This window comes from Sitophilus oryzae, unplaced genomic scaffold (assembly GCF_002938485.1).
Source record: "Sitophilus oryzae breed Bouriz unplaced genomic scaffold, Soryzae_2.0 scaffold_979_pilon_pilon, whole genome shotgun sequence".
NCBI classification, from domain to species: Eukaryota; Metazoa; Arthropoda; class Insecta; order Coleoptera; family Curculionidae; genus Sitophilus; species Sitophilus oryzae.
In genome coordinates, this window is record NW_022147615.1 from 590,032 (window position 1) to 662,120 (window position 72,089).

A 72,089-nucleotide genomic window follows, 5' to 3' on the forward strand; every position below is an offset into this window, starting at 1 on the left:
TTTTCGATCATACAGTATATTATATTATAGTCACTTACTAGCGAAAAGTTGTTCCATTATTTCACTCGATTTTTGACCGAGATCTACCGCACGCTACGCAGCCAACTATTTTAGAGTCTTTTTCGATAAATCGCGATAGTGTCACTGTTAATTTAAGTTCTGTCACAATTTCCATCTAGATTTACTACCTTTATACAACTATTAGTAGTAGAATAAATAATAAATTACATAAAATAAGCTCGGTAAAGACTGACAAATGCACAAAATTTCAAATCAAATTCAAATGTGTCAAATGAATCGTCAAACACAACTGTCAATCCCTCCCTAGGGCCCTTTTTCCGCCCACCATGCATAAATACATGGATAGCATTATATTCCTTCTTTAATCTTTTTATTCAAAGAATACAGTAAAAAAATATCGAGGGTGTAATTTAAACATCAAAAGTTGTAGTTATTTCGAGTGAAACAGAAAGTGACCGAAAACAATTGAATACGACAATCAATCCTGATTTACGTCATATACTAACATACCAAATCTCGTTTATTTATCTGAAAAATAATGCCCAAATAAAAAAGTTGTAGGAGTGAGCCACTTCTGAGGAACACTCGGTATATATAATGCTTAAATTAAGAAAATTCTGGCCATTTTAGTTCAATTACCTGTCGAATTATCCCTTCGATAGCCGACCGAAAACATCCATAAACATGTACTAATTTATCTATTCCCTTAGAATCAGACTTATCTAAGGTGATTTTTAATTCTTCACATTTCTTCTTAACATAACTGCGATCTGTTTCGGAAGATATATTATGTATACCATAAAGTACAGCGTTATATACGTCCAAAATTCCTTCATAAGTATTGATATATTTTTCAAATAAATCATCATCTTTGCGGTTTTTTTCCGCATCTTCAATCATAGCGGAAATTTTCTTTTGGCACAAGCTATAGTTTTCCATCGTAACTACTAATTTGTTCCTTTGTCTGGTACTCGTTTCGTGGGCTTCCACTTCTAAAATTCCATCGTCATTGAGAAGGAAATTTACTTCAAATAGTACGTCTCCAGCTTTTGCTTTGGGTAAATTATTTATGGTGAATTCTCCCAAAAGGTTATTAAAAGCACAATTCTTTCTTTCGCCTTCAAAAATTTTAAATTTGCCATTATTTTGGTCATTTCGTGATGTCGCTAATTCTAAATGTCCCTTTGCAGGTAAAGGGGAATTCTTCTTAATTGCGACGTTCATTAAACCAAGTGAAACTGCAATCCCTAGAGATAAAGGCGTTACCTCAGCAACGATATACCTCTCGAGTTCTTTAGATTTATATTTCAAGGCCGAAGCTTGTATCGCAGCACCCAGTGCGACAGCTTCGTCCGGATTCAAGTCAGTTTTGAGCTCTTTCTGGTCAAAGAAAACATAAAGTTCCTCACGTATGATCGGAGTTCTAGACATTCCTCCGACAAGAATAGTCCAGTTTATATCACTCTTTGACAGTCCCACTCCAGTCAGACACTTTTCAACTAATTTTAAAGCTCTACTACTTAATTTGTCTGTTAGCAGATTAAATTCATCTCGCGTTAAGGATACAGTAAAGTCGTCATTCTCATTGTGAATACTCAATAAAGTCACTTCATGTTTTTTTGTTGTAGATAATATCTTTTTGAGAGCAACACATGTTTCTTGTAACCGCTTTATAAGCCTAGGGGTTACATAACTTTCATTAAATTGCTCAGCTATTTTAGTTGTAAAATAATCTATTAATATGTTATCGTAGTCTCTACCGCCTAAAAACGTGTCTCCTTCCACGCTCAGCACTTGAAATATTTCCTTACCGAATATTGTTTTCCTCAGTTTTATAATGGATACGTCCAAAGTTCCGCCTCCCATATCAAACACCAAAAACGTCCCTTTATTAATTCGCTTCTTTTTGGTGTAGTATATGGCTCCTGCCACAGGTTCACTGACCAGCTTCAGCACACTCAGTCCAGCCAATTCCGCTGCTGCTTTGGTCGCTGCCCGTTGAGCGTTACTGAAATAAGCTGGAATGGAGATAACGGCTTCGGTTACTTCAGCTCCAAGGTACTCGTAAGCTGATTTGCGAAGATACTTGAGTATTTCGGAACTGACCTGTTCCGGCGATTTGCGCACCATCAAATCGCCCTGTTTTATCTCGTATTCTGCTTTATCGTCTTTACCTCGGACAATACTGAACTTGTATTCGCTTCGGTTTTTCAATTCTTGGACGTATACGTCGTCAAATTTTCGACCAATAATCCGTTTGGCATCTGAAAATGATAAAGAGCATATTAGCGTTGATTGAAGAAATAAGAAGATGCGCAACCCAGTGGCGTAGCTAGGAAACAAAGGGCCCTGGGGCAAATTAAAAAATGGCTGCTATGTAAACTGATTAGGTTTTATCAAATAAAAATATGAAATATACAAATACTTTAAAAATGCTAAGCTACTTAAGCTCTTTTTTGTGCACTGCAGGGCAGGTAATAAAAATATTAAACAGTAACAACATAAATTTCCATTAATACTTGGTGTAGCTTTGGCTAATAAAACGAAATAGAGAGGATTCAAGGGTTTATTATATAAAGGTCGGGCCTACCAACTGACTAAATAACAATTATATTTACAATTTTTTCCTAGCTTTAGATTTCGCAAAAGTATCCATGACTTCGTTTAAATCCAGGCTTGATGCGGTTTTTGTTTTAATTGCTATTAGCGATAAATGTCGGAGTCGAGTTTGGCCAATAACTCCTAAAAGATAAAGACAAAGTGCTTCGGCGTGACGTCATCACTAGTGGGAATATATATACAAGCGTTCTAATCATTATATAGGCATTAAAAAGGAAATTACTATATTTTAAACATAATTCTAAATAAAAAATCCTTATAGATGTTAGTCTAATTAACGTACAGATTTGAAATATTTATAAAAAAATTGTAATAAAGGATAATTTTACATACATACTTTTACAAAATAGTAGTTGACTATGATTGAACATTATTAAAGTTTTCCGTTTATTTTCTAGATGTATGTAAATAGTTTTTGTTATGCCTACGAACTATTATTAAGCAATACTCGTAGTTGAGAACAATATTTAATAAATTATATAGTTACTATTGTTTGGGATTATTCCAAAAATTGGACTTATAATAAGCTATTTTTAAAGTCAATATAAGCATTGACCTGACAATAAAAATTATTTTTAACCAATTTTAAAAGAATTTATTAAAAATTAAATTACATTTCTATTAACATTTTAATCTTCTAAAGGGTGTAGAAAACATGATTTATCACACTACTCGTATTGACAGTGCAGAGTAAAATTTCACCCATCTGTCGTTAAAGAACAAAAATAAGTAACTAAACCAACTAAACTAACCAAACCAAATACTTTTTTCTATTCATTGTCGCAAATTAGGCGCGGTTTTCCGGTCGTCAAAGGTAGGTAGATTTGTCAAAATAGGTAAGTGTGTCTAATTAGGTATATAGATTCTATTTCACAAGGGTGTTTAATTTTCTTTGCCTCCTCTTTTCTAAAGTATTGTTTTTTTTACCGGAGTAATTCTTTATAAGGGTATTTGATATGCGACTAAGAATAAGTTTTGCAATTACTTCTGGAGAATGTTCACCACATCCATTTAAAGAAATTAATAAGTTGTTGAATTAAATATTGCAAAACTTAATTAGAAAAGAATGTATTTTTATTAAACACTTGGAGAAAACTGTCTTCAAAATCTTGTACGATCTTTTTAAATATTAGGTACTTAAGAATATAAAACAATATTTACTATATCGGGCAATTTGAAAAAATAGTAGGAACGGCATTTTCCTTCAGGTGAGGTCTTTGCAAACTTACTTCAAGAAGCTTACCTGTTTTAGGACCCCGTTGGGAGATTTTTCGAATTATACTACCTTTTGGGAAATGGCGTTCACACACTTTATGATACATATTCGGCACAAAATTTTTCCGCGGTATGTTTGTCAACCATTTGGCTGTTACCGCGACATCCCGAGAAACCCCTCCTTAGCGAAACTCTACACCCCACAGTCAATCCGTTTGCCAAAAATCAGCTTTAAACGTCAAGCAGTTTAAGCAGAATCGTGATTACTCACTCAATGGTCATATTTTATGAAACACCCTGTATAAATTTATAAAAAATCTTAAAATATGTAAAACAACAAACAAGTTTTTCCGAAAAACTCACCGGCTTTTAAATAAAAAATAGGTATTCTAATATTTGAGGGGTGGTTTCACCCCCTTAGAATTCGAATTTCGAAAAATTCCTTCCCATGGAACCTCTACACCCTAAAGTCAATCCGTTTTCCAAAAATCAGTTTTTTACGTCAAGCGCTTTAAGCACGATCGTGATTAATCAATGACCAGATTTTTCGAAACACCCTGTACACCTTTTTAAAAAATCTTAAAATATGTAAAAAAACAAAATAAAATATACGTGTTTCAGCGTTTTTTCGGAAACGACCGTTTTTTAATTAAAAAATATTGTAATATTTGAGGGGTGATTTCACCCCCTTGGAACTGGAATTTCGAAAAATCCCTTCTTATCGAACCTCTACACCCTAGAATCAACCTGTATGCCAAAATTGAGCTTCTTACGTTGAGTGGTTTGAGCAGGATCGTTATTTATCAGTGAGTCAGTCACTTAAGGATTTTATGTATTAGAACAGAAATGGAAAAACATACGCACAGATCTTCATGACGTGGGGTGGCGTGTGGCGTAATGGGGTCCCGACTTAACTCTAACGTAACACACCGTGTAGTGATGTCAGTGAACTAATAAATTATGTAATTTTAATAGATGGTACAAGCACCAGTTATTGGGATTGATTTAGGCACATCGCATTCAGCTGCTGCTATTTACCGAAATAAAAATGTAGAAATAATTCCAAATGAGTATGGAGAGAGATTAACTCCATCCTATATATACTACGATCCAATCACTATGAAGGTGACTGTGGGAACTACCGCTGAAGATCTAGGAGTAAAGTGTATGACCAACTTGATATTTGGTACGTAGATTTGTCAAAATGGCAATTATATTGGAACAAACTTTTTATACTTATATACAGGGTGAGTCTTAAATAAGTGCAAATATTTTTAGGAGTGGTATATTTCGACCCAAAAACTTTTTTAAAATTTCAACTAAAAACATAATATATGGATAATATGACTACATTCGGAGCTGCAAGTGTACAGAAAACTTAAGTCTTTTTTTAATCTAAATCATTTTAATGACTTAAGTCATTTGATTTTAAGTCATTTTCCGGAAGGTGACTTAAGACTGAAAAATTTAAGTAATTTTCTCAAAATGATTTGTGATTTAAATCTTTATTCCTGAATTTTGTTTTGATTTATTGCGTGACGGTAAAATAAAATAACTGCATTGGAAAATATTTTTATTGGATTCTTTGTCTTGTGTGGTCCGAACTGTTATTCCGGAAACTTCGGCAGCATATTCTGCAGATAATAATAAGAATAAGTAAAAATGTTCGTATGTCCTAAAATGCTTAATTTCAGAGATACAGGGTGTATAAGTTTCATTTTTATTTCGATTTTTTCCAAATAATTTCTGAAGTAAGGTCAATATTTGGATGAAAATTGGTGTTTGGAAATTTTTTGACATGAGAAATTTGATTTAATAATCTTATTATTTATTATTAATTATTATTAATATAAATTTCCGTGGCTTTTTACGTATAAAATGTCTCCTGGTAAAAATCGCTACAAGCAACCGTTTGTATTAGAATGAAAATAGTCAATACATGTCATTATTGACAAAAAAACATCTGTGTAGATAGTTATTTGATTGAAATAATAAATTGGGAAATTTTAATTTTTTTAAATTATTAAAATATTAATTTTTTCTGCGAAAAAATCATGATAAAACAGTTTCTGTTCAATTTTTGGCACAAAAACATTCAAGTCAGATTTCAGTCGATTTTTTGAAATTTCAATTTGAATTTCAATTTTTTTGAATTTTTTTTTTGATTTTGAGTTCGATTCGAATTCTCACGATTCTTTTACGGCTCATTGTTCCGATCTTATGGATCCGTGCTGGCAGTGGCGGATACAGGGGAGAGGGCCCGTGCCCCCCCCCCCCTAAAGTCTATGAATTATGTAAAATATTAGGCTTTTGGGTTAAAAATGGCGCCCTAAAAAGCATATTCTACATTGCTTTTCATTTTGGGCCCCCCTAAAATAAATTCCTGTATCCGCCCCTGCGTACTGGCTACGATTCAATTTAACGGACCGTATTCTAAGCAATGAATCGAATCACACGATTCATTTTTAATACTCGTTCAAATGAACGACTCGTTCAATCTTTGCCCATCTCCCCATACAGCACACTTCGTCCCAGGGACGTACATTTTATGTCCATTTTACGTCGGTACGTCCCGGGACCAATTAGGGACGTACTATGTACGTACAAAAGTATACATATACATGGTAAGTGCCCCATGTACGTACTATTTACGTACATTGTAGGACTTCACTACGGACGTACATGCGAGTACGTACTACGGACGTACGTATCTTGAAAATTTTTGAAAACGCATTACAAAAGGTTATTTAATTTTAATATCATGACTGGATTATTTTGGTCAGATATACCCAATAATAATGAATGGACTGGATCAGTGGATCTTTTCTAGGCTAACGTTAATTCAAGTCACCCTAACCTACCTCTAATTCTTTTAGTAATAAATTTAACCCGACCGCTATAAAAAATGATTTCCTAAATTATCCAATGACCATAATGCATGACAGCCTTTGAAGAAATCTGATGGGTTAAAAATGCAATATATTATGCAATCAACCTAACCAACGGAATATGCAGTCCTATATTTCCCGCTAAGTTATTTGTTCGCATTCGAGCCTTGTCGGAATCGGAAGTCGGGCGGTTTCTAATGGCGTTTTCGATTGGCAGAGCTAGAGCGCACGTGCGCACTCAGTGTAGTTCCATCTTTTATTAATCAACGTAAAAAATAAAAACAACAATACACTGAGTGCGCACCTACTCCGATCCAGTTTTCGATTGTGTTGTGTGTCATGGTGGCCGTAGTGCCTAAGGTAGTGCCGTAGGTTGTTTGGCTTCCACCTTGTTTTCTTTTGTCGTTGCCTTCGTTGCTCGTTATTTCCAGGTAAGTTAAAGTGTAATAATATAATGTGACTATTTCACCTAGCACAGTCACAAACTCGAATGATTGAGCATCGGCTCATTCAATTTTTTCAAAACAGAGGCAAGAATTAGATATTTGAATACTTAGTTTTCTTTTTGCATTTTTTAGTTAGAAGCAGTTCGAGAATAAAAAAATAAAATATCTATCAACATCCAATAAAAGTCAGAGTGCGCTAAGGGTGTAGTTGCCGGACCGAAGCCAGACTGTCCTGTACCTGAGTTTTTATGTTAATAAATATTTTAAGCTGACTTCCATTGAATTATTTCTAATTAAATTCCTAGGTCGTATACGTCGTTGAAAAATGTACGTCCATAGTACGTACATTGTAGGTACTTTCGATCATTTTACATCCAGTTTTGGTCCGGAACAAAACATAAAATGTACGTACCTGGAATGTACGTACATGCGACGTACATAGTACGTACTTTACCACATCCCAGGGACGTCCATAGCGTTGGAAAATGTACGTTCATAGTACGTACCTGTACGTACTTGTACGTACCAGGAACCTGACGTTCGTCCCAACATTACGTACCAGGTACGTACTATGGTACGTACATAGTACGTACCGTGGCTGTATGGGTCTACTACACATTGAGGAAAAAAGTATCTAATTAATATCCCTAATCAAAATACGGTTTTCCGTACGACATCTTCACTAATATCGTTGATTGAAAGAATTGGGAAGATACGCAATGGGCGAGTTCGTGACAAGGCTGATTTGATTTCCCCTTACGTCTCAAGTGCTGTACGGTGGAGATGCCAATCGTTCTGCAGGCAATGCATAAAACACTTATTTTCTCTAATTCTGCATGCGAAGGCATATCGAAGACGGTGTGGATCTGAAAGCGACAGTGTTGCCATATTAAAATATGTAATATTTGTAATACGTTTGACGAAAATATCTTTGTATGAAAAATCCGCGTTTATATATTGAAAACTAATTCGTGTTAAACATAGAATAAACAACAAAAAAAAAATATAGGTACTGAATAATCGAAAAAAGTCGTTTAGTTGGCTTGAAAATGACGAATTATTGACATTTAGCATAATATTTATCATATAAAATAACAGCGATCTTCATTTCCAAATCAACTCTGACGCCGTTCTTTGTTTAATCATATAACACTATATTAAATTGTTTAATGATAGAAAATCCGTATTATTAACGTACTGTACCCAAAATCCGTAAATCTACAGATTAATAAGTAATTCTGGCTACACTGTCTCCGGCAACCACTCCCTCTGTCCACGGAAAGCAGAACTACGGTATAGTATTCTTTATCCGCTCGGCTGTAAGCCAGTATCAGCGCGCAGTGGCGCAAAGCTGAACTAAATTTCGAATTTTGGATAGGCTGACGGTATAGCGCCAGCTACATCTCGGCCAGGTTTTGTGCCACGACATCTCCCATAATTTTGCGCCAGTGGCGTAGCTACCTAGGTTTGATTTGGCTCAGGGGGCCTTTTTCAAGCTCAGGGGGCCCTCGAATCCTTACCAGTAATCTCGATCGAACTGAACTTTTGGAAATTTCTCCCATTTTCAAAATAAATATGACAAGTTGCAACCCCACTTTAATCATGACAACTCAGTTGAGAGAAATTCAAAAGTTATGTCTTTAGAAATGCAAAATGATTTCTTATGTATGACAAAGAATATTATAGTTAACACAATGAAAACCCATCCAATGTAAAATTTTTTGGAACCAAAAAGGATCCCGGCTTTTTGAGCCGGGATCCATCGAGGCGTCGCAACGTTAAAAAGCGATTCCTTCCTTGTATATGTTGCCAAATCGTACGCCAAATGCTACCGGTACATGCGGCGGCCCGACGGCGATCATTAAAGCCTTCCGTATTCCCTCGCACCTCGTTGTAAAGGCTTCGTGGTGTGCTCATTTTTATATTTTCAATTGTGGATTTGGCTTTATTATTTTGAATTATTATATTTTGATTTAAGTTTTTGTGTTTTAAAATATGTCGGGCAATGTATGTCAATATTACGATTGCAGATTACAGACTATCAAGGAGGGACATCCTAATTTAAAAATGTTTAGGTTTCCATATAAAAATCCAGGTATATGCGAACGTTGGATTTTAAATTCGGATAATCCTATCAGTTCTTATAATTAATCGATTTCAAGTCAACCCAAACTACATATTTTTTGTACATTAAGTAAGGAAAAATATGGCAAAACATTTAGGTGACACATATTTATAATTTCTATTTATTAAGTTGGAAAATATATATACTTTGTGTTTTAAGAGAAGTTTGCAAACGTGTTCAGTACTAGATTTTTTCTATTTTTTAAAAATTATGAAACTAATAAAGAGGTTTATATAAAATTTAAGGAACTAATTACGGGTTTTAAATATATAAATATGTATATACATAAATTAACTTTTTTTACATAAATAAAAATCTAATTAATTAAAAATAATATCTATACCTTTAGATTTTATATCAAAATATAAATATAAATAATAAATATCAGAAAAAGAATAATAATAATATAAATATAATCTAAACAGGAAAATAATCTATTTTTTTTTAATAACTATTTTATTTTGCAGATTTTCTCACAGTGCCTAGTGGGGAAATACCCAGAAATCTATTAATTAATAATATACGTGTGCTTAAGAAAATCTCAGGCCGATTCTAAAACGTTTCAAAAGCCTTAAATTTTATTTCAATAGTTGTAAATTAATAATGTTATTTTTAATAATATATTTTTGGTATTTTAACATACCGGGTGTTAATAAAAAGTGGCTTACTCTAGATTGAACTTTATAATACGATTTTTTAAATAAAAATGTCAAAAGTTGATATATATGTCATTCTATGTAGAGTGTCATTTTCTATCGAATAAAGCAAAAAAATACCGAGGGTGCCATTTAAGAATCAAAAGTTGTAGTTATTTCCCGTGAAACAGAAAAAAAACCTTTTTACAGAACAAAAATTGGATTTTACAGAACAAATTATGGGGTAGACCGAGGGGTGTCTCACTTGGGTAAAAAATGTACACGTACTGCCAAAATATCCTTCCACTTCTAAGCGACTGCCAGTGACTATGAGAAGACTGCCTATGACTGCCATGTAATTATTATAGGCGACTGCCATAAGACTGCCAGCGACTGCCAAGAAAATGTACATGTAATTCCAATAGTGAGACACCTCTCGGGGTAGACAGACTTTTCCTAATTATGCCATCCAAAGAAATTTCCAACTAAGTCCAAAAGATTGGTTTATTTTGTCGAATATTTTAATGAATATAAAGAACAAAAACATTTGGTTCTTAAAATAAAAAGCAAAATTATAGCGATTGTGATTTGGTTAGGTAGTAAGGAAGAAACATGTAACCAGGGGTTCGGAAGTAGTTAATTAAGACGTAATTTACCTGATTAACTACGTGTAGTTTTTCTTCAAAAACTACGTCTTTTCCCGTTCATTAACTACATGAAAACTACGTTAATAAACTATGTATTTATATTATGAATAATTTTCCTTTGTATGAGGTGTAATAGAGATAATATGATGTAAATATTATATTTGAAGCCATATTTCTCCTGTTTTCTTAAATACATTATGTGTTTTTAAAGCTCCAACTTATTATAACCTCACCTCAAACCTTTGACATTTGAAAATTACATACATAGGTTACATAAACTACAACCTCTACATAAACCACATTAACTACAAGTAATGTAGTTTATGTAGTTTTTAAAAGTAACATGTAGTTTTCCGAACCCTGTATGTAACCCACACAAACTATTTTTAATAAATCATTTAATTTTAATTACCACTAATATCTTCAAATTTTGCAAATGGGAAGAAGTTAAAATTGATTACAAACAAAAACTAAAAAAAAAATAAAAAATAAGTAGAATTTTAGCATATCTACCCTACAGAAATAAGAATTTTACTAGTTCATTTGAGCCCGTAAATGAGATATTTAAGGGTTTTTTTTTGTAACGGTTCTGTTTTAGAATCTAGATACGCCTCATCTGGGGATGCAAAACAATTCATCCCAAGAAAATTGATTTTAGTTACTTGTTGCAAAAAAATCCTTTTTTTACTATTTACACTGTTACCGCCAAATCTTATTTATTATGAAAGATTGTCTTATATAGATTATTTTATCCCATTTTTGACAGACTAAAACTTTTCTATTTTTGGATAGAACATTCACTAAAAAACAAATTTTAGGGTTTTTAGATGGTTTTTAGTCAAGTTTTGTTGTTTATTATAACCAATAATGTAATAAGTTGCCAAATGTCACCGTTATTGGTATAACTTTTTTACTACTCATGCGGGGAAAGTAGTATCTTTTTGCTTTCTTTTGGATTACAGTTAAGGGTTGGAACCTTTGGTGTTACACAGCAAAATAAAAACACTAAATCACCACAATACTCCAAAACAATTTTACTTTTACACTGGACGCGCGTTTCGCTAACCATGTCAGCATCATCAGCAGACTGACAGAGCAACTCAGTTTATAATCATCTGCTGATGATGCTAACATGGTTAGCGAAACGCGCGTCCAGTGTAAAAGTAAACGTGTTTTGGTGTATTGTGGTGATTTAGTGTTTTTATTTTGCTTTTTTTTGGAGTTGAAAAGACGCTAATTGCCCACTTCACAATTACCACACTAGTTTTGAGCAAATTTAATGTCGATTTGAGTGCGAAAAGTAAACTTCTCGCACCCAAATTTTCATTGGCACAGGCAAAGTGACAAGCAGAAAAGACAGTCTCGAACTGTCAATATTAAAGAAGTGAGGTTGACATTTAAATCATTTTGTTTATTTTATTACGTTGCTTTTTAATATGTTATATCATCAAAATGTGTCAAATGAATCGTCAAACAGAACTGTCAAGGATCCCCACCCTAGAGTGCTTTTATGGCGCTTTTTCCGCCCACCATGCATGAATACATGGATAGCATTATGCTCCTTCCTTAGTCTTCTTATTCAAAGATATAAACCCATCCATAGTAAACTTAAAAAATATTAGAAACTTTTTTTAGTAAAATAAATAGATTGGTATGGGACGTCATCTGCTTTTTTCTGTCATCGTCTGTCGAAATCTTACCTGAGAAAAAAAGAGTATATCGACAAAAATATTTTCAATATGGCGGCACTTCCGGAAATACCGGAAGTTGACAGCAACTTTCTTATTTTTCTTTTGGAGGAAAAAAACTGCCTGTCAAAAAAAAATTGTATAACTCAAACGTCAAATTTAGTAATTATACATAGACAAACAAATAAAAAGAGACTGGCAAATTAAATGGCAAAGAGAGGGACAACGTTCCCGTAGCGCAACTCAGAACGCAAAATTGATCTTGATCTGCGCATTGCGTCTATTGGGCCCACTATCTCATTCTAATATAACAAGAGAGAAAGAAGCAACCATATAAAACGTAATTTCTAAATAGAAATTAGAACAATCGCCTTTCGTTTTCGTCATCATGACAACCAAGATAACATCATGACAATTCGTCATGTTTGTTAATTTTTCTTTTGGTGATTTACCTTTTATTCTAAACTCTCCATTTTATTGACTTATGAATATCGATAGGGAACAAATTCCTTTATTCCATATAGGTATTTATATTTTGTTACTTATAATTTTCGGTTGTACTATGTGTTATTTTATTTGCTGCAGGACACAGTATCATCTATTTTTTATATGTATTGGTGCCCCCTTTCTCTGATAGATATGTTAAAGACACCCGGTAAAATAAAAGTAAGTAGTTATATTTATCATCTTATTAAGAAAAAAGTAGAAGTAGTATGGTCAAAAATATTTCGAACCTCTCTTAACATAACAAATTAATACAATTAATTTTTTTCATTTTTTGGGTAGGTAGTTTATAGCTGGTTTATAGTAACCCGAAACGGCTCTGGTGCACAATAGGTCCCCACGCATTTAACACTTTTTTGGGATTTTTTTGCAAGATTATCTTAAACTGAATATTTTTAAGCATAAAAATTGTTGGATGAATGTGTTTTATCTTTAAAAAGCGGCAAAAAAACGTATTTTAGGTACAGGCGACGGACAGTAAATATGTTAAATTTTCTACGCGGATTCAGTAAAAACATCACATATTAGTACTTTATTACCTTATATAGACGTGGAATGATCTAATTTAAGCACAAAATGTAACGAATCTTTAAAAGCATAAAAATTAAGAAAATATATTTATTTACATCAGCTCAAGCTAGCAATTTTATGACTTTTCGATTGACAGTTAATCGATCATCGGTATGTCATCTATGGCCTTCGCATAGAATTTGCGACGTTGTCAATAAAATTACTTTATGTGGAGGGACTTAAAACGGTAAGTTATCACTTTAGTGCAACAAAAATTGAACTGTCTAGTAGCTTATTCGTTAGTGTGGATTATTTTAAAGCAATTTCTGAAATAAAATTTGCGGATTTTTCAGGTTCTACGAAAATATAAGTTTTTTTAATATATACTGTTTTTCGACGCGTAATCAATGAAGTTTTGTCATTAGGCTCAATTAGGTTAGCCTGGTTATTTGGAAGGTGGTAATGCATTGGTTAGCCTGGTTATTTGGAGGGTGTTAATGCAATGGTTAGCCTGGTTATTTGGAGGGTGGTAATGCATTGGTTAGCCTGGTTATTTGGAGGGTGTTAATGCATTGGTTAGCCTGGTTATTTGGGGGTGTTAATGCATTGGTTAGCCTGGTTATTTGGAGGGTGGTAATGCATTGGTTAGCATGGTTATTTGGAGGGTGTTAATGCATTGGTTAGCCTGGTTATTTGGGGGTGTTAATGCATTGGTTAGGTTAGGTTAGATAGGCTGGTTATTTGGAGGGTGGTAATGCATTGGTTAGCCTGATTATTTGGAGGGTGTTAATGCATTGGTTAGCCTGGTGATTTGGAGGGTGTTAATGCATTGGTTAGCCTGGTTATTTGGGGGTGTTAATGCATTGGTTAGGTTAGGTTAGGTTAGATATTCTGGTTATTTGGAGGGTGGTAATGCATTGGTTAGTCTGGTTATTTGGAGGGTGTTAATGCATTGGTTAGCCTGGTTATTTGGGGGTGTTAATGCATTGGTTAGGTTAGGTTGGTGGGGAGTGTTTGGAAGTACGCAGATCACATCCATTTCGGAATCTTACTGAACAAATCCGGGAAAAATATATTTTTAAACAATTGTGCTAAATACTGTGTAATGATTTTATTGTCAATTTATTTTTATAGTGTTTTTGTTTTGCCTCGTTTATTATATTTTTAATTTTTCGTGTTCTTAAAGTGCGTACTAAATGTAAAAAAAATGAATATAAAGTAGAACGTTTTCGTCGATTTTACACAGGGTGAGTATGGCAACACTGTGCATAACCTCGTATTTTACTGTCTTTATGAAGGTTATAATTAGCGATGGGAACTATCGAATGAATTAGACTATCGAATGGTTACCGAATGAATGATTTCAACTATCGAATGGTTTTATTCGAATAAAATCATTCATTCATTTGTATATTAAAAAATATGTGACAACCTCGCCGTGCAACTAAATGGTTATCGTTGAGCCACGACTATCGAATGCTTTTGATAAATGAAATTTAGTATTCGTTTGATTTTTGTGTGCGTCAGTGCATTATAAGTTCTTCAAATTTTATAACTTCACCTTATAAATACTGTGCTATATTTTTGCGTTTATTAAAATATTTAAAATACTAAAATAGTAGTTTTTTTTAATTGACGATTGTGTGCGTGTGCAGGTGTCAACATTATTCCGAAAATTTGTGTGATTTTCCGTAGCCCGATCTTTCAATTATTTTATTTTATATGGTATATATGGTCTATTTTTTTCTAATGTGAAATTTTGAGAAGTAGCAATTTTTAAAGAGAGATGAGATGTACTTAAAAATTAATTTTTAAAATACATATTTGTATTTTAGATGTTTTAATAATATGAATTAGTTGAACTTAATAATCATATTTTAGTAATGTGGTTAAGTAAATGGGGTTATCGAACTCAAACTATGGGGTGAGAAAATTAAATTGAAAGTTTTATGCGTGCCAATTTAAAAAAGTTAACGATGTTTGTATTTTGTTTATATAATTTCTCTTACATGTAGGTTTTTGCGAAGAAATATTTCATTTATTTTTTAAAGTAAATGCCAGTAAAAGTAAATATTATTTTTAAATAGTAATATAAAGTACCTAATATAAATAATTTTGATTTCTAATTTCTAATTTTTTATTTATATTTTCCTTCCATTACACTGCATGCTTAGAAAATTAATAAATGTTTATATTTCATGATTTTAAAGTTTGTTGTTAATATAACAAATTAGTTCTGTAATTATTATTATTTAATAAACCAACGTTGCCAAAAAATTTAAAGACTATATTATTTTTAAATAGGATCTAATATAAATAATTTTGACATCTAATTTGTTGTTCATATTTTGCTACTACGTAAAAAAAATGTTTATATTAAATTATTTTAAATTTTGTTGTTAATAGGTATAACAAATTATTACTGTTATTATTATTTTTATTAAACCAGTCTTTGCTTAAAAACATTAAAAATCATTTTCCTACATCCAAAATAACAAGTATTATTGCAGTGTAACAACAGAATATTAATAAAAAAAATGCAAAATATATAGACATACTATCCCTAACTAACTAAAGACAAACAATAATATCACAGGCCGACAAAAAAAAATTTTTTCGATGTAACACAAAGCTCAATAGGATATTGTGGTAGAATGAACCTATCTAATCACGAAAGTGGCAAAAAAAAAGTCGTAACACGTAAGGTTTTTTTGTTACATTAATAAAACATCATTCAATATTACAATATTCAATATATTAAGATAGCTATTCAAAACATGATTTAAGAACTTCTTAAGCCTATATACCGATTATATTTTTATAGTTTACACTCCTCAAACATTACTTATACCTAAAAAAGTACAAAAACAATCGAAACGAGATCAAAACATAAACAAAAACTTTTACTTTTTCCTTTTATGAGGGACCGCGTCTTCTCTCTTCAAAACCAACAGTAATCACCCATCATGGCTGGATCCCATCGTCCTTGATAACGAATTTCCATTGTTCTTATGTCTTGATGGAATCTCTCACCTTGCTCATCACTGACAGCACCCATATTTTTCAGGGAAAAATGACAAATGAGAATGGAGAAAGTGAATTTTTTAAAGACATTCGGGCACCAAGCGATTTATAAGCATCTAAAAGCTCATTAACCAATTGTTCGTAGCGTCGCATCCTTATTGTTTCCCAAAAATCCCCTCACTACACTAACAAATGAGGTCCATGCTCTGAGTTCCTGCCTGGTAAGCGTGTCTGTGAAATTTGTGTCGTCCAACAATTTCCTGATTTGTGGTCCAATAAAAAATACCCTCTTCAATTTGGCATCACTCAACTGGGGAAAGACTTGCCTTAGGTATTTAAATCCATCACCTTCTTTATTCATAGCTTTCACGAAGTTTTTCATGAGGCCAAGTTTGATATGAAGAGGAGGCAGGAGGACGTCTTTGGGGTCTACAAGAGGATATACTTGACATTTTGGGAACCCGGTTGAAATTCACTTCTTTCTGGCCAAATTTTCTGTACATAATGATGATTTACTGCACGACTGTCCCCACAAACAAAGAAAAACAGCAATATTTTGTAAATCCTCCTGAAGTCCCCACTAAAATTCCTATAACTTTCAAGTCCCCACATATCTGCCATTTATACCTGTTGTAGTTGATTCTATCTAAAAGCATGCGCATATTTTCATAAGTTTCCTTCATTGTCACTGAATGGGCAACTGGTATAGAGGGTTTTAAATTTCCGTTATGCAATAGGGTTTTAAATTTCCGTTAAGCTTTTAGGCTATATTTCGACGAATCTATGAATAAGCGCCACTCACAGGGAGAATGTTCTATAGAAAGTTCCTGCATTAAGCCATCGATATCAGTACATGCACACAACGAATCCTCCATACTGTAGAATGCAGAGAACGGAGCATTTCTTTTTCTAAAAGTGGTGATTTTTGTTTCATTGGCTAACAGATTCCATTCCTTAAGCCGGGATCCAAGAAGTTCTGACTGCTGCTTTGATAACCCCAAGTCACGCACTAAGTCATTCAACTCGCTTTGAACAATCAAATGTGGCTTGTCGGAACCGCCCTCTGGGGTAAAGGTAGATCAGTACACTGGTCTCCAGAGCTGTTTGATTCAATATCTTCCTTCTCTTCCAAAACAATACCTTGCCAGTCTAAGGGCGCGATCGGCACTGGGAGATCTGCACCATGAAGAACAGGTCGTATGGCAGACGGCAAATTGGGATACTCGATCTTGTGCTTTTGTTTTTTGAAAACCTTCAGTTTTCGTCAGGCAAAAATAGCAATCGTCAAAATGGTTAGTTGGTTCTCGCCATACCATTGGAACCGCAAATGGCATTTTTTTCCTCTTCCCTTTCATCCACTGCACAAGCGACACGCTACAAGTAACGCAGCACACATGAGGAGCCCACTGCTTGTCTTGATCTCCAACCAAAACTCCAAAATACTTGAAGTAGGCTTTCTTCACATTTTTCAGAAAATGGTCTGGCTTGTGATTGCACCATAAATTCTCCACAAATGTAACAAAATCGATCAGGAGACACTTTACAACTGCGGCGCGTTTGACTTGACATTTTCGTACTATTTATCTACACGCATAGAACAACTCACGTCGAAAATCAACTGAAAACTGAACTCTCTTATGTTTTTTCACAATATATTATAGTGCACAAATGCGTCCCTTTCAATCATCCCATCATAAAATTTACCTGTATGTAAACGAATCTACCTAGACTTAATACCTGACATCTATAAAATTGACTACCTGCAAAAAAGAGGCGTAATTAGGCAACTGAAAAGTGGTACGTGTAGGAGCTTCAGGAGTATTTTTTCTGTTATTAGAAGCATATTTTTATGAAGAAATTCTGCAACTGACTCGTGTTACAAAAATCATGTCGGCCTGTGTATTCTTTGCTAATATCAACTAATACCAATATATGGCAACAGCGCCCTTCATAATGTATTTTCTGTGTAAATACTAGCACCTCAATAAAAAAAAATTGTCCTTATCTTTATGACTCCGCAAAAAATCAAAGATGCCGGCTTCTTTCATAGCATTGCCACCGACCGCTGTCGGGTATCTCGGAAAGAAACCTACGTCGCCGGGCGACAACTAAAATCCAGTTAATATTTTATTATAATCGATCCTGACGAATAAATGAATTTCATAAATGAATGATTTTTATAAATGAATGGTTTTTGCTGCCGAATTACTAGAATACAATATTTCAAGGCAGATGACGCATCTATTCGATAATTTTTATTCGAATAGTTTTCAACGAATGTTTTTTACTAGCTATCGAATTATTCGAATGAATTGCAACTATCGAATGTTTCGATAGTATTTATTCGATAGTTCCCACTACTAGTTATAATAGGGAGTTTTCGCATTGAAATGTAGTGAAAATTTGGAATTTTCAATTATTTTTTTTCGTAGAAAAAGTGGTTCATCCAACAATTTTTTTCTTTTAAACCATTCCATTAACTATGGGATCCACATTAAAAATTAAAAAAACCACGATTTCGTGGGGACCTGTTTTGCACAAGACCCACCAGAAACTTTATTAATATACCTATTTTACTTTTGTTTTAGGATTAAAACTGGACTTGAAAATGGTTCAGGATCAGGATTCCCGCAAAGTCTTCTTTGCTTGGATAATCACTTTGTTATTGCAATTAGGCAGTTTTTTCGAAAATGAGATTTTTAATGCCCTTTAAAAAAATTGGCCAATCGTTTCCTGCAACAGTCAGTTCTTCTGCATTTAAAATTGGTAGGTGGGTGGAATAAACACTGTTATTTTTTGTTATTATTTTATAAAAAGTTTATTTATTTTTATGTATAAATAAATATGTTTATAAAACAGTACAATTGTTGCTTTTTTTTATAATTTCCCTTATAATAGTAGTATTCTTTCGTTCTGAAAGAAACTGCAAATTTTCACTTAAACTGATTTATTCTCTACACCACGTTCCCTTTACGTGGTATAGGGAATAAATCAGTTTAAGTGAAAATTTTCAGTTTCAGAATGAAAGAATACTACCTACTAATTAAGGCTAATTTAAATTTTCCGCCAGCCAGAATGTGCGATAATGTCTTACGATACGTTTTATACCTATCTCTTTCTTTTTCATATAAAGCACACATAATAAAGAAAGATAGTAATAAAGACGTACGTCCTGCCATGGTCCTGCTAATTGGTTTCAAAATTGTTATTCTGAGTTGCTCTACGGGAACGCGGTTCCACTCTTTACCATGAGATTTGTCAGTCTCTTTTTATTTGTTTGTCTATGTAATTACCACTGCCAATGTGGCATAAAGAGAAGACATGTGGCCTTTGCATGTGGCTATCTATTACAAAGATTAAATTGTTTGAATGTCATATAATATTGGCCGTAGCTGTCATGGAATCGCGAGATAAAGAAAATATCATAAATCATTTTTTTCAAATGGAAACCCACTATTTTTATTTCACTAATGAAAAGGTTTTTTAATTCGTTATTTTTGATTATACATGTTCGTATACTTAAAATAAATCGATTTTAAGTTATTTAAGATTAAGTTTGAAAGCACATATTTTTCTGGTTTTTAACCAAGAACGGTTTATGTTAGCTATAGAGTGATATCAAAATTCATAAAATTTTACAAAGAATTTAAGTATGTAATAAAAAATTGGGGTACCCATTTAAAATTAGAAAGCTGCTCTCAACCGGTATTTCCGGAAGTGCCGCCATATTGAAAATATTTTGAATCGATAGATCGCATTGTGAAACAATTATGTGCAAAAAATCTCCGATCTAGATATTGTAGTTTTCTAGAAACTTCTAATGCAAGCTCAGCCTGGGACACCCTGTATATCTCGGCTGTAATGTGTTTCAAATGGAAACCACATTATACAGGGTGGCGCCTCTCATACGCCGCGGAAGCTCCAAGGAGAACGATAGTTTATATCGAAATGAAATTTTGGCAGCATATGTAGGTTAACTGAAAGTATTTTATAAAAATATATAGAATTATACAGGGTGTCCCAAAAAAAAAGAATCATACACATAAAAGTTGTGTTTTTTCTAACGGAACACCCTATATATGAATTGATTTTCGGATTCTAGGAAAAAAATAAAGGTGAGTTTTATTAAAGAAGCATATACTTAAAATCTAAGGATTTTGACATCTTTTACATTTTGTGAAAATGAAGAGTAAATTTTAAATTTCTATAACAACTACCTAAATTTTAGTTGACCTTGTATAGCCTGATATTTAATTACAGTAACTATTATATGTTAAACCAAATTGAAATTTGACCCGAAAAGTTATACAGGGTGAGACAAAATTAATATGGAACATTAGTCACTTTTAAAAGCAAGTTACTCCTTTATTTTAAATGGAACACCCAGCATATTTTTCCGGTATTCAGTGGGGAATTTATATATCTTCAAAATATTATTAAGGTTGCCTACCCCTCAGACAAAAACTTTCCTAGATATTTTAATTTTTATGATTTTGCGTCAGTAGATCTTTATTATTTGAAAAAATCTAGGGTGGCTGTGTGATATACCTTTTGTTAATTTAACAACAATTAAAGATTGTAGAGTAAAATACTCAACGGTAATAAAAAGACACACGTTTAAAACATATTTTAATTATTACGGAATTAAAACTAGATATAAACATATAATTATATATGCGACAAAAATTAGCTAGATGAAATCAAATGCTCAAAATGCTTCCTTTCCTGTTAACTACATAAAATGATTGTCTTTTCAAAAGAATATTTTCATTTTAAAAGGCATATGTGTTGTTCTACCTCTAAAAGCAGCTATAATAAATTCCTCTCATGTTGTCGACAATAGAGTTTTGTAAACACTGTCTTTAACATATCTCCATAAAAAAAACACAGACTAGATAAAATCAGGAGCATTTAAGTATTCTATTAATTGGTGAATGCATACTGCATTATAACATAGAATCATATCAATTTTTTCTGATGTAAGATAAGTTTGCAAATTTCTGAGATTTTTTTTTGTTTTAACTGACACAAAATGATAACTAGTTGTTAAAGCTGGACTAATTAGACAACTATGTTGAAGTAACGTCAAACATATCACCAGCCACCTAGATTTTATCAAATAATAAAGATCTACTTAGATCAAATCATGTAAATGAAAATATCTAAGAAAATCTTTGTTTGAGGGGTAGGCAACCTTAATAGTATTTTGAAGAGACATGAATTCTCCATTGAATATCGGAATAATATACTGGGTGTTCAATTAAAAATAAAAAAGTAACAGGGTTTTAAAGGCGACCAATGTTCAATATTAATTTTGTCTCACCCTGTATAACATTTTGGATCAAGTTTTAATTTGATCTAAAGTACAATAGTTAATTCAACTACATATTAGGCTACACCGGGTAAATTCCAATTTAGGTAGCTTTTATCGTAATTTAAAAATTGTTCTTTATTTCTAGAAAATGTTAAATATGTCAAAAACCTTACCTTTTAGTCATATACTTCTCCTATAAAACTCACCTTTATTTTTTTCCCTGAATCCAAAAATCAATTAATATATAGGGTGTTACATTAGAAAAAACACAACTTTGAAATGTAACTTTTTTTGGTGACACCCTGTAGAACTCTCTATATTTTTAAAAAGTGCTCTGAATTAACCTACATATGGCCACAAAATTTTATTTCAATACAAACTGTCGTTCTCCTTGGAGCCTCCGCGGCGTATGGGAGGCGCCACCCTGTATTCATTATTATTATTTTGATAAAAATTATAAATACTTTACATACTTAAAATTATTGTGATATTAATTCTAAAACTATTTGGAGATGCATTTTCTAATCTCTATAATACTTTTACAATACTCTGAAATGAATAATTTTAAAATGTAAATAATAAACATAACACCATTTTCTTTATTTACTTTATGGTTGATTCTTAAAATTATTCCATATTTTGTACTATACTATAATATTGTTATAGGTATAATTTAATTTTATAAATAAATTATCTATAGATAAACAGTTGCGTTTCATTCAAAAATTGTAATATAAAATGTACAAAAGCTATTTCCTATTGGCCAGTTTAAACGCTGGTCAAGTATTGTCCACTACTGTATTGTTTTGCTATTAGTTTGGTCCTTATTCTTCTTAGTAATCTATCACAGCAATCTTCAAAATCACTCATTGATAACGGGTGCTTTTTACTATACAAATTGATATAAATGCCAAATACTACAACGCATCCAGACCAGAAATACCTTAAAAATAAGAAAAAAACTATACTATTTATGTATACAGGGTGATTCACGGCCATGGTACGTTAGACGTTTATGGAGAACCAGTAATAGATTTTTTTAAAATTTGGATTTTTGCATAAAAGCAATTAAACGCTCTTATCTTTTTTTTGTAATGAAATTGAAATTCAGTGAAATGAATTTACGGTTATAAAATACAAAAAAAATATTATTTACAAAGCTGTTTTTTTATAAATTACCAATGTTACCGTAATATTACGGGTAAATATTACCGATTTATAAATTACCGGTAATTTTACATCACTATTCATAGTATTCATTGATACTTTCTTACGATACCAAACCAAACCAAACTCTTCTAAATAAATAGTGATGTTATCTCTTATTGTTCTTACTTCTGAACTTCTTTTGAAGTTCCTATAATGTTTTTAACAATTGAAGCATTCCCTCGAATAATGGTTTATGTTGCATTTTTCAGATTCTGGGATTTTTGCACAAAAAGGGTCTCTGTAGACAAGTTCATCCTTTTACAGTAATAAATACCCCATAATATGCCGTCATCTATGCGGCACCATCTTTTCGAGCATCGAATATGGATAAAGTAAAAATTTCAGCTAACGTCTCCTTTTTGCTGCCAGCGCTAATCTGGACTTTTAGTATTGAAAATACTTCTGGCCGCGTTTATATGGGACCCATCTTCGAAAAAACGACATGCTCGAGCCAACATGGGTTCGATAACCTGCCTGTCAACACGTCGATAGTTTAGCCGGCGTTAGGAAAATGTAATAGGGCAAGGACATTCGAAGGCCGAAATGAGGTAGAGGTCGTAAACTTTCCCTTGAACAGCAGCACGATACAGAGTTTCGAACCGGTCACCCGTCCATCCACCAGTATCGCCTTACGTCGCTTAACTTCGGTGTTCTAATGGGAACCGGTGTAGCTAGGCCGTTGCTCGGAATAAAGATATATGTTGTCGCATTTTATTCAATATCGTAAATATGTCGAATGTTCAAGTCACGCCGTCGCTTTGCAAAACATTAAATAAAGGTCGAAAACGAAAAATAAATGTAACTGAATGGAGGTGTATTAAAAACAAACGGTTAAGAAATGTACAACTTGTACACAAAAAAAATGCAATCTAAATTGGTTCCCTGCATAGACTTAAAATAAAATATAGACTGAGCATCTCATTCATAAATAGCTGGAACATGCGGTCAGACAATATCTTGTTATTGTTGTGTTATTGTTTTAGGTTATAACGAGTGCGACACGAGCGATAGATAGGTTGTCTCTGTCGTAACGGTCGTTCCCTGACGACTCTGACGAGAAACACAACACTGTCTTTCGTTTCTCAAGTACACCTGAACTCTCCGTATCATAGCCGGGTAATTTTTTGATTTTAATGAAGATATAATTAAATTAAAAATATATCGTATTTAAACTTTTTTATATTTTATTAAGATTTAGGACAGGTTTTTTTAAATAAAAGTTTAGAAAAAACGTCTTAGAGTCCAAAAAGGATAAAAATAATAAAATACACGTTATAGAAGAAATTTTATAATCGAAATTACGTAATTTTTGAAATTAATAATAAATTATTAATTTTAGTCAAACATTTACAACCCCTAATATTAATCAAAGCAGCATCTATTCCACAGATATAATAGAATCGGCGACAGGGAGAGAAAAAAAATATATGATTGTTGTAATTTTTTTTCTGGTTAAGTGATGTCTTATTATGTAAATTAGAGAAAACATAAATCTGTTGCATTAAAGCAAGGAAGGTGATAGGAAGTGGATAAAATGAAAACTATATTTATTTAACTCGGTACTGTCTTTATTATACCGGGTGCGTCCCAAAAGTGGCTCATCCCCATAATTTTTTTATATTTTTAAATAAAAAAACAAGATTTAGTATGTTAGTATATGACATAAATTAGGATTGATTGACGCATCCAATTGTTTTTGGTCACTTCCTGTTTCACTGGAAATGACTATAACTTTTAATTTTCTACTTTATTCGATAGAAAATGACACTCTGAATAGAATGACATATCATATGTTAACTTTTGACATTTTCGCATATGGTTTAATTGTAATTGTAACACGCGGTTCATAACAATTTGACTCGAAATACCAAGTGTGTGGTATCAATATATTCATAAAAAATGTTTTTTCCAAGTATATTAGTCACCCTTTTTCCATTTGAAAAAATTGACATATGTATGATTAAAAATACGATTTGTACATCTTTTAACCGGCCTAGACAAGGCACGAAACCTATTAGACGATCAAAACTATTTTTCCAAGGCTCCTTGATTAAAACTTAGTGTTTTTAACAACACCATGGCACCCTGGATTGAAATTTAAAATACGATTTGTTTTTAAGCGACAATGTCAAAAGTTGACATGATATGTCATTCTATTCAGAGTGAGAGTGCCTTTAAAAATCAAAAGATGTAATCATTTCGGTGAAACAGGAAGAGACCAAAAACAATTGAATACGTCAATAAATCCTAATTTATGTCATATACCTACTAACATACAAATCTGTTTTTATCTGAAAAAATAAAAGTTATATAGGGGTTAGCCACTTTTGAGACGACCCGGTATATTAAAAAAATTGTTTCATAATGTAATATCATTTTAAAATTCTTGTATGTTATTTTAGATTCTGAAGATAATTTTAGAATAAACCGGAATATATTTTTAATAAAAACATTATTAATTATTAACAGGGTTATAATTATGATTTTGTTAGAATGTAAAAGTAAGTAAATAATGTAATGTAAGAGAAAAATTCAGATTTTACATTTTACTAAAATATTATCTAAATAAGCGCCTTTCTACAACAACGCCACTGACTCCTAATGGGTAAATTGAGAGTTGCCTACCGGTCGAAAGTCGTTTCAAGACTTAAATGGATTATTTAAGTCAAATTTCTTGCAAATTTGGCACTGGCGAACCATATTTTATAGTTCTTGAACAGAAAAAGTCAATAAAATAAACACTTAAGGACTACAAGCTAAGAAAATGCGTTAATACAACCGGGGACAAAGCGGCAACAAAGCTTTACCGCACACGTGCGACGCGTACTACAAGGTAATAAATGAATGAATAGGCTTCCTCGCCTCTAATCGGTGTTGTCATATTGTAAAGAACTTATCCTTTTTAAACAGTATCCGACTTATAATTTAGTAGTATAAGGACTATTTAATACATCTATGGAATATTAAAACCTACTTTATTAAAATGTAGTATTAATATCTCAATATATGTGTATAACAAGAAAAAAAATATTGATAATATTAAAGACGTGACAACATAGGCTGGATGAGGAAGGCTCGGTCGACTGTACCCAGAAGTAAACATGTGTACAAAAAAGATTGTTTGACCGCGTTGAGATGTAAATAGTGTAGTCTATATTTTATTTTAAGTCTATGGTTCCCTGCAATAAGGGTTTATGTTACATTTCACATAAACCCTTATTCCTGGGACTCAAGAGTTTATTACATATATCTCTAATACGGGTTTATTATTATTTTTGTTGTGCAACTTTTTATATCTGGGGATTAATAAAATTGATGTTAGTACCACTTGAATATGATTATCAATACGCAAACCATAGAAAATCGTTTTTCTTCATTTACTTAAAACTTACTTTTGTAACATAGTCCCTTATTCGAGGGAAGCCTTCAATTATTGAAATTTATACAGGGTCCGGCAATAGTGCGTCGGGCATCTGTAGCTCATAGAATAAAATACTTGAGAATTTTGTTTTAGTGCAAACCTAAAGTATGTACCAGGATGTATTTCAGGAAAATATTTTAACTTCTAGTGAGTGGACCTGGATGATTTTTTTTAAACGGAACACCCTGTATATTATTGCATTTTTGGATTCCTTTCCGATCACTTTACATACACCTAAGATATAAATATATATATTTCGATAGTTTCAGAGATATTAAAAAATAAATCAAAAATATATATTTTTCAGCCCTTCTTAAAAAAATTATTAAAAATACAAGAACTGTTCTGAAATCAAAACTTATATTAGGTATTTACTTTAGATGGTCTATTCTTACTTTGCTATAAATATGGTAATCGTAAATCCTACAGGATGTTCAATATTCTACGTCAAACTTTCTAAAATATAAAATATGTTTTCATTGTTTTTTTTTAAATGGAACACCCTGTATATTATTTTTTTATTAGATGGAGAGTGTAAAAATGAACATTTTTTGTATATGAGTATTTCAAAATTCTTAACGGTTTCGCAGATATACGCAATATTATTTCATATGGCGCTTTCAATGGTAAAATACGAGAGAAAAATCATTGGGTGGCTTTGATAAAAATTTACTGTGGAAAATGCCACATGAAATATAAAACCGCAAATATCTGCGAAACCGTTAAAAATTTTAAAATATTGTAAATACAAAAAATGTTCATTTTTTAATTCTCCGTCTATTGAAAAAATAATATTTCCATTTTCCATAACAGTTCCATTTAAAAAAACGAAGAAAAATTATTTTATATTTTAGAAAGTTTGGCGTAGAATTTTGAACATCCTGTATAATTTACGATATTCATATTTATAGCAAAGTAAGTACAGACCATCTAAAGTAAATATCTAATATAGTTTTGATTTCAGAACAGTTCTTGTATTTTTAATAATTTTTTTAAGAAGGGCTGAAAAATATATATTTTTGATTTATTTTTTAATATCTCTGAAACTATCGAAATGTATTTATTCATATCTTAGGGTTATGTAAAGTGATCGGAAAGAAAGCCAAAAATGCAATAATATACAGAGTGTTCCATTTAAAAAAAATCATCCAGGTCTACTCACACTTTTTTGAGCCACCCTATAGAAGTTAAAATATTTTCCTGAAATACATCCTGGTACATACTTTAGGTTTGCACTTAAACAAAATCCTCAAGTTTTTTATTCTATGAGCTACAGATGCCCGACGCACTATTGCCGGATCCTGTATATGTTATTTTTTTATTGATTTTTATTTATATTTGACATGATACTATCATACGGCTCCGGTTTCGGAAACCCTAACTCTAATCAACAAACAAAGGTCTCTTTTATAGAAGTAAATTGTGTCCAATATACTCATTTTGATTCAAAAAATACATAACACAGTTCTATGTCCACTGGAATATTGGGACACCCTCTATTTTAAAAATATGAAATACTTACTGCATTGTGAAAGGCTTACTGAAAAAGATAAAAGATATTATTATGGTCACAGCCTTTCTCATTGTCGTAACAGTAACAGCAGCAAAAGCCCCTGTAGTTCTGACTAGAGTTAGAACCACTTGAATACCCAGGTAACCTGTTACAGAAAAAATAAATGCATAACCATAGGTGATATATGGACTCTAAAAGGTAAAGATTTAATTAAACAAAATTGCAAGCGGTCAAGATAAAACTTACTTCAGCAAAAAAACTTAGTCCACGAAAGAAGTCTCCAGTAGCTAACATAACAACAAAAATATATACAAATCCAAGTCCATAAGAATAGAGCACTACTTCAGCATTTGGGGCTCCATATCCTTTCATATTTTTTTCTTGTACATTTCCAATAACGGCATCACAAAGCAGAGCAAGCGAGATCACAGTTATACCTTTTGTATTAAAATTGGGTTGGACCTGTGAATCAGCTATTAAGACAGAAAAATTAAAATTAATCAAAATACACTCAGATGCAAAAGGAGCAATGGAGAAATTCTTTCTCAAATTTAAAGTGTTATGTTTTTTATTTTTAGCCCTATTTTCATGATTTTTTTACAAAACTGTGTATAAATATATCAACGTTAATTCTTAAACTCAGTTTTTTTATAAACATTAGTATTTGGCCTCGTATTTGGCTTATTATACGGGGTTAATTAAGGGGTTGTTTTTTACCCTAACTTTAAAACACCCTGTGCAATAATGATGTGAGCAAATATTCAGGTTAGAATTGTGACTCCTGAGCATTTTATTTTTTGATTCATGTCAACACACGCTTTGGTTAGTTTGGTTTGGTTTATAATATGACATTATGGCAATAGTCACTTAAGAGAGACCCCTCTCTATATTAAAAAATAACATCAAAAAGTAAGGATAACTGAAAAAATTGCAAATTGTGGAAAATTCATTTCGCTCTTAAAAATTAACCAAATGTGTTGACATGAACAAAAAAAACAAAGAGCTCAGGAGACATGGTTCTGACTGAAAAATAATGTTTTGGGAAATTTTGCTCATGAAATTATTGCACAGGGTGTTTTAAAGTTAAGGTAGAAGGCAACTATTTAATTAACCCTGTATAATAAGCCAAATACTTAAATATATAACAAAATTGAGTTTATAATTTAAAGTAAATATATTTATATAAGGTTTGCTAAAAAAATCATAAAAATAGGTGTAAAAATAAAAAAATTCCATTTTTTTGCATCAGGGTGTATATACTATTCTTATTTTATAAAAATTAGATTATGAAAATTTGTTAGATATCAAATAATACACAAATGACAAAAAAAACTACAATTATTAGTTATAACAAATACACACCCAATGTGAATAATGTTAACCCAACACACATTAGTAGAGCTGAAAGAAAATCCAGTGGTCCATACCGTTTTCCTTGTATAATAATGCCTCCAGCTAGTACAGGTATCAGCTTGCAACTTTTAAATATCACTTGCGTAGGATAATTGAGGTACTCTAGAGATGAATTTGAGAAGCCCATAGTGCCCAAAGTTAATAGTGCTAATACAAAATAAACCTTCATAGGTATACTAAAAAAAAGATATAATTACAATTATTTAAATAATGAATAGTAAATCATTTTCATTACCATCTCTTATGAATGCCCCGAATCTTTGTTTCCACAATTCCAAATATTGTATAATATCCAAATTGCACCAAAGTCAGATACCAACCAAATGGCTTAAAATCCTTAATGGTAAAAATAAGCTCTTGCATGTATCCATAAAGCAAGTAAAACACGAACACCGCTGCACAGCATAACATAAACTGGACCGTTTGACTGAAATTACTTATATCAAGACACAAGATGCTGCTTTTTTGTTTTTCTGGTTGTGGATTTAAAACGGGTTCTTGTTTGACAGCCATATCGTTGGTATGGGATGTAATTATTGTATTAAAGCATTTTAAAATAGGTACTCATCATAGATAACACACACAAGTAATAATTATACTCATTTTTTCCGACACGTAACCATTTTGAATATTGTTATGAACAAAATTGACAATCAGCTGTGTGTTGTCAACACACATGGCAGCCAACATAATTTCCTTTAAGCAATTTCGATTGAAAATCGGTTGTGATATGATTTTCCCAATAAATGTTTATTAAAAAATAACAAAGATTTAGTAAAATGATAGCCAGCATTAATGTAACATTACTCTCACCAAAATAATTATTTGTAAGCCAACCATATTGATTAAAAACGTATTTAAATGAAGAAATAAATTTATTGAGCGCCATCTGAACTTGAGAATGTAAACAAGAAAATAGTAATGGCCGCCGCGTATCGGCAGTGATCTTTGCGGGACGTTTTGCCTTGAACAATCGCAATAACAAAAATAAAAATTATGGTAATTTTGGTTCGGTGAGAATTACTTAAAAAAACACAGTGAAACAGTGATTTTATTATGTATTGTACCGTCGATAAGAGTCACTGCAGTGCTACCTCCAGCACCAATGCCAAACCGAAGGATGGTAAGATGGTTTTTGTTGTCTTTGCAGTAACTTTGCTCCTAGGCGTGCTATATATTATTCAAATAATAAGAATTAACAAGAAGGCCGATTCATTAATGTTTCGACTCGACAGTTATTTCTTTTCGAAACTTAGCAGAGTAATACAAATATCTATTAAATATTATGTATGTTATATTTGGTATGTTTTGATTTGTACTGCTTAGGTTTTGTGTAACGTTGTTTTGTTTATTTCGGCAAACAAACAGTTTTTAAGGAAAATATTTCAGCTGTTTCTAGTGTTTTTAGTATAGGAACCTAATATATATTTTTAGATAGTTTAATTCGGTATTACAACGGATTAAGAGTTTAACTGTCTATCTTATCGTGAATTTTGTCATGAAGTCGTAATTTTGTATTCGTTTTAGTTCCGGCAAAATGATCACTTTTACGACCAGTGAAACAAATTTGATTCCGACAAATCTCGAACGAATCAACGAACTTTAAGTTGCTCGTTCCAACTAATCGGTTCTGTAGGAAGTAAATCCATTTAAGGGCTCTTAATTATTGTCCCTACCGTGCCGGGGGCAGTTGGCGTAATAGCGACCGGGGGGTATTAAAAGTAGGGGAAACTAGAGTAAAATTTCTATCGACACAAAAAACGACAACAGGTTTGTTCCAGTTCGAGACAAAAGCGAATTGGAAACGATTGTGGTGTGAAAAATTGCCTCCGGAATTGTCTTCTCGCCGTTACAAAGTGCTTTTGCGAGAAACGGCTCCCCAGAGGGTGCAAAAATCATTTTTAAAGGAGGTGTAGTGGCACTCTCACGAAGATAATCGTTCTTGGAATGCCAATTCAAGCCGCGGGTGGAGGAACTTCGCATAGAATGTATAAAAGAAAATACGTATGATTTTTCTTGTTATACCTAGTGTACGAGGTCGCGATAATGCATCGAATTAATTTTGATTGATAGGTTTAAAGGTCGTGTTCTGAATGTGGGTTACATTCATCAGAGATATACTTTGCGAGAAATGCCATCCATCATGATTTGCGGCGTGCCTGTCATCATTGTCATCAATGGGTTAGATATCTATATCCTAAAAAAACTGCAGGCTATAGAGTAATCATATTATAAATTTTATTAAGTAAAACTTGAAGGAAGGAGTATAATGCTATTATATAATAATATATATAATGTTATTAGGAGTATAATGCTATAATGCTATTCATGTATTCATGCATGGTGGGCGGGAAAAGGACTCTAAGGTGGGGATCATTGACAGTTCTGTTTGACGATTCATTTGACACATGTGAATTTGATTTGGAATTTTCTGGATTTGTCAGTCTTGACCGAGCTTATTTTATGTTATTTATTATTTATTCTACTACTGATAGTTGTATACAGGTAGTAAATCTAGATGGAATTTGCGGCAGAACTTAAATTAACAGTGACACTATTGCGATTTATCGAAAAAGACTATAAAATAGTTGGTTGTGTAGCGTGCGGTAGAGCTCGGTCAAAAATCGAGTGATATAATGGAATAACTTTTCGCTAGTAAGTGACTATACAGGGTGAGTCTTAAATAAGTGCAAATATTTTCAGGGCTGGTAGATCTCGATAAAAGAAACATATTTTCCCTTTACTATTTTTCAGATAAGTCCAAAATAACCGAGTTATTTAAGTTTGAAAATTTAAAAAAAATTGATTTTTTTTGAAAAAATTTTGAGAGCCACCGGATTTTTTCTGTATCTGCATCCCTTTTAGTGCCGTAACCATGGAGTAAAGCCGTAACTATGGTAATGTCAGAGATTAAGAAATTATACCGTGGGAAAATTTGCGGTGAACAGGCAGTTCTAAAAAGTTTCCGAAAAATATACAGAGAAATTTAAAAGAAAATGCACGATATTGACCATCTTTTTTTTGCGAAAAAAAAACTCATAGACGTGTTCCTGGGGTCGAAATATACCACCCCTGAAAATATTTGCACTTGTTTAAGACTCACCCTGTATAACATACATACGTGTAGTAAACCGATCATTTATGAAATTCACTTAATTTAACTAATTATATATTTTTTCTTGCATTTTTGCTTTTATTTACTACTTGTCAAAGATTAGATGTCAAATAATTAGATACGTCATACGTTAATTCTTAATCTTAATCATCATCAATCTTTAATCTTTTTATTCAAAGAGTAAAACATGGGAGTTCTATTTAGCACCAATTTAACGTAAATCTATTAGTACCAACATCATAATCTTTGAAATAATTATACCCCATGATTATACTCTGTTGGCAAGCGACAGTCTTGGGTCGGCATTTATTTATTTTATGTCTAGATAAAACACGTGGGTCAGTCTAGGAGCTTATTTTTGGTGACATATATCTTCAAAGGTAAAACATTTCATAATTCAAATATTTGTCTCTTATAACGACCAGAGTTGGTTTATTAATAATTTTAGTCTTTACATTGGGTGATGTGTGACATGCCATGAAAATTATGTGTCACACTGAGCTCAAAAGGTTCGCCAGCACTGTCATAGACATACCAAATCTCGTTTTTTGATTTCTGAAAAACTAAAAAAGTAATAGGGGTCAGCCCGAATGTGAGCCACTTTTGAAAAACACCTGGTATAGTATTTTTTGAAGTGAAATTTCTTTACGCGCGCTGGGAGTAAACATTCAAGGCCGTGACACACGAGCTAGCGAGATGACACGTGAGCGGCAACGAAAAGTGGTAAGCCAATGAGGAAGAGTTGAGACGGTCTTTGGAGCGTCGCGTCGGAACTCGGGCGCTATGTGAGCTAGGTGGCTGGAACTCGGAATGTAGATGTGGTTCTTCGAGCCCCATTTTTCATGATATTTTGACGACGTTTCGTGCACTATAAAACCATCAGTGGCGAAAAAATCGTCCGAATTAAATAAAACTTGGTATGTTGATAGATTGGACCAAGGCCAACTTGACCGTGTGCGACACGTATCACTGTGGCTGTTAGTTTGGACGTAAGAAACGTCAAAATTTGATGTCGTCCGATTGCGACGTTTTGTTTACATCTTAATCAGGGTGGGACTAAGGATTTGATATTGAAGAAAAATGTGGGTTGATATCGGCATAATTGGGGACGGGCTACGGGATGACGCCCTCGACGTTTCGAACCGATGCGATGCGATGCCTCTAAATGGACGAAATCATCAGGATTTTTTTTAATTAAGGGTTCATTAGACCAAACTCGGCACGTGGATAGAGGTACCCGAATGGAGTCATCAGACGGATAGACGGAAGAAGAAGTTTCACTTCAAATATGCGTACATAGTGCACACACAATTTTTTATTGTAATAAAGGCAATAACAATTTTTAGTTATAAATTACTAGAGATGAGCAATAAATCGCAAACTGCGATTCGATCGCAGCGATTTTAAAATCACAATCGCGACTCATAGGAAGTTGCAGCTGCGATTTTTTCTTTTTGCGAGTTTCAGTTTAGGCAACCAATATACACTATAGTTGCAATTTGCGGTTTTGTTGGGATTGTGAATTTGTAAACTAGGACTGTGATAACCTTCTATCTGCGAGTTTGAATTTTTAGGAGTTGCGATTTGCGATTTTGTTGCGAATGTGTGACATTGAAGCATTCTATAGTAAATTGCGATTGCATTTTTTCTCTGATTTCATTCATTTATAGAGAAGTTATTATTTTTTAGGGCCAAGATCATAATATGCCGGGTGTTTCTGAAGAGTGGTTCGCCCCTATAACTTTTTTATTTTTTCTGATAAAAAAGAGATTTGGTATGTAAGCATATTTATGACATAAATTAAGATTAATTGGGACGTATTCAATTCGTTTCGATCACTTCCTGTTTCACCGGAAATGACTACAACTTTTGATTTTTAAATGGCACCCTCGGTATTTTTTTACTTTATTGGATAGAAAATGACACTCTGAATAGAATGCCGAGTACAATATTTAAATATTAAAATCGCAATCGCAGGTTACAGTCACAGCTATATAAAAATCGCTATCAATCGCAAAATCGCAGCTCCAATTGCGATTGGAGAATCGCAGATTTGCTCAGTAAATCGCAGAATCGCAGTATATCTATAAATTACTATAAGAAAAGGAACTTAACTAAATTTTACTTCGAATTTTATACAATATGATCGAAACAAAAAGGCGTCAGCGATGGCTGTGAAATGCAGATCGCTGTTATTTTATATGTAAAATTACATGGGGAATGTCATTGATCGTCATTTCCAAACTAACTGGACGCCATTTTTTTTTCGATCATACGATATTAGATGAAAAAATATAGACTACTTACAGTACGTCTGCTGGATCTGTGTCTATGAAAGGAATGCAGACAAAAAAAACATTTAAATAAACAGCAATATATTTTATACGTCGACTTGACGAATACGTCACCGCAAATCGCTCCGCCCACTCATTTTATTGGCTACTTGCAAATTTGTCGAATTTTTATTGATGGAACGCGTCTTCTAATTTTTTACGAAAAACATCGAGAGAATATCGTTTCCCCTTTCACGGATACCCCGTAGCTACAGAACGGACAGACGTACTGTACCTACTTACTTATTTATATTAACTTTTTTTAATTTTTTAGCACTTATTTTACTTTTATTAAAGTAGTAGTTCTTTATTTTTACGAAATACTGAAGAAAATCTACACATTTTTCTACAAACTACCAAGTCATATTTTTTATATCCCTCCAAGCTGATAACCATTATCAAACGTATCTCGGACTAAATCCCCATCATACACCTCCAAGATATATCGGCACGTAATGACCTGTGGTTTGATAAACGACTCTTATACGTTGATATAACCTTACGCATCGAAACATTGTTCCCCACAAGGGATTTTTTCCTTCTCTTTTTCCAAGCGTCTCACCCACAAAGCGATATCTTCGGGGTGATTTACACGCGTGTTGAAGGAAGGAAGTCTCACTTTTTTTCCTATCATTTGACAGGTATGAATGTTAAAAGATGCTTCGGATGCGGCCGACAAGAAGGAAATGATTTTTCGCATGGAAAACAGGGTAAATACCTGGAAATTTTGTATAGGTTTATCGTGTGTTAGAGGGTGGAAAGTGATTTTGCAGTTTTTCCGGCGTTTTTTACTTTATTGCCGGTGTAGGAAAATATGTGGGATACTTTAAGCAGTTTTTTTGCCGATAAAGATCCAAGAAAGTTTAAGGCAGATCGGAGGGCAGATCCCTGTTTTTGTATAAAATCGACGTAAAAATGAGTCTGTGAGGGATTCCTTTAGGTAACCTACCTCGCTACAGTTGCTACCTACTAAAGCTTTTACGCACGTTACTGTTACTAATCGAAAAGAAATTGTTTTCATTGAAGTATGCTTTTTAGGGCGCCATTTTTAACCCAAAAGCCTAATATTTAACCTAATTTATAGATATTAGGCCGCCTCTCTGTATCCGCCACTGTTTCTAATTATAGAAAAAAATATTTTAGAGAATATACACTTACCGCACCGGCACGAAAAACAGACACCAAAATTTTGACGTATTGTAAAGTTTTATACAGGGTTTTTCAAAAATAGAAATAGAAATTGATTTATTGATTCAATGGATCACTCGAAGTGATATAGAACAGGTCAAAAGCTACAAATATAATTGGTAGGAAACATATTAAAATCTTATACCGGGTGCGTCTCAAAAGTGGCTCACCCCTATAACTTTTTTATTTTTTTCAGATAAAAAAACGACAATTGGTATGTTAGTATATGACATAAATTAGGATTGATTGATGTATTCAATTGTTTTTGGCCACTTCCTGTTTCACCGGAAATGACTGCAACTTTTGATTTTTAAATGGCACCCTCGGTATTTTTTACTTTATTCGATAGAAAATGGCATTCTGAATAGAATGACATGCCATATGTCAACTTTTGACATTGTCGCTTAATAAAAAATTGTATTTTAAAATTTAATCTAGAGTGCCATAGCTATGTTAAAAACACTAACTTGTAACGTGTGAGTTATATTTAATGTTTTAAAATTCCAGTTTAGATAACCCCATAGATTTAGGAAGAACAGAAATCACATTGTGCATTTTAACCCGATCAAACAATGGGAGGTTGACTACGTACTGTAAAAACCAACTGAGATAGAGAAGGCGACATTGCCACATCTCAAATTTGCGCCTATCTACTTAGTTTGATTTGCAGAAAAGGTGGCTTTAAAACCTTCACCGGATATCAATAAATCTCAATTTCTTAATTAAATTAATAGTTTATTTTTAAAGAAGCATGCGTGATTAACCAGAGGATATATGCGTTACTATTAAAGGACATGTTTACTGTTTAATGTGCTGAAACGTCTAGAACTATTGGCAACGTCGCTGCTAGTCTTTCAGAATGAAAATGAGCCGTCCGTCCCACCACCCCTCGCGACGGCCCGTGGTCCGTTATAGCGTACTAAGTTTAGCTTACGGTGTGTTTGAAGTCGGAATCAAGACGAAAGTGAACTTTCAGTGTTTTTCGGTGGTTTTTGTTTTTGTTTAACGTACTTTTGAATGTGCGAATTCAGTATGGTACGACAGTGTCAAGTGTATGGAAAAATAAGCTCAAATTACCCGAATTTGTCTTTTCACAGGTGGGTATAAATTTCCGCCGTAATTGTACATAGGCGTCCCACAAGGGAGCCCCGTACAATTAAAATAATTTCTAATTATATTTGTTGAATTTTGATCTATTAAAACAAGAACGTAGTAGCCGGTAATTGAATTATAATTCATCTCATTTACTACCTAACTGTTGTAGATCATAACAAATTTGAATATAAACGTTTCATTTGAAACTTTATTTTAAGCCAGAAATTGACATTTTTTTTCTTAAAATTGCGTCATATTTTGGTCATTATATACGATATTCTAAAGGAATTTTGCTCAACAAATAAACAAAGGTGTTTACCCGCCCTTTTTTACATTTTACTGCTTTATTATATCTGCCCCTTCGGCCTTGTTTAGACAATTTTTTACCACCGTAAAAATACCTCTTCCTAGAGTTATTTGTACGGTGTGTTTACCTTTTTTTAGAATGGGACGAATTGTAATTCTTAGGCTACTAGTTTTATACATACCTATATACAGAGTGACCCAGGCCTCCAAAAAAGCTTTTTACCTATTACGTTTTTGGTTTGTGATTTTTATTTCAATTTTTAATTTTTTCAATTTAACGCACATTTTCAAAATATTTTTGTCAACATACAGGGTGATTCAAACCGCAATACATATGCTTAATACAGTTCATGAAGATTGAGACATCTAACTAAAATTTGATTGTCTGATGAAACTACCTTTAAAAGTAATGGGTTTGTAAATAAACGTAATATTCAATATTATGCGACAGAAATCCCATTCTGTAGCACACAGATTTGATACTTTTAATGATAAATGCCTTCTATTGAGAGACTAAAAGGTAATTGCCTCGTATCAGAGCCATCGTAATACAAGAAGAAGACCGAAAGTCAAATGTCTTATATTTTCAAAAAAACACAATTTTCTCATTAAATATTCATTTTAGGTATAGGAAAAGTTATTAATAATACAAGATTAAACAACTATTACACAGTACTTCACAGGAAGCTATCGATTGCGAACTAAATCGTTACTAATTACTAATTTTGAAAAGTTCTTTTTAAGATCAAAAAAGGTAAAACTAAAACCTAAACTATCATTTGAGATTAAACGGGAAGTTCTAAGTAATGTTGTCTATTCTAAACAAGAAAAAAGTATTTATAAGTTTTATAACATCTCTAATTAAATTTGGACGAAAAGTAAGAAAAATATTTCTGTTTGCTGTAGGTAATTTTCTCAGGCAAAATACGTAAATAAAAATTACTTTTTAAGTCAAAAAAAGTCGAAAGGACTGTCCTTTTCAAACAAGGACAGGTGGCAACCCTAGGTATTTCTGGAATGGAAATTTAATGGCAAATCTACAACTTTAGTTTGAAAATATGTTCCGGCCACCTATGTTTACAAAAATGTCTAAAATGTGCTTTACCATTGCGTCCATATTCTGAAAAAAATTGAAAGAAAAGTCACCAACCACAAACCTAATATAGAACTGTTTCAGAAACTTGAGTCACCCTGTAAATATTCAAAAGTAACTGAAAGTTTATATAGAAGTAACTGAAAATTTAAATTGAAAATCGACGTTGGAGCGATTTTCGAAAACTACCTACTCAGGTTTCAACATAAGTATATATGGGATATTAATTATATTATTATATTAGACCTTATAACAAAACTCATCTGACGAAAAAGTGTTAATGTAGTATATTAATATGGAGTAAACATTTTACTAATTACTTTACTTTTACTTTACTAATTAAATTCCTTCCAAAAAACGATACGCCACTGGCCATTAGAACAATCCAAATGCGCCTAGTTGCCGGGGTCGGAAATTTTAGACTTCTCTATCTCTTCTGTCCTTGTTTGACACATTGGAATGTTTACTTAACATTTTTACATTTACATGTCATTAACAAGTTTAATACACTTCCAACGAGTATTTATGAATGAGATGTTCGGTCTATCTTTATAATGTCTTTGGGTAACCCATATGCACGTCCCTGATGAATGTATCGACACTTTTTTGGCATTAAAATATGTTATCACTTATTACTATAAGTATTTTACGTTTACCCTCAAAATTTCATTTGAATCACTAAAAGTACTTGGAAGAAAATTATAATAAATCGAAAAAGTATTAAGGCTTTAACTCTATTCCATTTTAATAATAATAAAAATAGTCTTTATCGTAAACCGTACAAAATATAGGGAATTACAAAAGGCGAAGTTGAAGCAATGCTCCCTATATCCATTCCATTTTCCGTTTTCTATTTGCATAGTCGTGAAGGATTCCATTTAGTAGCTCATTTCGTACACTTGTCCAGTAATAAGGGGAACAGTACGTTGTATGTTAATTTTGAATTCAGTCTTCAATGAGGCATTAGTTGCACGCTAGCATTATGTTTTAATCCGGTCTTGACAGTAACGGTCTGTAACATACAGTGCTAGCCAAAAGACACTGGCTTGATTAATGGCGAGTTGAACTAAAGAGAAAAAAAATTGTATTTTTTTGTAAAAATTTGTCAAATCCTGGAAGGGAAACCAAGTACCAGTACTTACTGGACACCTTGCAGCAACATTCCTGAAAAGAGTTTTATGTGAAGAACAAGACTTAGCATTTTTTACATTCTGTGTTTTTGATGGGATTAGATTTTCATTCAAATATCATCTGTATACGTAGTGTAGAATATTTAAATTTAATCCAGATAGCCTAGATCAGTGATGGCGAACATCTGATACGCCATCCTTCAATAGGTAAAAAATTTCATAATTCAAATATTTGTCTCTCATAACGGCCATAGTTGATTATTAATAATAATAATATATTACTTACGTTAATAATAATTTAATTATGAAACGAGACGTATGGGGCCTTCTCTGTGTCAACAACATTGCAGAAAATTATTAGGTAAGAAACCTATCAATTTTTTATAAAAAAAAACGTCTTTACTTTTGTTATGCGTGACATGCCAAGAAAGTTATGTTTCGATTTTTCAAAATTTTGACACACTGAGCTCGAAAGGTTTGCCATCACTGGCCTAGATAGAAAAAAAATCACGAACATAAAATTTGATATCTGCGATATATCTCCCTCGACCTTGAACTAAACATAATGTTCACGCTTCAAAGCTTTTGCAATTTCATCCCTACGATCTTCCCTGGCTCTTACGGCTGTTCTCCGTCGGCCTTTTTTCCATTCCTCCGTTAAGAAAATTAATATTTATTCAGAATTTCCGGAGGCTTTCCCGAATCCAATAAAAACGGCCAAGATGCGCGTCGGATTTCCACCGATGTACCGGTTCCGTTTTTCCAATAACCGTTTTCCAGCACGGGCGGAAAGTCAGTTTTTATTAATACGTAAACGAAAAAAAAGAAAGAAAAAGAAGGATCCAGATATATGCCATGGAGGCCGTATAGCCAAGCAGCTTTGTGTTGGATCGCTGAGCCTAATGGAGCGGGTTCGGTTCTCAGTCGGTAGGGTTGCTATTAGAGTCTCCGGAACTGGAGCTGTTTTTCGGAACCGGTAATATCTATACCGCGCCTCTTAGGTCTCGGGATTTCTGTTTTTTTTTCGGTACTGACTAATTTTTTTCAATGGTGGTGCAGTTCATCAATCAGAATGCAAAGGATGGCTTTTCAAAGTAAAATGGGTAAAAAATTGAGATTTTTAATGAAAATAATATCAAATTATTAATTATAAGTAAAGAAAAAAGTATAAAAAAGAAGAATGAAATTATTGGGCATTAAAAGTATAGATAATTTAAATTTCACATCAAACAACATAAACCCACTCAACTGAATTTGAGATAAAAGCCCTAAAATATTCAACTAAAAATGCAAATATTTATTAAAACATAACATACTAGATATTATAGGAATTTCCAAAGAGAAAAGAAGCAAGAACAATTAGAAATAGCATCATTACTTATTTAGAAGAGTTTGATTTCGACCGCTAGAAAGTATCAAAGGATTTTCTCACGTACCAAAAAAAAAAAATTTAATTATTGTTACCGAGGCCCGGTTCTGTGATGACCAAAAAGATCTGAACCCTAATTGGTAGTATTAATTAGAGTTTCCGTACTAAAATGTTTTCGTTCAATAATTGTGGAGTTCGTCAATTAGCAAGCAAGGAATGGTTCTCAAAAGTAAAGCCGATAAAAATTGAGTTTTAAATGAAAATAATATCAAATTATTAAGTCATGAGAAGGTAAACATGAACACAAATAGTAGAACACAAACGAAAAAAAAACGAAAACACATAGGTAGCTTAAACATTACATCAAACAACATCAACCAACCTCGAAATCAACTTAACTAAATTAAAAAAAAACACAAAAAATATAACTAATACATTTAAGAATATTACACTAAATAATAAAATAACACATTTAAACTTCAATAATTTTATTGCTAATAAACATTATAGAAACTTCAAAATAACTTTATAAGTAAGAACAGTAAGAGATATTTATTTAGAAGACTTTGATTTCGACTGCTATAAAGTTTGAAAAGTCTTTCGCACGTAACAAAAAATATGTTTTTAATTATTATTACCGAATTCCGAAAGTACCGAAAGAACCGGGAACTAATAATTTCGAGTCCCGGTTCATTGGTGTCTTAAAAGAACCGGGAATGTCCGGTACTTTCGGTACCGGGATTTCCCGGTTCTGAACCCTAGCTGCTATAATATGATACTATTTACAACAATAAATACCTTCAAATTTATACCATTTGGCCACTACAAAGGGATTCTTTAAAATTTATTTCCTAATAGGGTAAAATTAGGGGTAATGTTAGTATTACACTTTTAAAAATATTTTCTAGCAATGTGAAACAAAGATTCCATAATAGTCGAAAAAATAGGCCTTGAAATACGTAGCTTTGGTAAAGTTTTGGGAAAAACTTGAATGTTAGACCAGGGTCGATAATTTTTGAAACCAAAAAAAATTATAGTAGAATGAAACCCATTAAAAAAGGTAGATAATACAGCAATAATGAAAGGAAAAATAAATTACGGTCGATTTGAGTTTGGGAAATAGAAGGGGGTGAGTTTTTAAGGGTAAAAATCGGTTTATCTCGATTTTCGGCGAAACAACGAGTCCTATGGAAAAAAATTAAATAGCAAAGTTGTAGATAATGAAAAGATCTATAACTTTTGTATCTACACTTTTTTCACATAACCTCAAAATTTATGTGAAAAATTCAAATAACCAAGTTTTGGGTTTTTTATTTTTATCTTTAAAAAAAAATTCCATAAAATTTGGTGAAAACTTACCTTTTTATATACCAAACATACTGTAATTTTTTTGATATAAAATATTTATTTTTTTACCTTATTTTAATTTAATAGTAAAAAACCACCCTAATTTTCAATTGAAAATTCACGTGTCAAAATATCCGCTTTTTTTAAAAAGTCGGTGGGCTTTTTGTTCGTTGAAATCTCTATTTTCTGATAGTGCAAAAAAAATATACCTTGCTATGGTAAATGTTCTCAGAAAATGCAAAAAACCAAAAAAACTCGAATCCTAAATTTTTTTTTAATCATTATGTTCCACTTTAATTTTTTTATTAAAATTAACACTTTAATTACTCGTATAACGTAATATTCCATGTTACATTAATTAACAAAAAAATAATAAATCGAAATATACTACTATAATTAACAATCAAATAAGTTAATAAAGTTAATCTTTGATAAGACATCTTCAATATTTCGAGAAAGTAGTATAATTTTCTTTAAATTAAATGCGTAGATGCCTATTTATTACTATTTGAAGATAATTTATATACCTCAGTGACCTTCGGAAAGTCAATATTCCAGAGTTTCATTATCAGAACCATACGAAAATACCATTTTTGTAAGAAAAATTTTTATCTAACGAGAAAAACAAGGACAAAATTATAAAAACGTTAATGGAAACATTACAGTCACAAGGATTTTCTTGTAAACAAGCAGAAGAAGATGCTGATGCTGATATAATTAAGACCTCGATTGAAATTGCCAAAGATACAAATAAAACTGTCATTGTTGTGGGTCAAGATATTGATCTTTTGGTCCTTTTGAATCAACTAAATTCGAATAATCATGATATTTATTTTCTCAAGCCAGGTTCTGGAAATGTGAAAGATCAATTTTTTACGTCTAATAGTTTTAAATATGAATCTTCCAAAAATATCGTTGCATTTCTGCATTATTTTTCAGGTTGCGATACAACATCTGGATTTGCCGGAAAAGGAAAGAAAACTATTGTAAATTCATTATTAGACGCTATAAATTTGTCACATTTGGCCAATATTTTTTATCAAAAAGATGCAAACAAACAAGATATCGTGAAAAATGGATTAAAATTAATCAAATCTATTTATAAGTGTAAAAAGGATAATATAACACTGAATCAATTAAGATATCAAAAATATCAATTGGCAAAAATTAAAGCATCTTTTGTATTAGCAAATCTTCCACCCACAGAAGGTGCAGCAGAACAACATTGTTACAGGGCATATTATCAGCTTCAAACTTGGCTGGGTAACGAACTGACAGCAACAAATTGGGGCTGGAAGCAACATCAACGTAGCATTATGCCCAAATTTACAGATAAGGAATTAATTCCGGAAATATTGCTCAAAAGTATTTGCTGCAGCTGTGAAACTGGATGTAACAATTTAAAATGTGGCTGCCGAAAACATGGTTTAAAATGCACAAGTTATGCTCAAATTGTCATGGCTCTGAAAAATGCTCTAATGTGGAAAAAAAGCCTACGAGGAACTTAATTATTCCGATGAAATTGTGGATGACGAAGCAATTCAGACTGGAAATAATATCGGAGACGAAGACGGTGATGGTCTTGAAGATTTTGAAGATCTTTTGGAATCGGAAAGTTTTGTCGAATCTAACGACGAAGGAAGGCCATCAAAGAGACAAAAACTGATGTATTAAAAAATATCTAAATTCAAGAATACGATTCACAGGTATATTTACATATTATAATTTTCTATGACAAAAATGTAATTAGAACTTAATAAACCAGTTTTTTTACTGAATTTTTTTTTATAGAAGTCACATTTTTTAGACGAATTTCCCTTTAAATTCTATCTATAATATTTTAAACAACTATTTTCGCATGTTTTTTTGCAATCTTATTGTTTTATATATTTATAATTATTTTGTTAATCAATGTAACATGGAATCTTATGTTATACGAGTAATTAACTTGTTAATTTTAATAAAAAGCTTGAAGTGGAACATAATAATTAAAAAAAAAATTTAGGATTCGAGTTTTTTTGGTTTTTTGCATTTTCTGAGAACATTTACCATAGCAAGGTATATTTTTTTTGTACTATCAGGAAATAGAGATTTCAACGAACAAAAAGCCCACCGAGTTTTTTCCATTTTTCCCCACCAAAAAGCTGATATTTTGACACGTGAATTTTCAATTGAAAATTAGGGTGGTTTTTTACTATTAAATTAAAATAAGGTAAAAAAATAAATATTTTAAATCAAAAAAATTACAGTATGTTTGGTATATAAAAAGGTAAGTTTTCACCAAATTTCATGGGAAAAAAAAATTTTGTAAAAGATAAAAATAAAATACCAAAAACTTGGTTATTTGAATGTTTCACATAAATTTTGAGGTTATGTGAAAAAAGTGTAAATACAAAAGTTGTAGATCTTTTCATTACCTACAACTTTGCCATTTAACTTTTTCCCATAGGACTCGTAGTTTCGCCGAAAATCGAGATAAACCGATTTTTACCCTTAAAAACTCACCCCCTCCTACTTCCCAAACTCAAATCGACCGTAATTTATTTTTCCTTTCATTATTGCTGTATTATCTACCTTTTTTAATGGGTTTCATTCTACTATATTTTTTTTTGGTTTTTTACCTTTTTTAACGGCTTTAGCACTGGTCTATGTTTGATATGAGTTACTTTGAAAAATGTAAAAACGAATTGTGAAAGATCAAAATTAACTGAGATGGTGACTGCTAGGGGACGATAGTAGAGATTAAAAAAAAATTAAGTTGCTGAAAAATTCATATATTTAACATTTTTATTCAATTTGCTTGGAAAATTATAAATTTCAATTAAGATTTTTTTAAATTCACCCCGAAGAGATAAAGAATATAAATAAAATGTTATTTTTTCTAAATTTCAGAGAAACCATAAGGACTTATTTATTATAAGTATAGAGACTATTTTTATTGTAGTAATAAGAGATTTCATTTATTAATAATAACACTAAATAGAAAATATATTATAATAATAGATTTAACGTGCTTCCTTCACTTCTAACCTTTTCGCGCCTAAAGTCCCTCTCCTCTGTCTCTCCCGTCACTTCCTGTCCTACGGACTGTCAACGTCACACTTTTACCGCGCAAAAATTTAAATTCAAATTAAATCTCTACAAGATCCCTACCTCAAAACTGCAATTAGATAACTCGAAAATTGACTGTTTGTAGTTAACTCTACCAACCTTTGTTATTTTGGATTGTCTTTCTATTTGCAACAACTAGATAACTTAAAAAGTGATGCTCTCCACTTTATATTTGAAGTGGCAAACGTAGATACTTTTCAAATAAATTTCCAGGATATTACAACTAGACAGCTGAAGTGGTCAAAACTATGATTTTAGGGATATCTAGTTGTCGCACAGTTTAAAGAATATATACTTTAAACTGTATTCCAGAAACTTCGGCGGCATATTCTGCAGATAAAAATAAGTAAAAAAGTTCGTAAAACGCTAAAATGCTTAGTTTCAGAGATACAGGGTGTAGAAGTTTCATTTTTATTCCGATTTTTTCTAAATAATTTCTGAAGTAACGTCCATATTTGGATGAAAATTAGTGTCTGGGAGGTTTTTGACATGATAAATTTGTTTTTGATATCAATATGACTCCTATTTGTAGTGGGCGCCACCTACATGTGTTTTAACTGCTTTGAAGCGTAATAACTTTTTGTCCGTACCTGTATAAAACTACCGAGTGAAAAAATATACATTTCTGTGACTTTTTACGTAAAAAATATCGCTTTGTAAAAATCGCTACGAGCAGCCATTCTTAAGATATTTAGAATGGAAATAGTCAATACATATCGTTATTGACGATCAATAAACACGTTGAGTAGATAGTTATTTCACTGAAATAATAAATTTGGGAATTTTTTTTTAAATCGATCATAAATTTTTCTGCAAAAAATGATGATAAAACAGTTTCTGTTCAACTTTTGGCCCGAAAACATTTCAAATTTATGATTTCAGTCTAATAACTATTTAGTCAGCATGTTTAATTTATGTCAAGATGACAGATATTGATAATTTCGATTCCAAATACCTCGAAAACCATTAAATATAAATAAATGCCTTTATTGTCAAAAAATGTTTCAATTTGTAGACAAAGGTAAACTAACAAACAAATTAGAAAAAAACAAGGTACACAAACAAACAAACAAAAGATAATACAAAACATTATATAAATAATATTGTCAGTCTTATTGTTAAAATAAACATTTATAAATGTTTACAATGTCAAAGAACAAAAAATTTAAAATAATATTCAAAAATATTTAGCCAGTTTGTAGCAAAATATCAATGACCTCTAAATAAATTAATTTCGATGTCATTAGTAAATATAGCAATAGCAAACATTAGACCAGTGTTTTCAAGATCAAATTCGATTTTCAATTCAAATATAATTCATTTACGGCGTAGAAAGCCTTGTCTAGTAAATAAGAGTTCAATGCTTTGCGAAATGAAAAAAATGATGTTATGGATTTGATTTCAAATGGCAGGTGATTGTGCATTTTTTTCGAGTTGTATAATATTGAACTTTTAACTAACTCTGAGCGTGGGGTAGGTAGATAAAGATCTTGCTCCGCGTTCCTGAGTGGATAAGTGTGAGATGGCCTTTCTTGAGAAGCTGATACATGTTTACGTATTAGGCAAACGGATTCAAATATAAATAAGGAAGGAAGAGTCAATATTCTTAATTCCTTAAAAAGTCCCGGCAATGAGTTCTGCTGTTTAGTCCTAGTGAATATCGAACAGCTCTCTTCTGGAGCTTGAAAATGCGGTCAAATTGAGTCGCACAACACGTATCCCAGAATGGAAGGGCATACCTGAGGTGCGACTCAAAAAGTGCATAATAAACAGTTCTAGCCACTGACAAGTTAAGCTCCTTAGAAACAGACCTTAATGCAAAACAGGCAGAGCTCAATTTTTTCGACAAAGCTTCGATATGTATGTCCCATTTCAGAGAATTGTCCACAACAAGCCCTAAAAATTTTACAGATTTTACGACGTCAATGGTGGTGTTGTTAAGTACAAAAGGCTGCAACGAGTTTTTATACGACAAAGCTTTAGTTTTAGAAATGTTAGGACTCAGGAGGTTCGAATTGCACCAAGATTTAATGGTGATTAAGCCATTTGATATAATCCTATGTCCTTGTTGTTCCAAGTGAAGCTAGTGTTGTCCGCAAAAAGACATATTTTGCCACTGATGTTTATGTTAGCAATGTCGTTAATAAAAAGAAGAAACAAAATAGGGCCTAGTACTGAGCCTTGTGGTACTCCACATTCTATTGGCTTGCTAGAAGACAACGTGGTATCCACCCTCACAAGTTGACTTCTGTTGCTCAGATACGACTTAAACTATCCGAGAGATGATCCCCTGAACCCATAGTGCTGCAGTTTATTAATTAAGATCTTATGATTAACAATCGAACGCCTTAGAAAAATCACAGAAAATTGTTGCTGTAGAATGATGGTTGTTTAGGCTGGAGTAAACTTTATTAAGGAGGGAAAACATAGCGTCATTTGTGGACTTGTTGCTTAGAAATCCAAATTGATATTCAGTAAGTATTTCGTACTTAAACAGAAAAGATACCAGCCTTCTTTTAACCAACCTTTCTATGATCTTAGATAGCGTTGGAAGGAGTGCAATTGGGCGATAGTTAGAAGCTTCATCTTTGTCTCCTCCTTTGTGCAGAGGAATGATTATTGCCGTCTTAAGACATTTTGGAAAAACACCATTTTGGAACGACATGTTTATTAAAGTTGTTAGGTGATTCAGAGTGCTTTCTGGCAGATTCGAAAACATTTTTAAAGTTAGCCCGTCGGTCCCAGAAGAGGATTTATTTTTGATGGTATTAATTGTACTCCGAAGCTCTTCAAGAACTACGGGCGAAAAAAGAAACTGTGTAAGTTTACATTATCATTAGAGAGATAAGAAAGTGGATCATGAGGAGGACATATGGTATTAGTTAAGTTTTTCGCTACATTTACAAAGTAATCTTTAAGGTTCTCAGGTGAGGTAGAGATATTGCTAGACGAAGAAAAGCTTTGTTTCTCAATTCATTCACAATAGACCATGTTTCTTTAGCAACATTACCATAATTGACTATTCTCCTATTATAATAAAGGTCCTTAGCGGCACTTATAGTCTTATGATAAATTTTTCTGTATAGTTTTACGTATTTGTGGAAGAAGAGACTGTCTGAGAATTTTTTAAGTGAGATAATGAACGCATGTTTTTAGAAGATATGCGTAGACCTTTAGTGATCCAAGGTTTATTATGCTTATTTTTTATAGGCCTAAGAGGAAAGGATTTAAACGCTAGACTGGTTAATGTTTTTACGAAAATAGAAAATTCGGTGTCGGCATCATAAGAGCTAGTATCCCAGTTGGTTATTTTACATAAGTGTCTGAACTTTTGAGTATTCTTTTCAGAAAAAATACGGCATGATTTACGAGGGGCATTTTTGATTTTGGACTTTATCGAAAATTCAGTTAAAACTGCTTCATGATTAGAGAGACCCGAGCTAAAGACGTTGCAGGTGATGGAGTAGGATCAAAAGATGACAAAACATAGTCTATAGTACTAGAACTGGTATTGGATATTCTGGTAGGTGAGCCTACATGCATGGCTATTCCAAAAGAATCAAAAATGGACTGAAGAAACTCCTGAGCAGCACATACACTAAGAAAGTCAATATTAAGATCACCACACAAAATTAATTTGCTTTTTAAGAGCAGGGACTCAAGCAAGCTTAGTAGATTATGACAGAATAATTGCACGTCAGAGTCAGGTGTTCTATAAATACAAATAATGTAAAGGTAAAATTATGGTGGACAATGGAAAATTCGAATACTTTTTCAGATAACAAATCATTGTACCTAGTTACCTCGGAAAAGCCGTTGTTTGAAGACATTATCATAGTACCTCCATGAGAAAAATTTGTTCTATTAAATCTGGCCAAAGTGGTATAATTTTTAACAAACTCAGGCTCATTAAAATTCAACCAGTGCTCAGTTATGGCAATGATATCTGGAAATTCAAGTTCTTCTAGTAAAAGATATAATTCATCTGTTTTATGTCTTAAGGACTGAATATTAATAAGGAATAGACCAAGCTTGCTATCGCTTAATTTTTCAGAGGGTGCTTGATCCTCTGTTCGCGTCAATTTCATTCATTACTCGTAGCGATTTTTGTCAAGAGACCTTTCTCACATAAAAAACGTCGTAAATGTGTATTTTTTACTCAGTAGTTTTATGCAGGTACGCGCGAAGAGTTATTAATCTTCAAACCGGTTAAAAAATATGTAGGTGGCGCCCTCTACTAGTAGGAGTCATATTGACATCAGAATCGAATTTCTCATGTCAAAAAACTCCCAGACACCAATTTTCATCCAAATATTGACGTTACTTCAGAAATTATTTGGAAAAAATCGAAATAAAAATGAAACTTCTACACCCTGTATCTCCGAAACCAAGCATTTTAGGACATACATTTATACGAACTTTTTTACTTATTTTTATCTGCAGAATATGCTGCCGAAGTTTCCGGAATACAGTTCGGACCTCCCTGTATATTCTTTAAACTGTGGTTGTAGTATTGAGGTAGGCATATGAGATTGGACGCTCTACAACTTTTATTGGAACTTTTTTTTCTAGTCCTTACCGTTTCTCCGAAATTTCGAAAAAATAATTTTATTTATTTGTTTCAACACTTCTCGGAGTTTTGACGCCCTGAATGCATTACATTTAGAAGAACAAACTTCTACGCTAATTGAAACCACTAATTTGAAGGTTCCGAATAAAGCTTAAGGTGGTGAAATTAGGGGTATAAATTTGTTTGAAAATTATTATGTGGTTTCAAAGCATGATATTTTGTTTTGTTGTATAAATATTTTTATATTACATTACTGAGCAGCAATCAATTTTTTGAAAATCTGTATGGAATGCCGTTGATGCCAAAAAGTAGAAGATAATGTCATTTTTGTCTCTAACAAGCTTGTTATAAAACTGAAATCCTTAATGATAGAGACGCCTTCTAACGGTAAAGAGAGTGAGAGAAAATGATGAATCGCGAACATCAGGGACGGTATAGAAAGTTTTTCCATCTAGCGTTCGCTGTCAAGGTCGCTCCATACCGGTACGTCCGCGATAGTTTGTTGACCGTCTATGGTCTGGTCTGGTCCATTGCGATTCTACGGGCCACCGGCTGTTCTTTTCTATTCCGTTTCGACGTTTATTTCTTATTAACACACTGTCTATAACCGTGTATGTGAAGTTTCATTAACAAAAGCGAATGTTATCGTTGGTATTTTTTTTACAACTATACACGGGGAGTTTTCTACGATGTGTTCTTTGGGTATCTCGAAAACTACCGGAGATACTATCGGAGAAAACTACCGGAGATACTACTCTCGAAAACTACCGGAGTCGGTTAAATGGGGAAAGAATTGCAGTTTTGTGTGGTCATAAATATGCCTTTCAGATTTTTGAAAAAGTTCATGGCTTACTAGATATTTCGGAAAAACAAATTTTGGCTATTTTAAAAATTGTCCCTAATTCTATTAATAATCTGTCTAATAATCTATTTTAGCCTAAAAGTCTTCAGATAAAAGTTGTAGATAATCACATCCCTAATGAGTCCGTGTTCTTCGATTTTTTCTAAAGCCTCTCATTTTTGACATATGACACAAACATATGTTTTTTTAAAATGGAAACCATAGTTGGCCATGACTTCATAACAAGCGCCATTTTTTAAGCTTTTCAGTGATATGTTTCAGTCACATCCAAACTTTGTAAATTGAAATAAACAAAAATTGTAAATATGAATTTTTCAAATGAAGAAAAGCGTGTAGGATTATTGGTTCAACTTTTCTTGGCCATACAGTTTCGAGGATACTTTGACCGGTGAACGTTTTTTAGAGAACGGTTTTCAAAGACATGTTAGAAAACTTAAATTTAGATACTCACGCATTAATAGAGTGGTTCCAACATGACTTTCATTATGCCACCCCAAGGACAATTTTTAAAATAGCCAAAATTTGTTTTTTTTCGAAATATCTGGTAAGCCATGAACTTTTTCAAATATCTGAGAGGCGCATATTTATGACCCCACAAAACTGCAATTCTTTTCCCATTTAACCGACTCTCTATCTCCAGTAGTTTCCGAAATACCCATAGAGAACATCGTAGGAAACTCACCCTGTATGTGACCTGAATAATTTTGTTCTTTTTCGTCCAAATACATAACGTTACGTTTTTCGTCGGTTCCGCGTGGATGAAAAGTAATTTATTTATCACAATTTATTTCACTAAACACTTAAAGAACTATAAAGTTATCGTTATTTTTCACCCTTAACTATTAGTTGTAAGACGTGGTATTTTTCATTTCTCAATATATGCCCTAAATATGATGCTTTTCTTATTTTTATTATATTGAGCAATTCTCTTTCTCTTCCTTCTGTTGTAAACTTCGGTATTTGTGATATGGACTGACCATGGAATTTTAAGCATTGTTCGATATATCCATGTTTCGAACAATGCGAGGTGATTCATCTCTTGGACGTTCAGTGTCCATGGTTCTGCTCCGTATAATAGGTTTGACAAACACTTAACGAGCCTAGTTCTCAACTCAAGATCCAATCTGGGGTTCTGGAAAAAGTTCTTCATTTTAAAAAATGCATTTCTGGCTTGTTCTATTCTGGTTTTAATTTCCACGTCGTTGTTCAAGGTGTTAATCATCCAGGACCCCAAATATTTGAACTTTCTATTTTAATACGAATTGGTACATTTTGGTTCTTTCCAAATATACCATGACTTTGGTTTTAGAGGAATTGATCTTCATTCCGTATTTCTTACAGGAGATTTCAAGTCGCTCCACTAAACTGTGGAGTGAAAACGATTAAAGGATCTTAAAATGGGAAAAAATTCGGTGTGATGTACAGGGTGAGCTAAATTAGACGCTTTTAAAGGGAAACACCCTTTTCTATAGCAGATAGACGAAAACTAATATCGGTATCTGGAGCTCAATTGTTATCAAAAACATCAACAACCAAACCAAACCGCACATCGATATCTGTTACCGGTTCGGAGATACGGGGTGCTTTTTAAAAATATGCATTTTTAACAAATCGCTGTAACTTTTTTGCTATGGAAAATTTTGTATTTTTCTGAAAATATTTCCAGAGCTCCTTTTACGTAAAATTTAATGGTTTCAGTATAATTTATTTAAAATTAATAATTTAAGAATTATCAACAGGAAATTTGATTTTTTATATGGGACACCCTGTATATTTTTAATTCATTGAAAATAATTTAAAATTATCTTTCCAAAAATATAGCATACTTCATATTTTGCACGATTCTTCTTCGAAATATCGAGTTTTTAAAAATTTGCCCACTTTGAATAAGTAGGCTTTGAAAGGCGCCCGCTGTAATGCGGAAAAAACTAGCTGTGAGCAACAATTAAAACGAAAATAATATGTGCTATGAGAGATGCAGAATTTTAAAAAAAATTAAACTATATTAGAGAACATTCACACATTTAAACTATATCTAATTCCAATAAAAATAAATAGAAACCAACAGGGGCGGATACAGCAATTTATTTTAGGGGGGGCTCAAATAAAAAATAATGCCAAATATGCCTTTTAGGGCGCCATTTTTAACCCAAAAGCCTAATATTTAACCTAATTTACAGATTTTAGGGGGGGCCCGGGATCCATGCCCCCCCCCTATATCCGCCTCTGGAAACCAAGACATACGAGATTTTGCTACAGGTGTTCGACATGTTGACTGTTATGGGCAGACGGGACCGTTTTTGAACATTCTCGCGGAATTCATCAACGTAGTGGGGGTGAAAGATACCCTCGCATAACCGCTAAGTACTTCTAATTTTTGTCTAGATTACACGGTCAATTTAAAAATAAGAACCTTTATTCTTCCGCAAAGACAAAAATCCATAGGCCCTAAGTCCGGCGGCTTCGACGCCGACGGCCCTATTCAATTATTCTCGAAGTTGGCTGCAAAAATTTGCTGATAACTTTAGCGTTCTGAAGCGGTGCCCCGTCTTGCTGGAAAAATATGTTTTCGAGTTCCATGAGGGACATATCATTAGGGATCATCAATAAGGGGTCCACAAAGCCTATACTAGTTAAAAGTGGCGAACTTTTAAAAATTTTGTATTTCGAAGGAGACTGTTACAAAATATCAAGTGTGCTATATTTTTGAAAGGGTAATTTTAAGTCCTTTTCAGTTAATTAAAAATATCCAATCCCAAATAAAAAATCAATTTTTCTGTTGATAACTCTTAAATTCTTAATTTAAAAAAAAATATACGTAAACCATTAAATTATACGTAAAAAAGTGCGTTGGAAATGTATTCACAAAAATACAATATTTTCTATAGCAAAATCAAGTTTTTGATAAAAATTGAGCTTCAGACTTCAGATAATATTGAAAAATATTTCAAGTACTAAATGGTAAATAAAACTAAAACTCACCGATTTCCATTTACAGTAAATAAATAGTAACTGCCCTGTATTATTGAATCGAAAATCTGTACTAATTGGCAGATCAAAAGAAATGTTCAAGAAGACCGTAGAGATATTCGAAAAGGGAAAACGGTTTTTATCTAAAACAACTGATGCGTTATTCTCCAACCTGTTTCGAACTTCCATCGACAATCGACCGATGCAGCAGCGTTCCTTTCCCACTCCGATTATCTCGACCGCCACCCTGTTATGCTCGTAACAGGTTGAAAAACAACGTATCTAAAATGACTGCTTCTCCAACCCGTTGCGAGGCTCCATCGACAATCGACCGATGCAGCAGCGTTCCTTTCCCACTCCTGTTATCTCGACCGCCAGGCGTTATGCCCGCAACTGTTTCAAAAAACCTGCTTCTTTTATATCCTATTATTTTTAAGCTCTTGTGGGACGCCCAATACCACCGTCGACGGCATCGACCGAAGCAGCTACGTTCACCGTAGCGCATTCCCCACTCCGTTGTCCGTTGTCTCGCCGCCTGTATCGATGGTTGACGAAATACTTGTGTCTAGCCCTAGCAGGCAACTTTTAAGCCCGACCAATCACGTTAGAGTTTTTGACAAACACAAATGAATTAACACACTCCAAATAACCACGCTAACCAACCTGATTGGTCAAGCTTAATAGTTGACTGCTAGGACTAGACACTTCTGACGAAATAACATGTTTTCCATCCATACTAGTTGTTTTTTGGAATTGCTTCGAGCAGCATAGAATTTCGTGGCGGTGCTGAGCGTTTTTCGTTTCACGAGCGGCCGATCTCTATGTGTCGTTATTTTATATCTGTTATTTTTTAGAAGTAGTAAGGGTTGCGTTATGTTATTTCTAAATAATTGTTATAAAATAACAGATAGTTAAATAACAACCCATCACTAGATTCGAGGTGATTCATCTCTTGGACGTTCAGTGTCCATGGTTCTGCTCCGTATAATAGGTTTGACAAACACTTAACGAGCCTAGTTCTCAACTCAAGGTCCATTCTGGGGTTCTGGAAAACGTTCTTCATTTTTAAAAATGTATTGTTCTATTCTATTTCCACGTCGTTGTTCAAGGTGTTAATCATCCAGGACCCCAAATATTTGAACCTTCTATTTTAATAGGAATTGGTACATTTTGGTTCTTTCCAAATATACCATGACTTTGGTTTTAGAGGAATTAATCTTCATTCCGTATTTCTTACAGGAGATTTCAAGGCGCTCCACTATACTGTGGAGTGAAAATGATTAAAGGATCTTAAAATGAGAAAAAATTCGGAGGGATGTACAGGGTGAGCCAAATTAGACGCTTTTAAAGGGAAACACCCTTTTCTATAGCAGATAGACGAAAGCTAATATCGGTGTCTGGAGCTCAATTGTTATCAAAAACATGATGGTAAAAACCGCACATCGATATCTGTTACCGGTTCGGAGTTACGGGGTGCTTTTTAAAATGTGCATTTTTAACAAATCGCTGTAACTTTTTTGCTATGGAAAATTTTGTATTTTTGTGAAAATATTTCCAGAGCACCTTTTACGTAGAATTTAATGGTTTCAGTATAATTTTTTTAAAATTAATAATTTAAAAATTATCAACAGGAAATTTGATCTTTTATATGGGACACCCTTTATATTTTTAATTCATTGAAGATAATTTAAAATTACCTTTCCAAAAATATAGCATACTCGATATTTTGCACGATTCTTCTTCGAAATATCGAGTTTTTAAAAATTTGCCCACTTTGAATAAGTAGGCTTTGAAAGGCGCCCGCTGTAATGCGGAAAAAACTAGCTGTGAGCAACAATTAAAACGAAAATAATATGTGCTATAAGAGATGCAGAATTTTATAACAATTTAAACTATATTAGAGAACATTAATACATTTAAACTATATCTAATTCCAATAAAAATAAATAGAAACCAAGACATACGAGATTTTGCAACAGGTGTTCGACATGTTGACTGTTATGGGCAGACGGGACCGTTTTTGAACATTTCTCGCGGAATTCATCAACGTAGTGGGGGTGAAAGATACCCTCGCATAACCGCTAAGTACTTCTAATTCTTGTCTAGATTACACGGTCAATTTAAAAATAAGAACCTTTATTCTTCCGCAAAGACAAAAATCCATAGGCGCTAAGTCCGGCGGCCTCGACGCCGACGCGCGACGGCCCTATTCAATTATTCTCGAAATTGGGTGCAAAAATTTGCTGATAACTTTAGCGTTCTGAAGCGGTGCCCCGTCTTGCTAGAAAAATATGTTTTCGAGTTCCATGAGGGACATATCATTAGGGATCATCAATAAGGGGTCCACACAAAGCCTATACTAGTTAATAGTGGCGCACTTTTAAAAATTTTATATTTCGAAGGGGACTGTTACAAAATATCAAGTGTGCTATATTTTTGAAAGGGTAATTTCAAGTCCTTTTCAGTTAATTAAAAATATACAGGCTGTCCCAAATAAAAAATCAATTTTTCTGTTGATAACTCTTAAATTCTTAATTTAAAAAAAAAATATACGTAAACCATTAAATTCTACGTAAAAAAAGTGCGTTGGAAATGTATTCACAAAAATACAATATTTTCCGTAGCAAAAAATTAACAGCGATTTGTTAAAAATGCACATTTTTGAAAAACACCCCGTAACTCCGAACCGGTAACGGATATCGATGTGCTGTTTTCACCATCAAGTTTTTGATAAAAATTGAGCTCCAGACTTCAGATATATTGAAAAATATTTCAAGTACTAAATGGTAAATAAAACTAAAACTCACCGATTTCCATTTACAGTAAATAAATAGTAACTGCCCTGTATTATTGAATCGAAAATCTGTACTAATTGGCAGATCAAAAGAAATGTTCAAGAAGACCGTAGAGATATTCGAAAAGGGAAAACGGTTTTTAACATGGATTAAAGCGTGGCTCAATAAAAGATGTTCGGGTTAAAGGACGTCAGGATAAAACTATTCAAAGCTCTCGTCAGGCTTTAATGGAACGCTTGTCAGAAGGCTTAAAAATCAAATTAAATTGATGGTGACCTGGAAATCGTTATAGTTCTTTGTCCGAAGCGTATAAAATAAAAAGGGTAACGGTAAATTTTTATTCTCTAAAATTTTACTTAACATACATAAAGGGAGATCTTTTCGGGGTTCAATGCATTGTAATGTTGCGTTATAATTAGTGGATTCTTATTATACAATCTGATCTGATGTGCAAAGAACCCAGTTTTATACAATTGCAGTGAGAAAATGTCCTTTTTTTATACAGGGTGGTCCATCGAAAACGTTCCGCAAGGCATAACGGCCAGGGTATTTTTTTTTAAAAACTCCAAATACACGTCAATTTTGTTTGTGAGGGGGACAACTTTTGCCCCAAAAATGATTGCAAAATCTTCAACCCTCTAAGCGGGGGTGTCATCCCCCAACTTTTTTCAAATGGGAAGGGGGGTCAAGCGGCGCCGCAAGGAAAGAGCTTTTTATTCTCTATATTTCCCCGCTTCCTTTTTGAAAATCGGTCGAGTCATTGAGAAAATATGAAGGATTGAAATTTGAAAAGTTTATTTAAACATTTATCAGAGTAAATGATAATGATAAATTCCTTCGACCAATTTGCTGTTTTTTCTTATTATTTCTAGATGTTTACGCATTTTTTCACTTGCCACAAGGTTGAACGATCATGTGCGGTAGTTGCTAGTAACTGTTCTGTGACTTGTGCGTTGAAGTTCTTCTCAATATTGTTCAACTGGCCCACAATAGAATTTCCAAAAATACCAGTCCACGCACGTTCAATTTCTGAGGGTTTTGTGTGTGCACCTCGTGAAGAACCCTGGGGTTGTCCTCAGCCCAGTACCGATAGTTGTGCCGATTAACTACACCGTTCAAAAAAGTAATATACTCATCCGAAAAATACACATTAAATAGGAAATTATTATTCGCCACTCGTTCACTCATAGTTTCACAAAATTGCAAGGAACGATCAAAATCGTCTTCGTTGAGTTCTTGTACCAACTGAATTTTGTACGGGTGGAACTTGCGTGTTTTTTTAATATCCTTTGGACACCTGTACGATTCACGCCGGTCTTACTGGTTAATTTTCTTGTACTCAGCGTACTATCCATGGCAACTTGGCCCAATATGTATACGAATACCTCCATAGCTTCATTTACTACAGGATTTTCTCTCTGCCTCTTTTTATTCATAACGGAACCAGTTTCGCGAAATTTTGCTACCAACTCGCGAACAATTTTGCCATAAAGGTGTTTGTCAGGATGGCGTTCATTGAATATCTGCGCAAGCCGGTTGCCACATTCATTATTTTTAAAATAAAGTTCGATTATTTCCACTTTTTCTGCAAGTGAGTACACCATAATTGTTAAAAAGTTTGACGATATTGAGAAAACTGCAACGCACAAGTCACAGAAGAGCTATCTAGCAACTACCGCACCTGATCGTTCAACCTTGTGGCAAGTGAAAAAATGCGTAAACATCTAGAAATAATAAGAAAAACCAGCAAATTGGTCGAAGGACATTATCTTTATCATTTACTCTGATAAACGTTTAAATAAACTTTTCAAATTTCAATCCTTCATATTTTCTCAATGACTCGACCGATTTTCAAAAACGAAGCGGGGAAATATTTTTCACTGTAGTACCACTTGACCCCCCTTCCCATTTGAGAAAAACTGGGGGATGACACTTAGAGGGTTGAAGATTTTGCAATCATTTTTGGGGCAAAAGTTGTCCCGCTCACCAACAAAATTGACGTATTTTTGAATTTTCTGAACAAAAAATTACCCTGGCCGTTATGCCTTGCGGAACGTTTTCGATGGGCCACCCTGTATAAACGTTATAAGAGATGGTCTGGAAAATCCGTGACAATCTAAACTTAATTCTCTTAAAAATAAGATACCTACATATAAATTATCCAAATTTAATTTGTTTATTTTCCAAATATTTTTTTTTATTTTTTCTAGGTTTTAAGTTTCTGGTAAGGAATAGGAACTAATGATTAGAAATTGATAAAAAAAAAACGTCCATAGCTGAACCATTATTAGCATCTTTGTGTGGCTGCGAGGGTTTCTACTGTTTCTAGTTTCTCGACTTTTTATTTATTGAGATAGGTACTCGACCAGAATTTCTCGGGTATCTCGAAAGATTTTGAACATTTTTAATAAAACACTGTTATTTTCAAATTTTTGCTTTATTACAAATTATACTGATAGATGCGATCAGTTAAATGAAATGGGAAATTTTTATTCATCAGAAAAATTGCACTTATTAATCAACTAATCAACAAAAAAATATACCCTGCTCAATGCTTATTGTTTATATAAAAGTAAAGAGTAACAGCGTTTTCACATGCGACGGACCGTCCGTCGTGTTTTTTCAAGATAGCCGTCGGACGAACTTCGTCGGACGGAGCATACGCGCCCATGCGAAATTGTTCATATTCGGTCAGGTGAATAAAGTCAAGTAAACGCTTTTACTTTAAAGTTTTTAAGTTATTACTCGTTGGGAATTGAATAATAAAAGTACTTACTCATGCTCGAAAGTAAATACTCTAGCTCACCTTAATAGCAAGTAAATACTTAAAATTCGGTGAATAAAGTAAAGTAAAGGCTCTCACTTGTAAGCAAGTTCTCGTTTTTATGTAAGGTAGGTCCGTGCCATACTTGACATATGAATTTTAGGTATAATGGCTGCTTTTATGCATGTACGTGCGAGAAAAACTTATAGAGAACGTAAAAATATAAGCCACAATGCCTGTAAAAAGTTATTACGATTCACCAGTACAAATAAGAAATCTAGAAATTCGTTTAATTCAAAATCAAAAACTCCTTTAAAACACCATCAGTATCAGCAAATGTTACCCGTTCTTTTTGCTACTGGTGCTAGTGTCTGATTCCCTAAGCCTTTTCAACAATAATTCTTCACGCATAATTTGGAGACGAGTCAGTCGTAACTTCTTCACTAAAACTAAGCGCTGTTTACTCGGATGTTGATAGCTGTGCTGTTTCTTCAGTTTCATTCTGTAATTTTCCGGGTACTTTGACAAAAACAGGATTCTCATCAGATTTCATCAGACGAAGAAATGCTTTTTCCCAATCCAGTAATTTAATTGGTTTATTTCCAGTTGCTTGTATATCAGTCTTTTTTTTACGGATAACTTCATGTTATTTAATAACTTTTTCAGTTGACTGACAGTTATTTTCTTTCCAGTATGTTGTATGTACTCTTTTCTTTATAGCTATCCATGCTTTTTCTTTGCGTTTCACCACTTGTGGTAACACAGACTTGTCCAGGACAACTGTATTGGTTTTTATTATATTTGCTAAGACCGCTCTACTATCGCTACTCACTTTGTTTGTGCAATCATCGTCATTATCACTAGAAGCTGAAGACACTACTGCTTCGTATATATTTTGTTCTTGAGAAGAAAAATATCTGACAAAAGAATTTGAAGGGTTCGAAACTAACTCTGCAACCGCGAGAATGACTTGATAAATCGTTTGACCTTATACATAAACATTCCACGTGAATAACGATCTAACGAGTAAATACTTGCGAGTAAAGTCGCGGCAACAAAAGTAAACTCTCACAAGTAAAAGCACTCTCTTATGCACATGTTGGGCTGGCAGATACTTTACTCGAGAGTAAACTCTTATAAGTATTTCCTTGTTTTTATTCACCTAACCCATTAACTCATGGTGCTCGAAGTTGCGGACGCTTCGTCGCGGACGCTCCGCTCCATCTGAAAGCGCTGTAAGGTAGTACTTAGAATTTAGAATAAGTGGGAGGGGGGTTAATCTCTGCGACCTTAGAGATCTATTGTGTCCCCCTTTCTTGAGTTATAACTCATCATACATTCCCAGGACTTCCTACGGAGACCCGTGTCCCTCACAGTCGAGGAGCTACGACCCAGGCCGGGTAGACGAAACGGTAGCTTGTGTCGCCTGTTGGGTTTAGAGGTAGGAGGTAGGCTCCCGACCCTTGGAGGAGGTGTTAGCTTGTATGCCACTTGCGGAGGATGGTCTCACGCAAGTGTCAGCCACCTGTCCTGTAGTTCTCTTTGGGTTTGGCCCCTTGGTACTTTCATTGTTAACTATTCCCAGTGTCGCTAGGGGGTTTCCCCACAGCTTCACCGGTGATGTTTTTATTACTATTATTACCAGATCTCATAGTGTTCCTATGAGTCGCTAGGGACAGTCGGTCCACTTCTACAGAGCCCCGCATGTAGAAGTAAGGGGTAAAATACAATGGGGTGCCCCCCGGTGCCCCAAGGTTGAGGCTGTCCGTAGCTCCGCCCGGTATCGTTATATGTCTTGGTGCAATTCCCTGGCCATGACAATACAGTCAGGGACAAGACGATGAATGAGATGCTTCTTAGACCAAGCAAAGTGCTAGAGGGGATTCCCCCCAGCACCTGACCAGGAGCTTCCCCACCAACGACAAGGTCTTGCATCTCCTAGGGGAAGAAGGTAGTACTTAATTTTTTTATAATTATTCATACTCATATTTGAGAATATTTTGGAATGTTTATTATTAATATAAGTTGCTTGCTTTCTGATTCATTTATCTCGATACAGCTCCGACAAAAACAGGTTTAGCGGTAGATTATAAAGATCATTTATATTAAACTTTGACATTTAAATACTAATTGAAGTAAAGTAATCTTATTTACAATTCATTTGAATTATTTTAAGGTATTGTACACGGGACTTGTGCAACCTTGTACTTGGCGTGTCGAAATCAGTTAAGTATAAAGAGAACACCTGGTGTAGCGATAGTTTTTAATATATTTCACGGAAACAACGGGAATTAGTCATCCGTCATGTTTTGGCTTGGTTTTTCTAAAAAATAATTATTGTCATCTTCTATTTTTGAAGTTCCATTTTAGGTTTTATTCCCTAGTTCTAAACTTTCATGGATGGCCTTCCTTTTAATGATCTGATTTGTTAGAGTCCTCCCCGAATAGCAGAATCTATTAAAATATCTATTTAATGTAATTTTTAAATAACTTATGTTTGGAACTGCGCCATTTTCCGCAATTGACAGCCCGTCACGCCCGTTTATAGGTTATTTGTAATAATTTATGTCCACTGCAAACCAGTGATACTAGACAGAATAGAAATTCAACAAAAAATGGTGGGAAATAGCATATTCAAATGTAGAAACGGTATTACTTACTTACTTAGAAAGGGTATTGAAATATACAGGGTGGTCCGAACTGTATTCCGGAAACTTCGCTGGCATATTCTGCAGATTAAAATAAGTAAAAAAGTTCGTATAAATGTATGTCCTAAAAGGCTTAGTTTCGGAGATACAGGGTGTGGAAGTTTCATTTTTACTTCGATTTTTTCCAAATAATTTCTGAAGTAACGTCAATATTTGGATGAAAATTGGTGTGTGAGTTTTTTGACATGAGAAATTTGATTTGTATGTCAATATGACTCCTACTTTTAGGGGGCGCCACCTACATATTTTGTAAATGGTTTAAAGAATAATAAATTTTTGTCCGTACCTGTATAAAACTTTACATTTAAAAAAATTACATTCACAACTTTTTTTGCGTAAAAAAGGTCTCTTGGTAAAAATCCTTACGAGTAATGGTTCTCGGGATATTTGGAATCTAAATTATCAATACCTGTCATTATTGACATAAATTAAACATGCTGACTAAATAGTTATTAGACTGAAATCATAAATTTGAAATGTTTTTGTGCCAAAACTTCAACAGAAACCGTTTAATCATAATTTTTTCGCAGCAAAAATTATGATTAATTTAAAAAAATAAAAATTTAATATTTATACACAACGTGTGTTAATTTTTTGTCATTAATGATATGTATTGGCTATTTCCATTCAAAATATCTAGAGAACGGTTGCTCGTAGCGATTTAGACCATGAGACATTTTTTAAGTAAAATGTCATAGAAATGCATATTTTTTTACTCAGTAGTTTTATGCAGGTACGGACGAAAAGTTATTAGTCTTGAAAACAGTTAAAACACATGTAGGTGGTGCCACCTACAAGTAGAAGTAATATTGACATCAAAATCAAATTTCTCATGTCAAAAAACTCCCACACACCAATTTTTATCCAAATATTGACGTTACTTCACAAATTATTTGGTAAAAATCGAAATAAAAATAAAACTTCTACACCCTGCATCTCCGAAACTAAGCATTTTAGGACATACATTTATACGAACTTTTTAGTTATTTTTATCTACAGAATATGCTGCCGACGTTTCCAGAATACAGTTCTGACCACCCTGTATAGAAAATACTTGAATTGATCTGTAAACAAAAATATAAAGGACAAATGACAATACTGTGAAATCGATTGGTCTCAATCATTCTATAGTTCATACCAAATAAACTTTTAGTCACATGATTAAGCTTGATTGGCACAGCGTTGCCCACTTTTACATATTTTATTTTAATCAAAATATTTTAGGAGACAAAAATAAATTAATTATAAATATATAAACAGTTATTATTTACATCAACAAAACTCACCTCCTTAACAGCACTTAACGGATATAAACGGCCATTACTACCGCTTTCCCGTTCAAAATATTCCAATAAAGTTGCGATGAGTTTTTTACGGCTATTATTTATTTTATTTTTTTTTTATTATTTATTTACGGCTATTATTTTATATTTTGTACACTTCGCACTAAAAGAGGTTATAAAAAGAACAATGTTCGACTGTAAGGTCTGCTAGTAAAAATGTTTAAGCTTAAAATATCACAACACAATTCATTTAAACCAAAAACTCTAATGCAAAACTTAAGTGTCAAAACGAATGACAATGTCAGGAAATAAATAATGTGGCAACTTGACATTTTTTACAGCAGAACTACCACATGAGCCCGCCGACAAATATGTTGCCATAGTTGGCAACAATGAATTTAAAAATCGCGTCTTCGATTACGTAACTAAAAGTTGAGTTGGTATCAAATATAGCATTCTAGGTGACGGTGGATACCACGTTGTCTTCTAGCAAGCCAATAGAATGAATAAATAGTTCGCTGAACATCGATATTCTATGATTTGGTGGATGTGGAGTACCACAAGGCTCAGTACTAGGCCCTATTTTGTTTCTTCTTTTTATTAACGACATTGCTAACATAAACATCAGTGGTAAAATATGTCTTTTTGCGGACGACACTAGCTTCACATGGAGCAGCAAGGACGTCACGGACTTGACTTAATCACTATTAAATCTTGGTGCGATTCGAACCTCCCGAGTCTCAACATTTCTAAAACTAAAGCTTTGTTGTATAAAAACTCGCTGCAGCCTTTTGTACTTAACAACACCACCATTGACGTCGTAAAATCTGTGAAATTCTTAGGGCTTGTAGACAATTCTCTAAAATGGGACATGCATATCGACGCTTTGTCGAAAAAATTAAGCTCTGCCTGTTTTCAATTAAGATCTGTTTCTAAGGAGCTTAACTTGTCCGTCACTAGAACTATTTATTATGCACTTTTTGAGTCGCACCTCAGATATGCCCTTCCATTCTGGGGTACGTGTTGTGCGACTCAATTTAACCGCATTTTCAAGCTCCAGAAGAGAGCTGCTCGATATTCACTGGGACTAAACAGCAGAACTCATTGCCAGGACTTTTTTAAAAAATTAAAAATATTAACTCTTCCTTCCTTATTTATATTTGAATCCGTTTGCCTAATACGTAAGCATGTATCAGCTTCTCAAGAAAGGCCATCTCACACTTATCCACTCAGGAACGCGGAGCAAGATCTTTATCTACCTACCTCACGCTCAGAGTTAGTTAAAAGTTCAATATTATACAAATCATTTTCTTCATTTCGCAAAACATTGAAATCTTATTTACTAGACAAGGCTTTCTACGCCGTAAATGACTTATATTTTGATAATCGAATTTGATCTTGTAAACATTGGTCTAATATTTGCTATTACTATATTTAATATAAACTTACTAAATATTTTTGAATCTTATTTTTTTATTCTTTGACATTGTAAACATTTATAAATGTTTATTTTAAACAATAAGACTGACAATGTAATTTGTATACTTGTTTTGTATTCTCTTTTGTTTGTTTACTTTACCTTTGTCTACAAATTGTAAATTTTTTTGACAATAAAGGCATTTATTTATTTATTCTAGCATTTATTTAGTAATGATATAGCATATAGTAAAGCAGATACCAAAAATTCGAGATCATCTAAATTTGTCCACTAATGTATTTTTAAAAAGATAATTTTAATATGACCGGCTATGGAATATCAATAAAAACAATGGTTTAATTTAATTAATTCTATATTTGTTTTAATTTATTTAACACCGGCAATTGTCCAATTTAAATATTTTAAGGGAATGGGGAAAATTTAAACCAATTGATTAAACGAACGGCACCGAATTGTGGCTTTAGCGGTTTGAGGAGTTAAGCCTCGAAATACAGTCGTGTTAGGTGGACTTTCGAAGTGATTAATGGTTACTGGTTTTCACTGTGGCCAACGGTGACAATAATTTGTTAACATCCACAGTTTATTTTTCTAATAATTAAAGTTTAGTTTTTTTACATAGAAACTGTATATGTATAGGGTTTCCGAAATTTGAGTATCATCACTGGCAGGGGCGGATACAGAAATTTACTTTAAGGGGGGCCCGGAAAGTATTTTAGGGGGGGGCCAAATAAAAGCTAATGTAGAATATCGTCGGTGAAACGTGATAAACTGCTAACTCCATTATTCCTAATTTTACAGGAGAGCAAAAAAACGGTACAAAAAAATATGTACACATGTGGGAAGTATTTTGATGCGTTAATATGATAAAGAGATAAGAATTTTATTTGCTGGGGAACAATAAAACTCAATATTTCGTGTTACGTCATTTTTTTCAGACACAATAGGGAGATAGCAGATATTCGTCTTGCAGAAATAAGAAATAAAAATATACTTCTGGAGATAGCAAACCTTTATTGTTTGAAATTTTGAAAGTGGAAATGAATATTACCCAAACAGATTTACAAATAATCAATTAAATTTAAAAACTATATGATATTCATAACTATATATTTATAATATTGTCGGTCTAGAAGCAAAATATACAAGTCAAAAACAGATAAATTTTTAATGAAAATTTAAAATTTTTTTGCATTTTAAAGAACTGAAGTAGCAGAATTTTGGACTTGATATTTGTTTCTTTGGACATGAATATGAAAATAATTTAAAAAATTAAACTTATAATTCTTAGAAGATATGGTAGAATCCTTCCATGCTTATCTAATTTTTATACAACGGTAGAGTAGACCGAGCTTGGAAGACAGTGCGTGATTTTTATTAAATTTTTATTACTTTTCTCCTTATTTTTTTTAATTTTATAAAAATATGTATCATTTACATTGAAAATACGTTGAAAAAAATAAAACTGATTAGGTATTATAGAAATTCTTGTACAAGTCAGGTAATGTTATTTAAACTATTTATAGTACGCCGATGAATTGCTCGTATTTCGTTTTCCCATACACCCTTTACGGATTATATAGATAACTATTAGAGGGGCCCTTTATAGTTCATTAATAATTAATAAGAATTAAGAATAATTATTATTCTCTTAACAATATTTGCTTTTGCATTGCATTATGGAATTTGCATTGCATTGGTTTACCTTGCATTAGGGTAGTTCCCTGATTTCTATACAGGGTGAGTCTTAAATAAGTTCAAATATGTGCAGGGCTGGTAAATCTCGATAAAAGAAACATAATATTTTCTCTTTACCGTTTTTTTCAAATAAATCCAAAACAACTGGGTTATTTCACTTTTAAAATTTCCAATTTTTTGCTGTAATTTTGAGAATCATTGGATTTTCTTTCTTGTAAATTTAATCTACTACCTATGTTACCATATTACAAACAAAGTAGGTTTTTAAACTAAAAATTAAAGAAAAATCCAAATTTTTTTTTAAATTCCAAATTTTCAAAAAAAAATTCGCCCAAGAAACACGGTTATATATACTACCCTAAAAATATTTGCACTTATTTAAGACTCACCCTGCATATAATAGGGAAAAATTGACCAAAACGTAAGGCGAAAAAATACACAAAAAAAATACTAGCCCCTCGTTACATTGCCACCCTGGCCCCTTTGGCCTAGTGCGACCCTGGATCGACGTACTGTACTAAAAAAAACATACGACTACGAATCTGTGTGTTTGCTTTAGCGTGATCGTAACGAAAATTACGGAGATAGCAGCATTTCGGTGGCTATTTCAGATCACTAGGAGTTAGCAGATATTATTGAGTTAAAATAAAAAAAAATTGTTAATGGGAAAAATTATGTTTGCTTTCCCTACTTATAGAGTATTTTTTTCTCTTTCTAATGGTATAAAAAATTATTAACGTAAAAAATGGAGTTAGCAGGTTATCACGTTTCACTGACATGCTTTTTAGAGCGCCCTTTTTAACCCAAAAGCCTAATATTTAACTAGAGATGAGTAAAACTGCGATTCTTCAATCACAATTGAAACTGCGATTGCGATTTTTAAATCTCTGCGACTGTTAGATTAGATTCTTAGAGGTGGCTTTCGGCTTGATCCACTGCGACCTTCTCAGATCTATTGTGGTCCTCTTCTGATCCTTAGATTACATTCTCCAGTCCTATCCTTTTCACAAAGTTTAGCAACTTGGAGACTGAACCCTCCATGTAGCTCCTTGGCAATGGCCTATCATTGCCTATTACCGGGAACCGCACATTTGCCAGGCTGTCACACCGACATAAAATGTGTTCTGACGTTTCTTCTTCAGATTGGCAGAACCTACACATAGCTTCGTCTGTCAATCCCATCAGCTTTAGATGCCTATTTAGCTTACAATGCCCTGTTAGTTGACCTACTACAGCTTTGACTGTCTTTCTGTCCTTGCTTATCAAGTCTACCGTGAATTTTGGCGAATGTTCTACAATGAACCTTTTCGCCTCATAATGCCCTGGTGAGTTTCTCCACCATTCTAGAGATTTGTTGGCCACCCATCGTTCCGTGGCCACTCTCGTGACCGCCTTTGCAACGCCGCAGAAGGGTTCTGGGCCTATGAATGGCATTGATGAGCCTTGCTTGGCCCTTTCATCTGCCTTTTTGTTACCCTTGTGATCCTCGTGCCCTGGCACCCAGGCCAACGTAACAGTGCTACGTTCGCCCAAAGTATTCAGAGCACGCACACAGTCCCACACTAGTCTAGAATTGACCTCCGCGGCTCTGCGACTGTAACTTGCGATTGCGATTTTAATATTTAAATATTGTCCTAGGGAGATAATTGTCTGTGTATGTACCTATAGCTTAGCAGTTAAAAAAAGTTAATAAAAATCAGTTGTTTAGTTTTTAAGTTTTTTTAATATCTGACAATTTGACTCGAAATAACAATTGCTTTTACTAAATATGCTAATAAGCCACAAAGCCACCTTCGTTCCATTGAAAAACATTGAGATATGATTAAAAATACGATTTGGACATCTTTTAATCGGCCAGGACAACACATGAAAAACAATAGACAATTAAATCTTTTTCCAAGGATCCTTGATTGAAAATTAGTGTTTTTAACACACACTCTGGATTGAAATTTAAATACTTACTATTTTTGTAAGCGTAAATGTCAAAAGTTGACATATGATTTGCCATTCTATTCAGAGTGTTATTTTCTATCGAATAAAGTAAAAAAAATACCGAGGGTGCCATTTAAAAATCAAAAGTTGTAGTCATTTTCGGTGAAACAGGAAGTGATCGAAATTAATACATCAATTAATTCTAATTTGTCATATTACGCTAACATACCAAATCTCTTTTTTTTATCAGAAAAAATAAAAAAGTTATAGGGGCAAACCACTCTTGAGAAACACCCGGTTTATTATGATTTTGGCCCTCGAAAATAATACCTTCTGTATAAATAAATAAAATCAGAGAAAAAATTCAATCGCAGTTTACTATAAAATGCTTCAATGGTCCACAAAATTACATTCGCAACAAAATCGCAAATCGCAACACCTAAAAATTCAAACTCGCAGATAGAAGGTTATCACAGTGCTAGTTTATAATATCACAATCGCAGCAAAATCGCAAATCGCAACTATAGTCATATTGGTTGCCTAAATGGAAACTCGCAAATAGAAGAAATCGCAGCCGCAGTTTCCTATAGAGCCAATCGCAAGTTGCTATTGCGATTTTAAAATCGCTGCGATTGAATCGCAGTTTGCGATTTGATGCAAATGCTGTGTAAATACTGTGTAAGTGAATGCTCATTCACTTACATTCTTCTATATAGACTGGTGGTAGCAAGGCGGCTGCGGCTTCAAGAATAAAGTGCCTGAGAAAGCCCACCATGATGAGGCGAAACGTCGCATAATAAAAAAAAAGTTTCCATTTTCAATTAATAAAAAAAAACCTCATACCCAAGAAAGGAAAAAAATATATATGGATATAATTCTAAAGGTTTAAGAAAAAGAAAAAAAACTATTGTATGTAGAGATACAGTTACTCTTATTAAATTTGATGCACCTAAAAGCGTGTTTTATTAAAATACTAATATTTCAACTATGAAAGGAACCAACTACACCCTCAGTAACTATTTAGCAGTAATAAGAATTGGGTTTAATAAAATAATTGATGACAGAAGTAACACCCGTAAGGAAATTCAATTTTCAATATCAAAAAATTATAATGCTATTTAAGCTTAGTCGAAATATTAAATCAATTGGTTGGTTTTAAAATAAATTTTTTGAAATTCTGTTTTTACGGTTTATTTTTAGTTTATCTATAACTACAATCCATTTAATTTATTGACTTTAATGGAATAACGTTTTAAACTAATTGATTAAGCGTTTTGTGTAAATGTGTGGCAGTAAACGCATTGGGCAGTTAAACCTCGAGATAACGTTTTTAGTGGATTTTTGCCATAATCGATAGCTACCGGTTTCCAGTCTATCTATCGGTAACTAAACTAAATTCTGGTGATCTGAAAATTTATACAAAAGCTATAAGTAAAAGAAAATTACTGAACAAGTGAGTACTAACGTACTAACATGAGCTATATGGGTGACTTTATTAAAGATAAGACTCTGGGCGTACATAAATACAAAGAAGATACAGCAATAGAAAATGTACCATTGACCCTCAGAATGTAAAAACAGTGGAGTTGTCCCTCAATGTTGTAAAAGTACCAAAAGATCGGACTAAAATATAAAACAAAAAACAAGTAGGAACAGAATGGTATCAAACAGCCTATAACAATGACACAGATGGCCTCGTGGTAGACAATAGTTGATTAAGTTACATATTTTGATGATGATGATGATATGTAGTAAAGGGCAAGTAGAATTTGATTAGAAAAATGTAAAAACAAACGTTTTTGTAATAATAAATATCTGACACCATATAAAATTAAATAAGATAGTTATTTCATTAGATTTTTAGAAATGATTGAACGAAAATTGTAAGAAATAAAATTCTTTTAAATCTTGATTTGATCATATTAGGGTAGTAAATATTTTTAAAAACACATTTCGAAGAAAGTCGAAAACTTTCTACATATTTTTCGAGTTTAACCCAAACTTTTAGAACTTCTATATATATTATTAGCGAACTTTTGCAGTACGTATCCGACATTAAAAATCTTCCCTACCATATAAAGATTTCTAACAAACCTAACCAAAAAAAGAAATGAAAGAAAATATATATTTAGTAGAGATGAACAAAACTGCGGTTCTCCAATCGCAATTAAAACTGCTATTGCGATTTTATTATTTAAATATTGTACTAGGGATATACTTGTCTGTGTATGTACCTTGTACTTATAAAGCTATAGGTAATAAAATTCAAGTTATAAAATTAGGTATAAAATTCAAACTGTTAAGCAACAGTTAAGAAAAATCAGTTGTTTAGTTTTTAAGTTTTTTTAACATCTGACAATTTGATTCGAAATACCAAATGTGCTTTTTAATTTTTGTCAAAATCCTATATTAATCATACTAATGACCACCTTCATTCCATTTGAAAACATTGAAATACGATTTGGGCATCTTTTAATCGGCCAGGATAACACATGAAAAACAATAGACAATTACTTTTTTCCAAGGGTACTTCATTAAAAATTAGTATTTTTAGCACAACTGTGGAACTCTAGATTGAAATTTAAAATACCATTTTTTAAGCGTAAATGTCAAAAGTTGACATATGATATGCCATTCTATCAAGTAAAGTAAAAAAATACCGAGGGTGCCATTTAAAAATCAAACGTAGTCATTTCCGGTGAAACAGGAAGTGATCGAAACGAATTGAATAGCAAAATAAAAAACATTAAAATTACCACAATACACCAAAACACTTTTACTTTTGCACCGGATGTGCGTTTTGCTTAGTGATGGGCAAAACTGTTATTTTTAGATAACAGTTGAAACTGTTATAGTTATTTATAAAAAACAGCTTAAAATAACAGCTTAAAAATAACAGGTTTCTTTATTTTACTGCTAAATATCTGAAAGATTATGAGGCGGTCACCGCCAGGCGTATTAACGCAGTTGCAAGTTGCAACAATGACGTGCTCGGTGGTAGTATTTCAAGGGTGTCAAAACATTTCTAAATATCGATTGTTATCTAAAATACCTCTAAAAACGGTGGTTGTTTACAAATAAGCGCTGTTTACAAATTGCGATATAAAAAAAGCCAAAATTCCGCCACTCGTCTAGACCTATACATTCCGATCTACCTACGCCCTGCCCCTCGATCCGCGTAGATCTTGAATTGCGTAGCAGTGTACAGGGTGCATCTCACTCGACGGGCGAGAAGCTCTTAGTTATGATTTTACCATTTGCGGTCAAAAAATAGCCATATAAGAAAATGTGTAGTATATTCTTCATAAGTAAACCATCTAGACACTAGAGTTCGAATTAATTTTACACTTAAACTAACGTGTACCCGCGACTTCGTCCGCGTCGAATTAATCATTTCTAATGGTGATGATAAAGCAAAACAAGAATTTCCATTAACATACAAACTGGATAAACTTTTCTCACATTTGCCAAAAATAAGCTTTCTAACGTCGAGCAGTTTAAGCAGAATCGTGGTTAATCAATTACTCAACTTTTTGGAACACCCTGTATGATTTTTTTAAAAATTTCAGAATATGTAAAAAAACAAAATAAATTATGCGTGTCCAGGCGTTTTCCCGAAAGACTAACCATTTTTTAAATAACAAATATTGTAATATTTGAGAGGCGTTTTCACCCTGTTGGAATTTGAGATTTGAGAAACCCCTCCTTATCGAACCTCAACCCCACAGTCAATCCGTTTACCAAAAATCAGCTTTAAACGTCAAGCAGTTTAAGCAGAATAGTGATTACTCAA

General features: G+C 33.0%; 2 protein-coding genes across 2 annotated transcripts; both read right to left on the reverse strand.

Annotated features, from left to right (window-relative positions):
• Nucleotides 1-568: 568 nt before the first annotated feature.
• On the reverse strand, nt 569-16,356 carry LOC115891184 (heat shock 70 kDa protein cognate 4-like). The gene is made up of 2 exons (XM_030911588.1): nt 16,332-16,356; nt 569-2,285 (listed from the first exon to the last, which is right to left on the reverse strand). Exons 1-2 carry the CDS (start codon nt 16,354-16,356, stop codon nt 628-630), a joined length of 1,683 nt encoding a protein of 560 aa, XP_030767448.1. The 3' UTR covers nt 569-627.
• A 5,872-nt stretch (nt 16,357-22,228) lies between these two features.
• LOC115891189 (adenosine 3'-phospho 5'-phosphosulfate transporter 2) lies at nt 22,229-29,845 on the reverse strand. The gene is made up of 5 exons (XM_030911593.1): nt 29,428-29,845; nt 29,142-29,368; nt 28,026-28,252; nt 27,789-27,970; nt 22,229-22,579 (listed from the first exon to the last, which is right to left on the reverse strand). The coding sequence occupies exons 1-5, from the start codon at nt 29,703-29,705 to the stop codon at nt 22,405-22,407; spliced, it is 1,089 nt and encodes a 362-aa protein (XP_030767453.1). The 5' UTR covers nt 29,706-29,845; the 3' UTR covers nt 22,229-22,404.
• Between the last annotated feature and the right edge of the window lie 42,244 nt (nt 29,846-72,089).

Bases quoted from the DNA above. Each gene is read 5' to 3' on its own strand.
- LOC115891184 (XM_030911588.1), bottom strand. From the start codon at position 16,356: ATGGGTGCTGTCAGTGATGAGCAAG. The intron at 2,286-16,331 runs GTGAGAGATTCC...TATCATTTTCAG, and splicing joins TGCTGTCAGTGATGAGCAAG to ATGCCAAACGGATTATTGGT.
- LOC115891189 (XM_030911593.1), bottom strand. From the start codon at position 29,705: ATGGCTGTCAAACAAGAACCCGTTTTAAATCCACAACCAGAAAAACAA. The intron at 29,369-29,427 runs GTAATGAAAATG...TCTTTTTTTTAG, and splicing joins CGGGGCATTCATAAGAGATG to TATACCTATGAAGGTTTATT. The intron at 22,580-27,788 runs GTAAGTATTTCA...CTTATTTTTAAG, and splicing joins AGTAAGCCTTTCACAATGCA to GTATTTCTGGTCTGGATGCG.